General features: G+C 33.9%; 3 protein-coding genes across 5 annotated transcripts; 1 reads left to right on the top strand and 2 right to left on the bottom strand.

The window, feature by feature from the left end:
- Positions 1–7,015: 7,015 nt before the first annotated feature.
- LOC107028894 (threonine--tRNA ligase, mitochondrial 1-like) lies at positions 7,016–21,639 on the bottom strand. The gene is made up of 20 exons (XM_015230136.2): positions 21,314–21,639; positions 20,488–20,725; positions 20,302–20,361; positions 19,031–19,120; positions 18,184–18,258; positions 17,934–18,062; positions 17,756–17,845; positions 16,912–17,000; positions 16,701–16,797; positions 14,509–14,595; positions 12,973–13,057; positions 12,237–12,331; positions 11,885–11,917; positions 11,719–11,805; positions 11,426–11,518; positions 10,813–10,905; positions 10,447–10,668; positions 9,359–9,430; positions 8,265–8,336; positions 7,016–7,369 (listed from the first exon to the last, which is right to left on the bottom strand). The coding sequence occupies exons 1-20, from the start codon at positions 21,439–21,441 to the stop codon at positions 7,274–7,276; spliced, it is 2,031 nt and encodes a 676-aa protein (XP_015085622.1). The 5' UTR covers positions 21,442–21,639; the 3' UTR covers positions 7,016–7,273.
- A 4,487-nt stretch (positions 21,640–26,126) lies between these two features.
- LOC107028380 (TATA-binding protein-associated factor BTAF1) lies at positions 26,127–57,716 on the top strand. Of its 3 annotated transcripts, none has more exons than XM_015229421.2 (29): positions 26,127–26,259; positions 26,503–26,702; positions 26,944–27,038; positions 29,146–29,360; positions 29,577–29,631; positions 30,018–30,099; positions 32,692–33,029; positions 34,710–34,818; positions 34,898–35,504; positions 36,254–36,386; positions 37,319–37,387; positions 38,189–38,400; positions 39,983–40,208; positions 40,403–40,573; positions 45,431–45,856; positions 45,957–46,400; positions 46,527–46,646; positions 46,724–47,206; positions 48,959–49,497; positions 50,797–51,289; positions 51,375–51,443; positions 52,220–52,324; positions 52,409–52,633; positions 52,705–52,965; positions 53,046–53,095; positions 55,678–55,787; positions 55,860–55,942; positions 56,874–57,083; positions 57,182–57,716. In XM_015229421.2, the coding sequence occupies exons 2-29, from the start codon at positions 26,651–26,653 to the stop codon at positions 57,350–57,352; spliced, it is 6,153 nt and encodes a 2,050-aa protein (XP_015084907.1). In that variant the 5' UTR covers positions 26,127–26,259; positions 26,503–26,650; the 3' UTR covers positions 57,353–57,716. The 3 variants fall into 3 exon arrangements, with proteins under 3 accessions (XP_015084907.1, XP_015084908.1, XP_015084909.1); XM_015229422.2 differs by having other exon boundaries at positions 26,493–26,702; positions 57,182–57,352; XM_015229423.2 differs by lacking the exons at positions 26,127–26,259; positions 26,503–26,702; positions 26,944–27,038; positions 29,146–29,360 and having other exon boundaries at positions 29,595–29,631; positions 32,672–33,029; positions 57,182–57,352.
- A 301-nt stretch (positions 57,717–58,017) lies between these two features.
- LOC107027224 (uncharacterized protein At4g15970-like) lies at positions 58,018–65,347 on the bottom strand. Its single transcript, XM_015228404.2, has 3 exons — positions 64,920–65,347; positions 59,512–59,883; positions 58,018–58,702 (listed from the first exon to the last, which is right to left on the bottom strand). Exons 1-3 carry the CDS (start codon positions 65,301–65,303, stop codon positions 58,217–58,219), a joined length of 1,242 nt encoding a protein of 413 aa, XP_015083890.1. The 5' UTR covers positions 65,304–65,347; the 3' UTR covers positions 58,018–58,216.
- Between the last annotated feature and the right edge of the window lie 1,448 nt (positions 65,348–66,795).

Below are 66,795 nucleotides of genomic sequence, written 5' to 3'. Positions count from 1 at the left end.
CTTCTTTTTTAATTAATTTGGGGGTAGGGGAAGGGGAAATGGGAGAGGATTACAAGGAGGGCAATCGTATCCTTACCAACAAGGTGGGAGTTCAGGTAGCCGAGCTACTAAGATATAGTTCTCTATTTGACTGTTAGTGGACTTCTAATTTTCAGGTTTTTATCTATTTCTTTCTAATGCATGTTAGATATCATTAGAAAAATATTGTATTTTCAAGTTTTCTTACCAATACAAGACACCATTTGCACCTGGTAACAATAAAACACTATAACTACAATAAAACTCTTCCTACATTCAAAATACTACTTAAATTACCATAGTAATTTAGTGTCAAGTTTATTCTCCTGGGTCATGTGTTTGAATCTGAGCTTAGACATTTCCCGAGTTGTGGAGTTACTCTGGGAATGTTGTTGTTGTTGTAAGGACCTCTTTGTTGTCCCACTTGCTTACGCGCGTGGGAGGTAAAGTGGTTCTTGTTCTAGGCATCCTGAGCTGTTTTTCCAGATCTATAACACCTCAGTTTTGGTGCATGTTTCCAGCATGGTTCTTGAGCCTTCTTGTTGAATGGTGTCATCTGTTGGACTCAATTAACTTTGCTGGATGTCCTCAGCGTTCACATGGTCATAGGTGAGTTCTGTGCCTTCCATCTGTTTTCTCCTCCTTTCGGATTTTTACACCTGCGTTTGCATCTTTTATTGGCTTCTTTCTAGTGTTAGAGAGTCAAGTTGGTACTACTAATTGCTGGCTAATTTGCCTTACTTCTGTTTTAAGATGTTCACTGGGTTGTTCTTTCTTTGTTTCGTTTGTATTATGTTGTTCGAGTACAGATGAGATGAGTCTGGTTCGATACTTTTGTTCGTTGGTCTGGTTTGTTTTGGCTAATATTTACAAGCAAAAGAATACTACTGCACCACAGTGTTATATGAAAACACATAAAGAGGTGACTTGTTCATACACAAGCAAATTCTAATTAATTACTTTTGGGAAGAACAAACTTTCTGTGTAAACGAATCCTTTCTGAGCTTCATCAGATTGAGGCCATAATCCATATGTTCCTTTGGATGTCATAAACTTAAAGACACGAGAATAAGGTTTCAATAATTCTCAGTAGAGGAGCACCTCACCATCCCAAAACCTATATTTGGTACTTGTAAACTAAACAATTCAGTCCAAGATTCTTTGACATAGTCTTTCATCACCCAAATCTTAAAAATGTGCTCTGTATGAGACTCATAACAAGAATAAGCACAAAGCATAGATTGTTTATAATCACGATATTTACGAACCTTAATGAGAGCTAATCGTAGCAACAAAGTAATATGTGATCCATTAGTTTACTACCAAAAGGCCAATCAAGTTGGTGTAACTAACGATAAAAAAGCACAATACAAGAGAGGGCTAACCAGAACTTTTTGGGAATTTTGGTTATTCTTGGCATGATTCAGATGCTTCCTAGTAAAGTAAGGATCGGAAATCAATGTCATCCACGACTTTGAAACACATTTGAATCGAAGAAGTGACCGCACTGGTAACTTGCTAAGGATGTCCATAATTATTTCTTCTTGCAAGTGAATGAATGCGTCACAACTCTCTTTCCTGTATGCAATTCAAAATTAATGGTACAATACATATTTGAACTATTAGATGCACCTGATAATTCAGTTAGCATAGTTATAATGTGAAACTCGTGAAAAAGTTTATATCCATTCAAAAATTGAAGAACCAATAGTTCGTCAAAATTAAAAAAATAGCTTTTTTGACAGTTTGTGTAATATAATATCATCTAAGGAAATTCAACTTTGTATAATATAATATCATCTAAAGAAATTCAATAAAATAGTGAATGACTCAGATGCGGTAGAAAGATATACCTTCAGAAAAAGTTGTTTTTTTGTTGGTTATAATTTCAAGCTAGGGTTTCTACTTTTTATAATATGCTACCTAGTTTTTTTTTTTTATTTTTTTGCTATATGGAAAATCCTTATCGGTTTTCCATTACAATTATAGAGGTGTTAATAGTGAATTTATGATTTTAATTTCACTTACACTATTGAAAATTATAAATTATATTTTTTTAAAGAAAAATTATTTGCTTTTTATCAAGAATATTTTAAAACTTTGATTAAATAACTCAAATCTTCATACTAATTAAATATCCAGTGTGATGTATTGCAAATAAATGTTTAACATCTTGTTAACCAGAACTAGTCCTTACTCTTATAAAGTATAATATTATTATGCGAATATATACTCTTAATGTCTTAGTATCTTTCAAGAATATGTAAAAGAAAACAAATAGTATACAAGTACTAAAAAAAGAAATGGGAATTCAAAATTAACAATATCTTTGTGCATGTTTTTATATATTTAAGACATGTTATTATAATGGGTTTTAGGTCACTAATTTTATTGAGATAACCTTTTGAGTGTTCATGGTTTTCTTAACACAGACTCAAGCAACTAAACTCAACTGATTTCTAAATTTTATTGGATAAAAAGTTTAGGATTCATGTATATTATAAGAAAAATTACAGATACATTTTAATAAATAATTAATAAATAATTAATAAATAATTTCTAAATTTTAACAATACTTTTTATTTATTACCATTTATAGCAATACTATGTTAAATCTGCAATATGTATTAAAAGTGAATTATGTATGCAATATATATGAATTATAATTGTTTTTAAAAATATATTATGTTTGTTGATAAAAATTTGACACATTGTATTATAAGTGTATTAAAATATGTGATAAATGAATTATCTATCATTAAAATTTGTATTATATGTGAATAAAAAATTATTCTTTGTAATATGAATTAAACTTGTATTATAAATGAATTAAAAGTGATCAAATGAAAAAAAAAATTATTGCTATAAATGGTAAATATTTTTTTATTATAGTATATTAATGTAAGTTTCCCTTTATTATAACTAGTAAATGAGGGTGTGCGGTCAGATTATTTTTCTTTAAAATTTATTAGAATAGAACTTTTCTTATATTTTAATGTTATAGCATTTTGATATAAATCTATTTTCAAGAGCATAGAGGTTATTCAATTGTAGTTTATCATTTGTTTTATTAGAAGAAAAAACAAAATTATAAATCATACCACTATTTTTTCCTAGTTTTCATAATTTCAATCTTACATATTTATTAATTTGCTTTTGAAATTTTACAATGGTTAGTTTAGTTCTATCATCTATATGCATGGTTACATATTGTCTTTAATTAGAGAGTCACATAAATATTTTTCTCAATTTTCTTCTTTGAAGACTAGTTTGTATATGTGTATATATATATATATATAACTTATGTGTTTATCAAGAGCAAAGATTCTGATCCATAATCGTATGATATACCAATAAGTAATATGTAGTCATTATGTGTTTTAAAATTAAAATGTTATATTCCAAAATCCAAATTTCATATGTAATGTAGTTAGGATGGGGTTAAGGAATTAAAGTTGTTCACGACCAAAATATTAAGGATCCTTGAAAAGGGTGAAAGAGAAGTAAGAGATAATGGGAAAAAGTTCAAAAGAGTACTTTGGTGCGAGAGAATAGTCATTATTGTTTATCATACAATCATAATAAATTGCTAGTTTTAGTTAGATAATTTGACTTTCTATTTTTTTTTACGTCCGTTAATATTAACATTATTATGATAACAACAAAAAGTCATAAATTTCTAAGCTTGATCTTTTGGAGAAGAAAACATTTCTTTGCATAATGTTGTAAAGAAATGTATGTACCAAAAAAACAACAATCAATATCATAAGCATAAATTAATGACTGAAAAAAAAATGTACCACGATCTATAACAATGGAATAAAACAAAAAGGAAAAATCAAGCTCATTGAATACACAGTGTTTTCTTAAAAAAATCATTTCCCTCTAGTACCCGAGGTTTAAAGAAATAGATCCTCTCAGGATGAAATAATTTTATTCAGCAGCGTAATTATACAAAAATAATAGTGTCAGTAAGCCACTCAACATGAGCAAAGTACACAAATATTTGATTGTGTAGAAGAAGAAGAAGTTCAGAATTTTCGTTGTTTTAATATGAGATGGAACCGCTCTATGTATGGACAACAAAGGGTAGCGTGAACAAATGTTTACTTGTGTCTTGCCAAAACGGTCACAACTCTTTGGAAAGGTCACAACCTTTCATAAATGTTAAACCTTCTTAAAAGTCACAACTTTTAATAAAAGTCGCAACTCTTTATAAAGTTACACATTTTCATAAAAGTCACAATTTTTAATAAAAGTCAACCTTACCTAAAAGTCGCAACTCTTCATAAAAGTCACAATTTTTATTAAAAATCACAATTTTTAATAAAATGAAAGACTAATTTTTGAAAATAAATAAATTAAAAAGAAATTCTTATTTATGTTGAAGCCACATAGGCAGACCTATGACTATCGAATAATAGAGATATATTTTTAATTTTATAAATATAAATTCAAAACTTCATTAAAGTCTGAATTTGATTATACAAAATTGGATCACTGACAAACTAGTACGGTATGACTTCTATAAAAATAATTGACAAAATTGAACCATTTATTTATAAGCTATAGTCATTTAATTAATATTCGCTTTAATATCACTTTCTTAACTTCTTTAAACAAATAAAAATTGGAAGTTCTATGTAAACATCAAAGCCACAATGCCGAACTAATACATATAATTGAACAAAACATTTGATATTGAAGTTGTTAACCGTTAATGTTATACAATTATTTTGTTTAACAATATAGAAATAATACATGTAATTGAACAAAACATTTCATATTAAAGTTGTTAACTTGTACACTTATTTTGTTTAACAATATATAAATATTACTCAATTAAAGGTGGAACTTTGTCCTCATTATTATTATTGTTTTCATTATTTAAAGAGTCTATAACTATTTTTTTTTTATTATTATGATTTTCATGATATATTTTGTTCAATTAAAATTTTTATATATAAAAGAGAATCGTCAGTTGGTGATGTGGCACGTTGATCATTGCTTAATAATTTGTTTTTCTCAAAACCTGTGAGGAAGTTATGAGAGAGATCCAGACTACCCATGCTCGTAGATGGGATTTCACCTTGCAGCTTGTTGTATGAGAGATCAATGCTACGAACAGAGGTGGAGCCAGAATTTTCAATAACAGGGTTTAAAATTTATAGAAATAGACTTATAAAGTAACTAAATACATATAAGATTATTTTAATCATGTATAAATAATATAATTTTTCGTCGAATAAGATTCTGATGAACCCGTGGCTCCGCCCTTGGCTACGGTGTAAACGTATGGCTGAATGGTCCGTTCGAATTAATAATTTTAATAAAGTTGGACCAATTTTCTCGTAAATAGGATGGTCGAGTGGCCAATTCTCATAATTATCCCAACTTCATATTGTGATAATTAGGATGTGCATCGGTTTAATTTAGTTTTATATATTATCGGTTCAGTTTATTGATTTTTAACTTTTGAATATGTTAAATTAATGAGATATTTTTTATCGATTTTTCAATTTTAATGATTTAATTTTTTTGATTTATCTAATAAGAAAATGCTCGTAAAATAAATATAAGACTTTTTATTTCTCTCACAATTTGGTGCGATACAATGAAATAAGCAAATCTTCAAATGTTTTGATATAGTGAAACAAGATAGATAGTAATATTTAATCATGTAGATCGCAGTAGAGTATTGATATAGTGTTTAGTTATGTTAAATTGTTAATATTTAGTATTTATGAAAGGTAAAGTAGAAAATTACTACTGTCTTAATAGGTTATTGGTTAACCCAATATTAAAAATCAAAATCGAACCTATAACCTAATAAAAAAATGAGTAAATTTTAGGTTTAGCAAACATGAAAAATAATATTTATATGTTATAGCTATAGTTTGCATAATTGCGCTCCATAACAAATTTTATGTTTGTTTTAGAGCATCAGATTTTTATAAATCGCAGGTAGGCATATCGCTTGTATAAAAGCACATCGATTATATATGTATATCAATTAGATAATTGTATATATGTAACTACAAGGTATATGTATCAATGATTGTGTTTGTATATCTGCATAAAATTTGAATTTGTATACAATTGAATCGAAATAAAATATTTTTATATCGAATATCTCTCTCGCTTTATACAACACAAATTATACATTGTAATTTGTATAATTTGTATTTGTATAAAGCAAGAAAGAGAGAAAGACAAAGAAAAACTCATAAGGAAAGATTTGTATTTGTATAATTATAAGTGCATAGGACGAAATTATCTGTATTTATATTTGTATATAAGTTTACTCTCGCATTATACAAACACAAACGAAATTTACATATTTATGTTTGTATATAAGTGAGAGGCGAGGGAGAATGGCAAACATATCCGAGAGAATGGCGAGCCAAATTTCTGAACGAGTGACGAATGGCAAGTATTTGCTACGGATTAAAATTAAATGAAACTGTGATTATAGCATTTTAGGATCCTCAACATTTCAGTCAATTAATTTACAAAGCGTATAGATTGTGTATGGTATGATTTTTACTGAACATATTAATTTAATGTATTATGTTATTACTTCGTCAAACTGTATCCATACTGTCCTCTTTATATTTAGCTTGGCGTAGTTATTATTTTATTTTTTTGGTAACTTACATTTAACACTTAAAACATATATTTATATTTTATATTTCATGTACTATGAAAATCCTAAACAACTATAATGATGTTGTTGGGGTATGCCCTGTAGTATAAGCAATAATTAAGCACCGTGGCTAATTTATTCAAGCAAATTTTATTTTATTATTCAACTGTAACCTAAGACAACATATCAATTATTGAGAATACTATAAATTTGAGAATTCCCTATAGTAGATCTTTGAATTTTCAGTAACAAATATAAAATTACTACCACTAGATTCATCATTACTAGGTAGTGAAAAGAAAAATGTCACCTTAATTACCTTCTGGATTAATTAGTTGGACAAAAAATTATACGACTTTTACCAGCTACTGAAAACACCATTAGTCAAAACTCAAATCACATTAGAAGAAAGAATAAGATGCTAACATGCTATTGGAAACTATTCAAGTCAAAAAGTATCCTAGTGAATTTTATAATGTAGTACCTACAATGGATCAAAATATTAAGTGTTCGTTCTTCTGCGGCAAGGTTTCAAACCCATGTCCGTGAGTCTAGAGTGCTGCGCTCACCAGAGCCCTTGGGGATATAATGCAAGAGAAGTGGCGACTCTTACTGAAATGATGCAACCATATCTTTGAAGTGAGCAAGGAGAACGTCAACTGTCATGACTTGATGATCAGGTTTGTCTCTCACTCGAACACTCACCTAGAATCATTCACATACAGAGAGACCATATTTTTCAGCAAAAATAAAAAGCAGTAAAACTTGGCTACAAGATTTGAAATGAGAAGACAACAAAATCATATGTGGAGGAAATGCATGAACCCAGGAAACTGACAACCAAAAACATCACTAAGCAGAGTATTTGGAATGACAACCAAAAGTTGATGTGCACCCCATCAAATCAGCAAAATAAGACATTTATTTCCCAAACAAATCAATCACCAGCTAAGCAGAAACATCTTGCCTAGTAAAGTCAGAATTATCCAGCCATAGGTGATCTGATTGGCTACTAAATCTATCAAATGGTTTTGACATTCTCAAAGCTCCTTCATGTGAATGTTATAATGGGACTGATCTTTTGGTGGGAAATATTCAGTTTCAATTACTTTCAATTGTTTAGCTGCTACTGAAGACACCGTATAGGTGATATCATAAGAGATTTTGTTCCTAAAACATCTCTGTTACCAGGGCTACTGTAAGAGAATTTGTCAATGAACCTCCACAAATCATGCTGGAAGCCCTTTCTTTCTAGTTCTTCACATGGGGTGGGATAGAGACAAATCAGTAATTTGCAGAAAGTTTAGCATAATATACATCTTTATCAATAATAGGAGTCGGAAGAAGAGGAATAAGAAGAAATCAAACAAGTGAGCCACAAAATATCTCAATCAATACAAAACAACAGTACATACAAGAAGTTAATTATCAGCCAGAACCTTTTCTTGACAAAGGTTATTTCAGAACCTTAGAAAGCTGATGAGCTGAACCAAAGTGATACAGAATATTTTTTTAGTTTGTTCAATTGCACATTTTAAAAAGAGATACAGCAATGCAGGCTGTGGGGAAAAGCAGTGAAGGTTGGGGGGAAATAAGATACCTGCCCACTACTGGCTTCAGCCTCTCCAACAACCAGAATATAGTTATATTGTGCCACTTGAGCCTCTCGTACCTGCATATACATTAAAAGCCACAAGCAATCGTTTAACAGACCAACAAAAGTTCTCAGCTTGAGACTGAACTTGTATTACTTGAGAGAAAAATTTATCAGATCATCAAGTGTGTAGCTTCAAAAACTGAAAGCATTACGTAATACCATTTGCAATCATGTGCTCTTCAGAGTACAAGAGCAGATACATGAAAGATTTCAGGTTTTACCAATTATTTTGTGGACGGACTTTACATCCTATTTTCCAATTTTTCAGTCGACTAGTTAATTTGTCTGGTTGCTTTCTGAAGCCAGATGTTGCTTAACTAATTCAAGAAAATTTCAGTCCTTTTTTTACTTGAGAAATAGACTGCCTTTCTCTTGAATTTGTCTAAGCAACATCTGGCTTCAAGAGAATGGCAATTTTTGCCAATCCTTTGTATGTTGGTATCCAGTCACAAAGTAGGTAAGCACAATTGACATATGTTGATATATTAATACAACCTCAACAGAATAGCGTACAAACCATAATGGTCACAGTCAAAAAGGATTTAATCTCTTATGTCATGGACTAAATGGTAAAATGACCTAAACGATGTCACACTGCATAGGTGAGTTTTCACATAGATATAGGTTTATAAACTTAAATGGAAAAATTGATCCGATTTGTCCATTGCTGAAATGAACACAAATCTGTAGGACACTAAGATATTTTCCCCATGACCAATTATATGATCATATTGACCATCCTAATGATTTCAATAGTGCTCTGCACAGATTGGTGAACGAGAGGTTAAGTGACATAACTGGTGGACCCTTTTTGATCATAACTTGCCAGGTCTTATGGAGTAAATGTTACAAATGGACCCTTATTTCCTTCTGTAAGATAAACTTCCCCAGAAAACAGATGAACTCACTGTACTTGGTCCTTGGACCCCTAAATGTTACTGTAAACTATAATGAGATCATATAGGAAAAATGTGAGTGACCCTCATAAAGCGAACCAATCATGCATTTTACATGATATACTACAATAAGAATCTAACCTTTTTCTGAATTGTCCTGTCACTTGTATCAACATCAACGTAAAAACCAGCATCATGTATCTGCTCCCGGAGCTGAATAAAAGAAGAGCAACACGTTAAAGCAATTTTCACAATGGATTAAGTACACAAAAACTTATTCACGAAAGTATATTTGGTAAATAAACTCAGCATATTTATGTGCTCTCAATCGGCAAGTTGACTTTTTTATATTATGTCCTTTTTTACATTGACGTACCCCCATTGCAACGCATGACATGGGTAAAGGTGTTTCACGCGTATTCTTCAAAATAGACTTAAATCAACAAAAAAAATGTGGTCTTACTAAAAAAACTATGGGAGTAAAGCCAAAAAGCTACCCTTCCCTATCAACTGCCCAACTTCTCTACTCAGCATCTTCAATAATTACATGTATGCAGGTTCTACCAACTCTGTGATTCAAAGCACTTCACAATCACTCTTCATGATTTGCAGACAACACCAACCAGTGCAATTGTAGATGCCAAAAAAAAATCCTATAATTATTTTCTCAAAATCTGTAACTGCACAATCTACAGCACTTCAAAACCCGGTTTCATGCTTTGGAGGCAACACCAACAGTGCAATTGCAGACGCCAACACAAAATCCTATATTGTATTTTTTACCCCTCAAAGATTTTATCTGTACAACCATGTTACTGTGTTTGAGAAATTACATACATCCGGCCTACTTAGTAACTAACAAATTGAAGTTTAAATCTACAGGTTTCAACAACAAACTTCTCTTGCTTTACTTATGTTGTACCTTCTTGGTACTTTTAATTAGTAAAACCACATACCTAGTTATTAAAAAAAGGCATCAACAAATCACACTACTTACTATAAAGAACGAAAGAAATAAGAGAAGAAAAACTAAAGCTAACTGCCATGAGTACCCTTTGAGTTGAATAAAAAGAACAAGACATGCCCAACAGTAATAACATCACACCAAAATTTAAAAAATCTAAGGAATATCATCCAATCAGATGCACAGAAAGGATTCAGAGAAGGGAGTCTTTAAATAGTTAAAACATTAATACATCAATAGGAGAAAGTTCGTAAATGTAACTAACCTTAAGTGCATATGACTGCGATTTGTCAGAAACAGGGCAGACCATAGCTTGACGTGGACTAAGCCAGAAAGGCCATTTCCCTTTGAAATGCTCCAAAAGAATGGCGAACATACGCTCAACTGACCCAAGGATCGCTCTATGTATCATAACTGGTCTCTCTCTCTTACTTTCATCTTCTGCTGAGTATGATAGGTTGAAACGTTGAGGGAGTTGGAAATCAAGCTGAAAAACACAGCATTCAGAATTTCAGATGATACTTCCAATATGGTACAAAAGAACATGAAAACAATTTCAAGGTAGGTGAATTTCAAAGGTAAAGAATGATATTGTTTGTGAAGAACCAAGGAGAATAGGAACAAATATGACCTGCAATGTCGCACACTGGAATTTCCTCTTCATTGCATCAGAAACACTTATATCAATTTTTGGGCCATAAAATGCTCCGTCTCCTTCATTGATCTAATTGAATGAGATTCTTTAAGTAAAAGGCAAGATAAAAGAGATTAAGAAAACAAAATAACCAAAAAAAACACTGATACGCGGGGACTACCTAATTTTCCATAGATAAACAGGAAAATTGCAAGAGGAGCAACCCCAACTCTCACTTTTTCTGTCAGGTAACACGAAAAAGGTACTCCCTACATCTCATTTTATATTACAACATTTGATTGTGCAAGGAGTCTAAGATATTAGCTTAAAAGTGTTCATGTAAAAACAAGTTAAATTAGAATTCCTAATAGTAGAAATGTAGAATGGTGCCAGTATTAAGAGATCTGCCGTAATTTTTAAATGAAGATTTTCTAAAAAAGAAAATTGAGTGAGTGAGTCGACACATAAATTGGGATGAATAAAAATAGAAGCACCAAAAATAGGAGTAAATCAAATGTTTTTTAGTCGGCAAAAAGGGAGTCCAGTCATTTTAAATGTAGAACAGTCTGACAACTTTACATTTTAAAATCCAACAAAATTGATAGCAAACCTCCCAGGGCTTCCCATGCTCGTTCAATGCTTCAGAAAGAGCAGCTTCAGCCTTTACCCAAGTTGCTATGTCTCCAAGAAATTTTTCAGGCCTCTGCAAGTCAGAAATATGTGTTGGTATACATGGAAAGAGAATGTACGCATGTGGAAAATGTGAAAAACATTCACAACATGAATGTTCCATATTAAGGGTGCATCTGTAATGACTAATAAAATAATAAATGCATGTAGTATCAATATCAGCTGAAATCGCGTAAAAAAATTTGAAGGATAATGGAATAGATGAAGTAGTACCGTTGATAACTTCAGGTCAAAAGTGAAACCAAATATCTTATACACATAGCTGATGAACTCTAAGACACCCTTGACTTCATCCTTAATCTGCAACATGAAGAACTTAGGTTAAACCAGGTTCCAAATAATGCATATGTTATCTACACAATCATAAATCTTAACAAACCTGTGACTCTCTGCAAAAGATGTGTGCATCATCCTGCGAAGGAATAGGGTTATAAAAAAAGGTTGTTTTAGCAAAGCAGAGTTATTAAGATGTTCGTTAGAAACAGATTCTACAGGAAGAAGTTCCTTTACAATAGATTATCACAGATATGAAAAAAAAAACAAATAAATATAACCACCAATTGAACAACGTGAAAAACAACATGGAATAAAGGGACCTAAGAGCCTATAGGTTGCTTCTTATGCAGGAAGAAACAAGGAATATTCGTATCACACAAATAACTAATGCTCCTAGAGGAAAACACTAGCATGATCATACATAAAAGATGAAAAGGAAACAAAAAAGGTGATACCTGCTGAAATCTCCTGACACGTGTTAAGCCAGTAAGTGCACCACTGGCCTCATTCCTGTGCAGAACCCCAAAGTCAGCCAGACGAAGTGGTAGTTCTGCATTGTTGGACAGTTAGTTAATGATTCATGTGTTACTTGCAGTGTCAATGGCATCAATTAGATAGATAGAGGCACTATAAAGACGAAACTAAGTCGGCTATGATGCAGCAGACTGCTAAAGGCTGGTACTTATAATGAGAAGATCTTGGATTTTATGAAAAGACAATATTTGCTGTGAACATGTTGCATGTCTAAAAATCTGCCTTTTAGATAAGAAATCTACATCAAATTTCACCCCCTCAATAAGGTGCACTGCATTGAGCTTCTTCATAACCAACTGATGTTAGAATAATACCAATAACAACATATCTGGTGTAATCCCACAACTGGGGTATAGAGAGGGTAGAATGTATGCAGACCTTGTTTTCAAAAGACACTAGTACCACTAACATTTCATGGTCAAGTGTCCTTAATGTTTTACTGATAAAGAAATAAAATTTTATAAATAAGGGAAGGAAACATCCGCATACAAGAAGTATACAAGGGTCCTCTATATTATCATAAAAATCTCATATCCTGCATGATTAGTTTCAAGAAATTGCTTGCAAGACCAATACTACAACTAAAGCGTGCAAGTAAAGCAAGAAAAAAGGAAAGTAACTGCTGGGCGAAGCAAAGTAACTGTTGGAAAATCTCACCCCTGTAGGAACGAACCCTGTGATCAAATATTAAACAATGACCTGGGCAGTTCATTGGCTTCAGCCCAAATTCTTGCTTTTCAATCTGCAGGTCAAAGAAGCAAGAATCATTTTACTTAGGAAAGCATCTAGCTGAAATTAGCGGCCAGAGGCACCAACCACTTCTTGCAAGAAAAGATACTATAACCCTAGCTAGAAAAAGTGCAAATTTTTATGTAAACAGCATTGTCCAACAAAAAGAAAGGAAGACTAAAAACAACATAAATCTAGCTTGTTTGTCAGAACTAGATATCTCAAATAAATGAAAGTGTCTTATTTCTACTAATTATTATCTGGCAACTGGCATTTCTATCCTAGTTGAATAACCTGCAAGTCAATTTATGAGCAAATCTGATTGTTATCTTTTTATTTCTTTTTGGTGTAAATTGAATGAGTAAATGATTAGGAACTCCAATTACAGTTCTTAGAAGCTTTTGTATATGTTAGTCTTGGGGCTCCTCCTTTTCTTTCCTTTTTTCTGTTCTCTTTTGGATGTAATGACAGCACTTTCTTAGTGCTGATTTTGACATCAATAATATTAACCCTTCATAAAAGAACAAGCATACTAGAAATTTAGTGAAACATGAAACGTTCAACATAAAGAACATATTGTTTAAGCTTATCCAGAACAAATATATTAAATCAGCTTTAAATATAACCTTTAGTTTGGAAACCACATTTATAACGACGTATTTCACAGTCATATGTCTTAATCCTGTACCGATTCATCTTTTGACTAAACTGCTAACTAAGTTGTGACCAATAAATGTAAATTTATTTTAATAAATTCGCGGAAGTGTCCTTTCACCTTGCAAATACTTCTACATCTTATAGAACATAAATTGATCCATCTACGCTGACAAAATATCTGGAGGTATCACCCCTGTTTTCTATTTTAATAAGTAATTTTCCACTCATTTTTTTCATATTATAACTATGATTCCAAATTTAACTGATAGGAACCAAAATCCTTCCCCAAAAAATAAGGATGTCTATTCTTTCTCTTAGATGGGTGTTTTTCATGACCGAGAAATTTGCTTGGAGCCAACCCTCTGATATGAGTGTCAGTAGGATTATTTAACTCCAGTTACTTCACCAGAACCAAACTTTAGAGTTTTATGTTGATTATAAATTTTACGTCACTGATTTCTATACATAAGGGAAGTGCTTCTCTTGCGGGAAATAATTACTCCATTCAAAAATGTAATAGCCACCCGGAGAGTGCAATGACTGAGTAATGCAACCATCTGCAGTATGCATCTCTGTACACTATCTACATTTGAAATGGACTTCCTTTACATTTGTGTCTTTAGAACAAAAGTCTAAGAGAGATAAACATATGTGCTTTGAGTTGCAACAATTTTCCTTTGTTGCCTTTATAATAAAATACTCCTAGAAGAATCTATATTCCAAAAATTAGAGCTTTTAAAAAAATGAAAAACTTATTCAGATACACCACAATTAATATCAGAACTGCTATTAGTGCGCCAAATTTACCTCAAACACGAACATGTTCTCCTTGTAATTTGCAGCATGACCAGAAGTTTCCCATAACTGCATATTGTACATATTTGGACTCCAAACCTGCATGGATCATGGATCATGTATCAAGACAAACAGAATAGCACATAATTCTCTTGATTGTTTTTATCCCTGAACCAGAAAAGGCAACAGGGTTAAGCTTCAATGGTTCAATCTTTTGTCCTTGATAATATAGATCAAAATATGGAGTTTTGGGAGTCGCTAGGGAGATGTTGCAATTGACTGTATAAATATTCCCAGCAGTCTTTTGTATCTTTTGGTGTAGGTACCTTCTTGATACTTAGGGCCCGTTTGGATGGGCTTAATAAAAGCAGCTTTAAAAAAGTTCTTTTGAAAGTGCTGAAACTTATTTTTAAAATAAGCAGTTATGTGTTTGGATAAAAGTGCTGAAGTTGCTATGCCAAACGTGAAAAGGGAAAAATGGAAGAAAGAGATGTTAGGGTTATGTGGGTAATTTGGAGATTGTATAAAAATATTAAGGGCAAAAATATAAAAATGTGGTCAACTTAAAACAGCTTATAAGCTAAAAAAAAAAAAAAGCACCCCTACCCCAGCTTTTAACTTTTGGCTTAAAATAAGTTTTTTTAACTTAAAATAAGTTATTTTGAGTATTGCCAAACAGATAAATAAGTCAAAAATCAGCTTTTAAGTCAGTTTGACCAGCTTTTAAGCTGAGCCAAACAGGCTCTTAGTCAATAAACTTTTATCTTATCAAAGAAAAAATGGTTCAACCTTTTGCCTGAGGAGTGAGAGCAAGGATAAAGAGAAAAGGCAGAGAAAATCTGTGTCCAAGAAGAACAAAGAGAAGGACGAGTTAGACATGATATTTCATCAAATGAAGCAGACACCACATGAATTGTCGCATCGACACGAGACCCGGGTCAGACACAACTTCCCCTTTCTTTTTTATTTAATCTCTTTAGTACATGTGTGTTCTCTGATTACAAGTCTCCCTTGATTGAGTGAGGGATGTCTGATGTTGAGACAGCAACTAAGCCTAATCTTTGACAAGTACATTGGAGTCGGTTAACAAGATTTTAAATGGTGTCATCTTTGCTTAGCCAACTTAACCAGATTAACATAATTTGGAAAAGGGATGCCAAGGGTCTATTCAAGGCTAGAACATGCTAGAAGCAATTAATGAATCCAACTGGTAGCTGCCATCTAGTGGATCGTCTAAAAGGAAGGAACACCAGAACTTTTTACAGCAAAAAGAAATCTACTATCAGCATTAACAACAGATGCATTTCTTTGATGTTAATTGGGAGCATTTTCTATGTATACTTTGACTTTCACCAATCAAAGAAAATAAATTAAGGTCCAACACACTGCCAAAGCTTCCAATCACCACCTTAAGAACACTGTAAAATAGAGAATACAGTTGAACTCAAAAAACAACCATCATTCTTACTCAAATTCTAGTCAAAGAAGAAAAGAACCTGGTTCGATGAATAAAGGAATTGGCTCCACCTATACAGTACCCCTAAGTAGTATTTTTCTTTCCTCAAAGTTACAATGTTCTCTTTCGGTCTATGACTGTTCTGCTCATTCACTGAATTTGTTCCATGCTACAGGCTACTTTTATCCTACATATCTTCTTCATATTTTAATCCCTGCATAATAGACTTATTTCCCATATATTTTGTTTGGTACTTAATGCTATTTAGGATGTGTTTCAAGAACTAAGAATAAGGGACTGTTGCACCCTTTTAATTTTGCATTTTATAGCTATAGATACTTTTGCAAGACTAATCCTCCAGCTTCATATCCTTTATTTCTAAAAGGGCGTATCTGTGTCATTTCCCCTCCATCTTAAAAGTATAGTCTCTATGTTCATGATTACGTCTCCGTACCCTTGCTACTTTGATCTAGTCTAAGGACATAATTGATTGTCAAGGCACCATATGCTGATCTCTTTCAACAGGAGGGAAAAAAGGATTTAGTCCACTAAATAATGAGGAGTGCACTATCCATCTCAAACGAAATCAAGAAACAAATGTTGCTTTAAAAGGCAGACAGTTTCAGCAATTGTTCAGGCTGAACTCCAACCAGTCAATAGTCCCAGCAGTTCAAACTAAACTTACATTGGTTACACTGTGGTTCAGATAGTCCTCCCAACTAATAAATTTAAGCACAAAGCTAGTTACCTCCTCGTAGCCTCTCTTCCAATACTGACTCCGTATGAACTCCAGCAATTTGTTGCAAACTCGCGCACCATGTGGAAGAAAGAAACAACTTCCAGGGCTGGAATGCACAATTCACATTTAAATGTTATGAAATATTTCACTTAAGTGGGAATTACAAGGCACACCTTCTTATATTTTTTTTATAATAAGGTAAAATAATTTCAAGGCATACCTTAATGGATGAAAGAAGAAAAGCTCCTGCTTCTTAGTCAGCTCTCTGTGATCGTATTTCTTTGCTTCCTCCAGCATCGCCAGATATTCCTATAACAGAAATTATTTTACTAAAAAGTCCTCACTGGAAGTGGTACTTTGACCTTGTCTCAGGAGTCAGGATAACAGAAATACTCTACCTTTTGCTTTTACTAATAAATAAAATATTATTTCATTAATTCATCAAGCTAGCACCCAAATAATGTACAGTGACATGTGGGCTGCGCTTCATCTCCTACCAAACTCACTAAACTATCTAAAAAAAAAGAGAGAAGAGACAACAAAAATATAGATAAAATGAAAAGGTATAGGCACAATGAGCTAGTTTACTCACATGCTTAAAAGGATAAATAAATATAATATTAGACAAACAAGGAAAAAGAATCAGAATAAGCCACCTAATTGGATAAACAAACTAGCACAAACAAAGTCCAAAAGTGTAAACGTAATTGTCATGCAATCACAACTCACAAGAAGTGACGCCAGATACACATTGAAGGATTCAGCTTTGCAGCATCAGATACTTTAAATAAGAATAAATCGTTTCCGAAGATTATCACCCTGAAATAATTTTGAACGCTAAACCATCTCACACAATATAAGGGATTATTTCCTCTTTATTCTCTATCCATTTCCTCCATTGAAGGCAGGGCAGATATCAAGAATATGAAAATTAAGTGGTCTACAGTTTCATTGTCCTTTTTTAGGGAACAAATTTTAAATCTTTTTCTACTGATTATTACAGAAAGGCATAGTGGCAGATGAAGTTAAATGCAGAAACGACGTAGCCAGCTTTTGAAAGTCACCTTTAACTGTTTCTTATCTGGATAAGATATTCCATAAACTCTTTGCAAGCTTTCTCGGTCCTTGTCTCCCCTCCAATATGCTGATGAAGCCTAGAATCATTAAATTGATCAGAAAAGAATAAATCAAATCAACACACATAAGCAGACTCTTTCTTCTAGAACATACGTAGCAACGCACCTTTGTACAAGCTAGTGCTTTAACAAAAGATGTATTTGGTATATGCGGACCACGGCATAGATCGACCAAGGGGCCACATCTATATACAGTGATTGTTTTATCTTCAGGTAAATCTCTAATGATTTCAACCTAATTAAAATATAGGGAAAAAAATTTGAGATGTGAGATCACAGGAGAGAACATTTCCTAAAAATTGTTGCACAAAGAAAAGCCTGGAAGGTTTAGGACTGCAAAATCACAGCAATTTAACCTTAAACCTATTTTCAGAGAACATATCAAGAGCTTGTTGCCGTGAAACTTCAATGCGTTCAAAAGGCTGTTTCTCCTGCGAAATCAAGGGAAGTTAGTCGCATGCTGGAAATAATGCAGGAAAAAAATAAACAACATACTGCAGCAACAGGAAAGAGCATTGTAGCCATTGCTAATCAGAAAAGAGAAGATAAACTAATGAGGTGCTAATTGAGTGATGATATAGATCTTTAACAGTGCCTATTATTCTTATATCTCTATCTTACACTTTGGTACAATCTTATGGTTGCTTTGCTGATGAAGTATGTATTTAGGATCATAGATGGAAGAAGATTCATCTATCGTTGGAGAGCATATACAAAAAAAGATCCAAATAATTGGTAGGGTGCAGCTGTGTCCACCACAGGATAAATAGTGATCCTGCTCTGGTGAATATTCATAAACAGGGTTGGAGACATCCCAACAATTAATTAACTAAAGAATTGCTCTTAGTTCAGCATCAGCACAGACGATTCTGTTTTGAATTTACTTGACAAAAGACTGGCACAAAACATATCAAATTTGTTGAAATGCACTTTCCTTTTTACCAACTTCCTAACCATATAGCACAGAAAGTAAAATCTTTCACTAAGTTTATAATCACATGGAAGTCATCAATCAAAAAAAATCACATCAGAGTAACGAGAAACATAATACTCAACCAAAAACATTCGATCCCTTTTTACAATCAATCAGGAAATAGAAACTCCAAAAGACAGAACTGTGGAAGTATAAAATTCAAGAGGCAGCAAGCAGTTAACTTATGGCCATTTGATCAAAGGCAGCTCTGACAGATAAAAGAGTAATACCGATACAGCTTTTGCTGCCTCTGCCTCAATCCCTTTAAAATGATCCTCATTTAACCCCAGATCACCGTAAAAGGCATCATAATAGAAACCCTGCAGAGGCAGTTTTGACATGTCATAACAGATTGGAAACAATATGAACTAAGTAAAGAATAAACTATAATGAGAGAAAGAGAGGAGGGAGCAAGTAGTGGAACAATGTTATCTCATTTAGTGTTTTTGAGAATAACAATGTTATCTAAATTTGCCTAACTCATTTCAAGGAATATGGATTTCTTAAGAAGTTAGTTCATCGATAATATGTTAGGCTCAAACGATGAAATGCCACACTAAATGATAGTACTGAGGACAGTTTCTTGGGCTTAGGATTGCTCTTTCAACCGGAAAATCAACATAGGTTATGCCTGAAGTTAATGCAGCAACTACGGATACTAAAGGTGGGACATAGAATCGTCCCAAGGTATTTACCAGGAGATTAGCTATCAAATAAAGCGGTTAAGCAACAAGTACCAACCAAAGCTGAATTATTTTTTGGAACTACTTAAGCTTGTTATTAGCTTGCTAGCTATTTTCACTTTAATCAATTCATACAGAAGAAAAATAATTCTGCCAAAATTCCATCAGCCATGCAAGATAAGGAAAGGTAGCATAGCATGATATAGACCCCAAAACTAATCAATCAACTATGCCACAATGTCATCAACTATATGAATCCTCCTCCATCCTGCTCTGTTCGGGTCCATTTCATTCCAATACTAGATAATTTTGTCTCAGATTTCAGAAAACTTCTAAACCATAAGGGGTCGTTTAGTAGAGTGTATGAGAATAATGTTGAATAGAGTGCATTGGTATGTTTATATTAGCAATGCATGTATTAGTTATGCTTCCATTAATTATACATAGATTATTTTAATGAATTGTTTGGTTTGATGCATTAAATTGCATGCATTGCATAAAAAAATTATTTAGAAAGACACCCTCCGCTATTATGGTGGGGAAAATGTAAAAAAGGTTTGGAGGGGCAATTGGATCTTTTAGCATGTTAATGCATGCATAAAACCATTGTATTGCTAATACAGAGAAATTCATGGTATTAGCAATACACACTTAATACGCGATAGAGTGTATAATAAGCATTAGTTATACATAGGTTGAAAAAGAGCATCAAACAAGGTACTAGTAAAGCTAATACATGCATTGTTTTTCCTAATACACTCTAACAAACGACCCCTAAAAAAGAAACTTCAGTATTTAAGATTAGGCAAACGCGATACCTCTCCTCTTGTTGTACAAGGTCCAATACACAATTTGCAGCCATATTTCCTCTCCAATGACTAAGAAAACCACCAAAAACACATCAAAACTTAATAAAGGGCATAGAAATGTTCTATTAAAAACAATTTCCAAATATCAAAACTTGATAAGAGACAACCACAATGTGGTAGAAAAAGGGCTACAACCTCGCCAAGAATGTGCGCACTCGAGTGCCAAAACGTGTCGCGACCCTCGTCACTGTCAAAAGTGAAGAGCTCGAGCTTACAGTCACTCTCCAATGGCCTCAACAAATCCCAAAGCACCCCATTCACCTTTGCTATCAAAGCATTGGAGCCCAAGCTCTTCGATATCTCCTTTGCTATATCCAAAGGCGTTGTATTCCACTTCTTCCCCTCCTTCACAGTTCCATTCGGTAATTCAATCCTAATTTAACACAATCATAACCAACATTCAAAATTTTTAACTAAAAAAAAATATTTACCAAATTAAATATTCCCTCCGTCAAAAAGGAATGGCAATTTTCAAAGCACTAATTTTGTATGTATTTACCAACATAATTTACATTTTTTAACTAAAATTTGCATATTTAGAAAATGCATAATCCTACTATAAATCACAACAACTATTTTTTTTTTTCAAAAGAATATGAAGGTCATACTGGAGGCCAATTTTTGTGCGAGCCTGCCACTAGCAATAAAGTCATACTTATAACTAATTTTAAAATAGAAGTTAACTAAAAATAAATACCATAAATCACTTCGTTGTAATCAAAAATATTTATCCTTTTAAATTACTTTTCTGAGTGAGTTACAACAAGGTTTCCTGTTCTTTTTTAAACAAAGTTTACATCATTAACACATACAAAACATACTACAAAATCACAACCTTTTACAGTAAAAAAATTAACTGAGAAATACTCAACGGAACAATCAAACTGAAGTCATTTATTTTTAAGAAGAGTGGTAATACAATAGAATAGATTATACAATTTGAGAAATTATTTGAGTTTACTTGATAGGATCAGGGGAGAGTGAAAGGCGCTGAAGGCGTTGCTGGTTTTGAATAGATACGAAGAGTGCAATACGTCTAGGAACAACAATTTCCAGATAATTTTCGTCTCTGGGGTAGGCGGTACCCATTGGAGCTTCTGCTGGCGGAGATGAGAAGAAGCGGCGGCGGCGGAGTTAAAGGAGTTTCGACGGCAGAAGACGGCGGTTTTATACTGATGGTTGCGGGAGCCAGACTTCGTCGTTTGAAAGCTTCGATTAGGTTGACTCAAAATTTATAGTTATTGAAAGTGTGGGAGACTCTTGCGTGGAGACTGGAGAACAAGGGCGACTTGTGATTTGGTACTTTTTTTTTTTCTTAATGTTAATTGGAATGGAAGTTATATACTTATATTAATAATATATTACATTAGAAAATAATTAAAAAATAATAATAAGTAATTTTAAACTATATATTTAAAGTGATGAATTTTAATAAAAAAAAGTTAAAATAGAAAATTATGAATTCGGAATGAAAGTATTAACAAACTTTTTTTTTTTAAAAATTATATAGCGAGTAGCAAAAATGACGATTAGTGTGATAGTTGTGGTTGTCAATTTGGATGGTGTAGACATGTGAATTATTAAGATGTTGTCTATAGATCTGAACAGTGAATAATTAAGATGTTGTCTCTAGATGTGAATACTGAATAATTGATTAAGATTTTTTGTTTTTCAACATCTGAATGTGCATAATTTTTTTTTTTTACATAATAAATATGTAATTGAAATGAAATAACAATTAAATATTAGAAATATGTAAATACAATAAAATAAAATAAATATTTGAGCAATTACAAACTAATAATTCGTGTACGTTTTGTGGTAGTGGATATGATTTGAAGTGGTGGCGGCGGTGGCGATTGAAGAATATGTGGTGGTTGATGGTACTTGATAATAGGTGACGATAATGCTAGTTGTGATGGTGAGGTGGTTTATAGTGAAGATTAGTTGTGATAGAAGTAAGGCTTGATATTTGGTGAAGTAATAGTGGATATAATTATAACGATGATAGTGTTAGATAGTGTGATAGCAATTGTCGATAATTTCAACACTGAATAATTATGATTTTTTAAAAACTTTTGAATATAATGAATTGAGAATTATTATATATTAAATTTTACCAATACAACAACAACAGTTCAACCAATATCGTCAAACAAAATAAAATAATATAACAATTAAATATTATATTAATATAATTGCTCGCAAAAAAAACTTGTAGCGTTGAAAATTAACTGGAATCCAAACAAATAAAAAATGTATTTTTTATTAATTGATCTTGTGAGTGCAGTTTAGAGTCTTTAGTAGCGTACTTCTCGAATGTAGGATGACGTAGACCTCGTTGAACGTATATGATCCACGAAAACATTGGAAAGCACTTCGTCATTTCAAGTCTATCTCCGAGAAGAACTTTGTTGACCACTCCATCAAAAAGCTATTTATTTGGCGTTGTAACTTTCTCCAATCCTTGCAAAAGAGTTTTTTTAGAAGAGCACGGGTGCCTTTTGGATCTGATCATATTATATCTCTTGAAAGGCATTACGTGAAAGAATTTAAAGAAAAGCAAACACACGTAATCAACTTCAATCTGAATAATTTAAATTTGGACTTTCATTAAGTACGAAGTAACAAATGAGCCCTAAGTTGATCATCATAAGTTTCTTAACATTATTTTTAATTCTTTAAAAATACCTGTTCCCATAAATTTAAATTATGAACTTCATCTTTGCTTTGTATACACCAGTTCTCATTTTCTTAATCAAAATATTCATGTATTTTAATATAGAAATTTAAAGGCTACTTTAGTCATCATAACAAAAGCAACTTATCCATTTTTCTTATTAAACAAACTAGCAATTAATTTTAAGTTTCAATATGTTTATTCAAATACAAATACATAACTATTTACTTATGAATTAGTTTCAACAGTTAAAAATGCTTTTCAACGCTTAAAATTTATCAAATATTATTAGAAAAAATTACACTGTACGAGCAATTTACCAAACTAATAGTCAGTGCATGTTTTGTTTTGCATATTGTTGATGATATATGTAAAATATTTATTTTGATAAATAATATACATTTAAAAATATATTTGACTAGCGAATGTAATTAGTTTGACCGAGCTACTAGATATGTAAGTTGCCCTATGTATAATTGCCTAACCCAAATAAGCTCTCAAGCAAATAATAAATTTAAGGAAAACTTACAAAATAAAATATACTACTGCATATTACGGATCATTCAAAATTGTCCGCATGATTCACTTGGACACCTCAATCTAACCTTATATCTATTGAACACTTTTATCAACTCAAATTTGAACATCTTTGTGACGTCCATGTAGTAATATAAAAATATATGCAACACACTCACGATGACGTGATAAATTGATAAATTAATAATGCATATGCGATATTTTTGAGTTAAAATAATAATTAAAAAATTATAAAGAAAAGAAAGAGAGAAAAGGGCATGTTCGCCCATCGTTGACCCTGCAACCTTATATACTCAAACTACTTTCATCCACCCACTGTCACTGTCAATTGTCAATTCGTCGCTACTCTTAATTCAGCCAAATTAAATACAAATATGTGTTTTGAATAAAAATGAAATAGCAAACTAATGATCGAAGAAAATTCAACCATTAATAGTGAAATTGAACTATTTGTGAAGAGATTTCCTAACTTTAACTTATTAAGTTATGAAATTAATTGTTTGAAATCAAACCCTTCTTCAATTTCTTCATTTTTATTCTTTTTCTCTTCAATGATTAATGATAAAATTAGTTTTCTCAACAAAAAAAAAATTACTCATTTTAAAAAAGGGATTTTAAAATTATTTGTTTTGTAGCTGAACTCGTCTCCATTTTCTTTCTTTTTATCTTATTTTTGTTTGGGTACCGAAGAAAATTCAATTTAAAAAATATTTTTTTAATTTTTGAAAAGTATAGAGACACTTTTCAAATGAATATGATAGTGGTGAGGGAGACGGTGAAGTGGCTGGAGACAAGAGAAAAATAGAGGGTGGATGTTGATAGTGATGACGAAGCTGGGCGCGGAGAAAACGTTGGTGGCGACGATGGTGATGGCGTTGGAAGAAGGTATGATCGTATAAGAAAGAAGAAGAAAGATAAAAAAAAATAGCTAAAATGTTAGTTCACATGCTGAATATTTCTGTAATGCACTTTTCATGACATGTCAAAAAAGATGTTCAGTAGGTACTTATTTTGTATAACTTAAGTGTTCAATAGGTACAACTTCTAGTTAAAGTGTACAAGTAAAGCATATGGACAATTTTGAGTGGTTGTTGATGTCTTAAGCCTATATTATTATACACAACTATTATCTAAAAGAAATGAATAACATATCGAAGATTTCGTGAGAAATCTTTTCTCTCTCAGACTCTTACTCGCATCTCTCCCTCTTCTCTTTCCATGTCTTGCTTACCTCTCTCCTCCATTACTCTCATCTCACACTTTTTCTCTATTCCCTCTCTATATCTTGCCTAATATAAATTGGGGACATTTTATATGTAAATAAAAGAAAGTCGATAAGACCTTTCTTCTTTCTTTTCTCTTCTTTGATTCATATCCGAACTCTCAATATGCCTGAACAAGAAGATATACAATATTGTATCAATTGTATTATAGAAGAGTATACAATACATCATCAAATGTATAAACTTAGTACAATTATATTTACTGGTATACTTGATACAAAGTGATTATAATATATATATATATATATATATATATATATATATTGTATTTGTATTTTCAATACAACTTCATACAACTGTATTTGTCGATACCAATCAATTATACTTGGTGGTACAACTTTCCTCCCAAATCTCGCGTCTCTCCTCTACCTTTTCCAATTTCGCTCGCCTCTCTCCTCCCTTATTCATTTTGCTCACATCTGTCTTCCTTCTAACATATATATAACTATGAAACTTAGTTAATCAAATTATAACTATAAATTCTAATTAAGTTGAAACTACATTCATTTTTGAAAGTTATTCTAAAATTATATCAGGATAAAATTAGTTTGACTCTTACTGGGCTAGATAGCATAGTAATGTGCAATAAAATGAAGGGCAACTTTCACATATAGCAAACAAAAAATTCATATTTGTATGCTATAGCAAACTTTGCATAATTGCGCTTCATAGCAAACATAAAACTGTATAATTTGCTATACATATACAATTGTATAATTCGTTGGCCTAAATTGTATAGTTCGCTGGCCTAAATTGTATAATTCGCTGGCCTATTTCGCTGCAATTGTATAATTTATTTTGCATACAGTTGAATCGAATTAAAATGTATGTATATTGCATAATTATAAGTGTATAGCAAGAAGATATATGTTTTTCTCGCTTTATACAAAACAGAAATAGAATTATACACTTCTGTGTATAAAGCGAGAGAGGCGAGCGAGAATGGAGAGTGGCGAGCGAGATTTTTGGGAGAGAGACGCTGGCAAATTTTAGCTAATGTTTGCTATGGAGCACAATTAAATCAAACCCTAGCTATTCCATTTAATTTAGGTTATTAGTTTGCTATTATATACAATTTCCCTAAAATGAACAAGATCACTGTTCGGTCCAGTTACCTAAGTCCACTGGGCCTAAAGATCCACACTGTGTGCAGATCCATCTTGAAATTCGGGAATTTGGTAGTAGATCACGAATACGGGTCGGGTCAAAACATCAGAATCGCAGAAAATTTCTTTATTTTTTTCTTTTTCTTTTATAAAAAGAAAGAGATGCCTTTGTCTTCCCCTCTGTTATCATAAATCGAAACCCTCGTTCTTCTCACTTCTGCCATAACCTAATCCACAAGAAGAAGAAGAAGAAGAATCAGCAGCAGCAACGAAGAGTTCACTGTAGAAGATCCTTTTTCAGGTACATTTCTCTATGTATGCTGCATTAATTTTTTTATATACGAAAAATTGGATCAGTAGCATTCTTCAATTTCTATATGTATCAAATTTTCTGTTAAATGAACCTCGTAATTTGATTTTGCATGTTCATCTCACGAATGTGTGTGAAAGATTTGATCTTTTTTTTGATTTGGTGGTGTTTTGATGTTGTTGCGAGTATATGGAGAATTGAATCGTGAATTAATGATGTTAAAGGTGTTTGTAGGAGAGTAAGATCGTTGCATGAGTGACACATGCAATTGTGTGAAGGGAATCTGAGAATTGACAGGGAACGATGTGTGGTGATGGTGGCTGACAGTCTTATTAAAATTGAGAACTGACGTTGAAGAAGAGTAGGGCATAACAGGGGAAGTATGGCTCAGCAGCAATCGTCGCGGCTTAATCGCCTACTTACTTTATTGGACAGTATCCTTTGTTTTTTGTTACCATGCTTCACAATATATACTGGCTTTGACCTCTTAAATTAGGCTTTTCGTTTGCTGGCATTTATTTTTAGCCTGTATGCATATTTTGTGCCTCCAATGCTGTAAAAACTTGCTAAGAAAAATTGAACTAGCCCAGTGCAGCCTATTCTTTCTGCTTGTAGTTTTGTGTTCTTGCTTTTAGTCATGTTGGTGAGTTGATGCTTACTTTAACTAAAACTAAGCTGGTTCAACTCAAGCAACAAGATTGACAGCAGCTAGGCAGATTGGTGAAATAGCCAAATCACATCCTCAGGACCTAAACTCTTTGTTGAGTAAGGTATGTCTTTCTGTGCAGTTCTTCTCTAGTTATATCAAAGTTCGCATTTTTTTTCTCTGTGTTGCGGCTATACACTGGTTATGTGTGTTGGAGTGGGAAGTGGTAACATTTATCTATTTGAAGATAGAAGTTTCGAAAAAGAAAATCCTTATTTTTCCTGAGTTATGTGCATTAAATCTATGAAAGTTTTACCTTTGAAATTTTTTCTGCAAGTGTGGGAACTAATTTCAGCAAATTTGTTTTTTAAGGAAGTAATTTTACAGAACATCTCATAGTGATAGGAGTGGTTAATTAAATGAGTACTTTGCTGGTCAAATTGCAGCCTGCTTTTCCAAATATTACGACTTTGATGGACAAATGAGCATAAAACCCACTTAAAAGGCTTAAAAGTGCTTCTGTATTAGTTGATGTTGTATATCCACTAGGCGATGTAAGAGAGAAGATTTGTGTGGTTCTGAATATGATGTTAGTCATCATCCATTACTGCAGTCTGCAGATGGATGTTTTAGCCTTTTGGGTCACTTGTTTTTTGTAGCAGATCTTGGATATTGAACTGTTTATACATGAAACTTGACACAATAGAAAGCTGAACCTACTAAAGAAAGCAGTAAAAGTTGTTTTAGAATAAGAAAGGAGATCTTTAGATCCAAAATGTGGAATCCAGTGCTACGAATTGTGGGACGATAACCATCTGATTGCTTAATTTATACAATTTGCTGAAGTGAAATCTTTAAAAAAGCACTTGGTCGTTAAGGGTTGTAGGATATCCGGTGGATAGGTGACAATTCATATCACTAAAGCATAGATGAATTAAGTTGAGCTCTGTACTGCAGCAATTGAGTAGTATTTAAGAAAGGAGACGGTGTTTGAATTTCACCTAGAGTGCCCTAGGTATAACCAACTAATGTGAGGTTGCACGAGTTCTAAAGAAGCCACCTTGATAGAATAGATGATTCTAGTATTGTAACTATATTGAATCTTGGACATAAAGAGCTCTCCTACACCTGTTGGGGAAATTATTTCAAAACACAAAATATTTTTGCTTCCTACCCAAACAATTCTAACCTTAAATATATTAGAAAACATTAAGAAAGTACCTAGTTAGTAATTTCTGCATAATTAATGTTGACAATTTTTTTTTTAAATTTGTATACAACGTTGGAAACTGAAAATTATAGCAAATTAAACTTGACCCGAGAGCAATACTCAATGAAGATAAAAAACAAGACAAACCCTAAAACCATTAATAGATGCTTTAATGGCCGGTTATGTAATAGAAATGATATTTCTCTTCTTTTTTCCTCTTGCCTCCTTTATCAAATGCTATTCTGCTTGAGCTTACTGCTCAGTTCTTTCAAAAGGATGAAAACACAGTAGGAACTATGGATAGCTGGATAAAATTTGGAAATATCGAAGAAATTATTTTCCAAGAAAGCAGTGGAGGGTTTGCGAGATGGTTATTGCTTAACAGTGGGTTGTTGGGTTGCTCATTCTTCAGTAGAACAACTGTAAAAAAAGAACAACAATTGTAATAATAGAATAGGAGGAAGAAGACTGAGAGAGAAGAGTGTAGGGAAGCCGGAGAAGTGTTACAAAATGAAAAAATAGAATATTAATAGGAGAGGGAGGGAAATGAAGATTGCAAGAGAGAGGAGGAATAACCGTATTGGCAAACGATCCACGAAACAATCAACTCACAACTTTTTAATTCCTGTATTAAACCACCTTTTTAATTCCTTTATAAAACCAAAGAAAAAAGACTTGGAGACTAAACATGGTATCTTGGGGCCAAAATTGGCTTTTACTCGTGTAACTAGAGCCAATCATCAATTAGGGGTTTTGATACAAATTGATTTTAGTGTATCTTCTTTGTTGTCAAGTGTGTTGTGCCCTAATTTTGGCCTGTACATTCCGAGCTACTTCCTTTGCAGAACTTTTCATTTATCTGGATGGGTGAACTGTTGTTTATTGATACAGAAGATTGGATATATTTTTTCTCTTGTCTTCTTAGATTATTCTATTTGCTAAGGAAAAAATTGCTCTTGATATTGGATGGAAGATTCTTCTTGAATAACATTGAGTGGCCACTGTTTCCTTCTGAATGTAGGTTTCACAATATCTTAGGAGTAAAAAGTGGGACACTAGAGTTGCTGCTGCTCATGCTATTGGATCAATTGCTGAGAATGTTAAACATACGACTCTGGCTGAACACTGTTCATCTGTAGAGGTGAAAATGTCTGAAGAAGGAATCTCAGGCAATGTTGAAGAATTGGTAGCTTGGCCTAATTGTTATCCTAAAATAGGAGGGACCTCTTTCAGAAGGTTGCACATTCTGTATTCATCTTTCTTGATACGATATCATATACTGTGTGGTTCTTCCTTTTGAATCTATTTGCTGCTTAGATGTAATAGTCAATTGCTCTTTTTAAGTAGTTCACTGGTATTGATTGTTACCACACTTGATCATAGCCTATAGGCTGAGAAGGTATAGTATTATTGCATTGTTAGGTCACTGAGTTTTGTATATTATTCCTGCAGTTTTGACTTGAACAAAGTACTTGAGTTTGGGGCTCTATTGGCATCCGCAGGACAGGTACTTTAGTTTTCCTTTTGACCTTTTAAACCCTCTGATGCTTCCTTAGTGTGAATGCATTAGGAAAAGCTGTTTGATAAGTGTTGCTTTATACTTATTTGAGATTCTTCTTGGATTCAATGACTGCTAATTCTTGGAGTTCGTGATGCTACATTCTTAGTGCATTGCGAGGTAGAAAGTCATCTTTTAATGATCCAACATAATATTAGCATTTCGCTGAAGACAGATGCACAAATAGACAGTCAACGTTCTGAATTCCAGCATGTGTGCCCTGTTCTATTTAATCTAGTGATTTATTTTTGCCATTTTAATTTTTTTTGTTTGTTTGTCGTTTTTTGTAAGTAATATACATGTATTATTCAATGCTTTATATTGTCTTTATTCAGGAGTATGATATTCCTACGGACAATAGCAAGAATTCAAGGGAGCGGTTGGCCCGCCAGAAACAAAACCTGCGACGTCGATTGGGTGAGCTCACATCAATTACTGTCTAGCTGGCCTATTTTGTTGATAGCTAATGATTTTAATGCCACTAAAACTACTTTATAACTAATCAGAAAGATTTCTGGTTGAGGTTCTGCTTGTGTGTTAGTGGTATTGTAACTACTAAAATTCGTTGGCTGTATAAACGAGCCAGAAAACTTTGCAGGGTGGTGGGTAGGGTAGTGTTGTCAAATGGTACAAAGTGTTGTTTCTAGAGAAGCTTTAATTAGATCTGCCGTTTAGAAAATCTTACTTGGTTTGTGTGAAATTAGGTCTTAGGCCTAACTCACACCTTTGAAGCTAGCTCAAAGGGAGGAGGATTGCCCAAGCCTTATAAGGAGTCCACCCATCTCATTAACCACCTATGTGGGACTTTTGTCGTTCTTTAACGCCCCACGTCAAGTGAGTAGTATTTAAGAGAGGAGATTGAAGATGTGTTGCAAAAGATAGGTAGGGAGGAGGAAGCTTGAAACCTAGATGGATGAAAGGCATCTGGGACTTTTTTCTAGTGGCAGGAGAGCAACATATGGTGTGCAGGTTAAATGCTCACTCGTCATGGGTTCGAACCCTGCTGCAGACAAAAGCCTGGTATTTAATTGGAGAAAGTTAGATGTCCATTATCTACCGAGTTTAAACCGTGCATCATTGGCCATCGGGATTTTTTCAGTTATCAAAGAACAAGAAAAAGAAAGCAGATGAATGAAGAGGTGGCCTGGCACCATTAAAAAGAGCGAGAATTACAGTGCACGTAGAATAATTCTAATGAGGATTGTTTATATAGTTTCCTATGCTATGTTGTAGATTACATGTGTGCAATGTGTTCTCCCACCTTCTTTCTTATGTAAGGGGCTCATTGTTTGCATAGTGTTAATAAGATAAGAGTTCAAGTCTTACACGGTTCGAGTCAAAGTGGGTGCAACAGTAGATTTTAGAAGTATTCTGTTGACAAGTAAATATAAAGGAGTACTCAATTTTGTGGAGAATTGGGCTCTCTTGTAGAAAATTAGAGATAATTTTTGGATAAACCTAAAATGAGTGTTGGGCAGAACTTGAGCATGTTCTTAGACACTATCAAGGATATCTGATTGTCATTGTACAAGATGTCAGCTATGCAAGAAAGTAACCTTTTCCATTGTTTGCCTCCTTTGTGTTTTAGAAACTTTTTCTTCCAAACTCTCTCGGAGTATATTAACCATAATGTGGTTTCTGCCAGTGTTATCAAAAGTGAAAAGCGCAAAAAGGCTCTATGGTCCGTGGGGGCTTTAAGCGCAAAACACAAATAAAGCGTGGGCTTTGATGAAACAGGCGCAAAGGGAGAAAAAAAATAGAAATATATATTTAGTCCAAGGGTAATAATTATAAACATGAATGACAAATATATAACCAAAGAAATTGAAAAAAATTATGATAAGTGAAATATCAATTGTTTAGCGTCACTTCTTTCAAAAGACTCATTGGCAAGGAAAAGTTTGCCTTAGAACCTTGATGACGACACTAAAGCGCACATGAATCTAGGCGAAGCGCTCAACACTTTTTTAGCCTCGCTTCAGGGCTTAAGCGCGCCTTTGATAACACTAGTTTCTGCACCTAGTGTTGTATTATGTTCTTTTCTTTGGGTTGGGGATTGGAAGGAGTAAATCAGAAATTTCTTAGGTAGGCATTCCCTGCCGGTATCGTTGAATTTCCACTTGCAGAAGAAACAAATGGAGTTTTTGCTGTCATTTATTTGATTCAACCAATTCAATAACAATTTCTAGAACTTATTGCAGTTCTCTATATTTGTATCTGTGATTACCATGTAAATCACGTAAAAATCACTAAAAAGTGTTTCTTATTGGGTGGTCCATGATAGTTATGATCTGTAGAAAGCAAAACTTGAAGATATGTCGTGTGATTAGATGCGAGGCAGCTATGGGAGGAAGAAACTGTGCTAGGTATGTGAGATTATTGCGACGTACTTCATAGATTTAATCTCAGTTACTCACCCGTCCACCTGCATGTGGGAGTAAGAAGCAAAACTCTTCTGAGTTTATTTACTAGTTTCCCTACTTTAAGTGACATAACCACCCTACCCTGGATGATGATAGTTCTTGGATCATTTAGGTCAAATTGTTCACACCGAGCTTAACTCTTGTTTCTATATATCAGTAGATGGGCTGATATAGCAGTGTGTAGTAGCCTCGACATTTACTGGTTCAGTTATTGGTACTGCTGGGCTGTGGGATCTGCTCTGTCTAAGTGCATGTCAGCATATTTAACTGTAGATGCTGTAAGTTAGAAGAATGCTCCACTGTTCTACTAAGTCCAACTAATTAGAAGTTGCTAGTGGAAATAAGTTTTTTAGGGAACATGTTTGCTATTTCTATTTCAACTTTCTCTCGCTTTTGTTCATTATTCTTGATTGAGTTAATTGTAATCAGTTTTTAGGTGTTAACTATTTTTTCCTCGTATGAAAAATCTTGACGTTGGCTCTCTCGTCTTTGCTAGTTGATGTAGCGGTGTGCTTCCTTATTCTCTCTCATGTGGCTAAACAAATAAATTATTTGTAAACTAACAGGTAGTCATTCTCGTAATCAGGATTAGATGTGTGTGAACAGTTCATGGATGTCAATGAAATGATAAGGGATGAGGACCTGATCATGCAGAGAGCTAATTCTCCAGGAAATGGTGTTGCTGCTCAATATTATTCATCTAGACCCGTTGGCAATATCCGGCATTATGTTGCAAATATGGTACCAAGTGTCAGATCTCGGAGGCCAAGTGCACGAGAACTAAATCTTTTGAAGCGGAAAGCAAAAATAAGCTCAAAGGACCAAACAAAAGGATGGAATAAGGATGGAGATACAGAAGCTCCACAAGCACAAGATATAACATCTCCTAGGGGCATGTGTCCTGACATGTCGAGCTCTAATAAGGTTACTAGATTTTCTAACTGTGCTGTACACATAAATAATTCACACACATTGATATGCATATGTGTTTTCACTCATGTGCTGAAAGTTGCTCTCTTCTGGTATCACCATGTTTTTGGGTTCTGCTGTGATCTGTTTTTCTTTGTTTTCTTTGTATTTTGAGATTTAAAATTCATATTTACTTGCTCACCTGTCATATCAAACATGGTAAAGGACTACGCATGTAATGGAGTGAAAAATTTCTCTACATTCAATGATCCTTTTCTTTGTTCATTAACTTTTAGAGTTTACAGGATATTGGATATCCTAATTTTATGGTAGATGATTGTATAATTTTTATGGATGCATTTTAGTTCTTTTTTTTTTGGTTATTTCGTTTGTGGATAGATGTTACTTAGTAAAGTCTTGAACGGTGAATCTTATATGGGCATTGTACAATGGGTATTTGTTTTCGGGTTATATGTTTGTTAGCTTGGAACTCTTAAATCCCTGGGCCTTCTTTGTGCAATTGCTATTAAACCTAGGCCCACTTAGTAATCTGGGATAAATCAAGGTCTTGAGGTCTCTATCCAGGATTATACCTAAATCTTGTCTTGGCACGATAACTATATCTAATTTGAGTTAGCCATCTATTAGTTATCCGTAGTTGCTTTCCCTTGGTTCTAGTAAGTTTATCTGTTTGGTGCCGTGTTTCTTTTACATTTTGATGTTCATTGCTACTGAATTCGTATGGAAGTGCAACTTGCAATCTTTCTGTGAGCGGTTTCTTCAAGACCAAGTTTAGGATTGCAGGCTGTTCTTAGATAATTGTCTGTGTGTTTTTGGCAGAGTTCAGGTGTCACCTTTGTAGATACGTAGGCTGCTCTTTTCTTTATCCTGATGTCTTACTCAGGCTTTGTAATGCTGTTGTAAAAGGAACACAGTTCTTAATATCTGGATGTCTGTTTTAGGCTCTGTAATTCCTGCCGTAAACCCAAGTGACAAACTGGCCATAAACTTGTTCAGAATTGGACTGGCATCATATCTAGAGGATGTTGTTGATGTGTAGATTTATATTTACTTTACATGCAGGAATCATAACTTGTAATTACAAATCTACGAGAAAATATAAATCTATTAGTTACAGTTGAGAACTTGAGATCACGTATGCAAAATATGACACAACTGGTAATTTTGAACAATTTCTTATTCTCGGAAATTTTAAGGAGAGTTTTGAAACTGTAGAAGTAGGTTACTTTGAACTGTTTCTATAGAATTGAAGATATGGCCAGTTACATTAAACTTTACAACTGCCCTATATATTTGATATTAGAGCTTGCGGGTGAATTAGTTGGTTGTTGGTTAATTTACTGTTAAGATCCTGTATGCAAGATCTTGCACCCGTTGTCTAAAATTCTAATTGGCCCTTGAAGATCAATCCGAATCATCCTTTTGATCTGATAAGATATTTTCTTCAATCAATTAATCAACTATGCTGCAATTTCAAACTTCTTATTCTTTTCTAAAACTTTTATTCATGAAAATGGTAATCATCTCCACTTGATTTCCGGTTCAGTATTCTCAATAACTTTGCATATGTCATTTCACGCAGTTCTGCATTCAAAAAGCATGTCCTCAAGTAGTTATTAATTTTTCGCTATATGATTAGCCTCAAATATAAGTCTTGAAATATATTTTCTGCAGCTACTTGGTGAAAACATCTCTGATGAAGATGGTCTAGAGTATGATGGAGATAAGATTTGGCCATTTCAGAGTTTTGTTGAGCAACTCATCCTTGATATGTTTGATCCTCGTAAGAAACTTCCATCATCCTGTTGTGCTTAATTCATTTCATGGTTTTCTTCTGAGATATTTGTTTCTGATTTCTTCAGTATGGGAGGTTCGTCATGGCAGTGTCATGGCTATGAGAGAGATCTTAACTCATCAAGGGGCTAATGCAGGAGTTATCATTCCAGACTTGTCATGTGATAGTGCATTAAATATTAAAATAAAAGAGAGGGTAAACGAGAATACTGTCAAAAGGGAGAGACCAATTGATCTTAATATGCAAGTTCCACCTGATGAGTTAGAGTCAGTTTCCAAGAAACTGAAGGTTGAACCTGAAGATGCAGCTTTCTTGCCGATGGATACCATGGTCTGTACTAGCACGGATGGTGATCCTGGTGGTGTTAGTGTAAAAGTGGAAGATGTTGGATTGAGTTTGGCCGTTGAACAGACAAATGGTGAAGTTAGCAGTGGTTCTGTTAAGTTGGAGACTCAATCTCATCTTAGTGGTGGAATCCTGGGTAATGATATGTCAGATGAGAAACAAGTTGGCGTGGATAAGACTATAATGGAAAAGATGGGAGTTCTAGAAAACCTTCCCGAGAATTGTGAGCTGATGAACTTGGTTAGATTGGCTAGGCATTCTTGGCTCAAGAATTGTGAATTTCTTCAGGATTGTGCTATTCGTTTCTTATGTGTCTTATCATTGGAACGGTATGGTTTCTCCTCCCTTGGTTTGATATCTTTGAGTATAGCTTTGTTCTCAATTCCCCCATCCAAAATAATTTAAAATAAAAAGAAAGATGAATACTCCCTCTGTAACAATTTAATTTTAAAATGCCCATTTTATCCTTAATGAAATGATTTATTTCCACACAAACTTCTATCACTTATTTTACACTATGAGTTTCAAAAGTCTTCCTTTCTTTCTTAAACTCCGTGACGAGTCAAACTAACTCATATAAAATGGGACGGAGGGAGTACTCCAATAGAAAAAGAATGAGGAAGACAGCATTTTATTAATCTATAGGATATTGAGAAATGATTTGGAATAACAAATAGGAACTAAGCTGCATAAAGATTGCACCATTGTACTCTTTCTGGCCCAAATTTTTGAGGCTTATAGCAGTGTGCTTTCCATTTTCAAATATATGCACTCTTTTTTATCTTCTTTTTCTGCCTTTCCCTAGATATTTCTTTAGCTGTATCTCAGTTTTGTTTTATTACTGGTTGCCCCTGCTTGATTCCGTAATTCCTGACGTGAAGGGTTATTTATTTTTTGGGTTACTAACCACCCATTTTGCTCTTTTCGCCATTGACAGTTTTGGAATTGAACTTTGTTGTATTACTTCTGGCCTTTAATCCGTTGATTCCATAATTCTCGACATGAATAGTTGTTTTTTGTAGATTACTGATATATCCCACCCTATCCCCCAATTTTTTGTTATTTCTGTCATTGACAGTTTTGGAGACTATGTATCGGATCAAGTTGTGGCTCCTGTTCGTGAGACTTGTGCACAAGCTTTGGGTGCTGTGCTTAAGTACATGCATCCTACTCTAGTTCATGAGACACTGAATATCTTGCTACAGATGCAGGTAAATATGAGGCAAGCTCAGCCTTTTGTGGTTCAGTAAGCATGGCTTTTAAGATTTTTAACTTCCATTGCAAGTTTATACTCTCCTCTCCCTCTAGTTAGTAATCTCCAATCGAGATGGAGTAGTATGGTTGTTATACTTCATACAATTCACTTTCATTTGAACCAATTAATGAGCATTGTTAAGCCTTATCTTGTATTACTCCCTTTTCTCCATTTATCCAATTCACAGTGTCTTAGAATGCTAAAAGTGTTTAACTCAGGTAAAAGAATAGCTTAACACATCTCCTATTGTACTACCTTCTAACAAAAATCTTAAGGCCTTGTCAGATAGTGTAAGTGAAGCAATATGATATGCAAAACTTAATGTCATGGTCTCTACTAACAAATAATGTAAAGACAGAATTGCGTGAAGAGAGGACTAAAATAAAACTATTGGTCTTTCTTTTGCACAATGACGACTTCTCTCTTTTCTATTCATCAACCAAAAACTTGTGTACAACATGTGGCCAATGGTCCATCTAGTATTAGACAACACACAATTTTATCTTCGTTAATATGCTAAGTTTGCTTTAGACCTTACTTTTTGAGGTTAATATATACATACCTCCCTTGAGGTTTGTCTAATTACAGATGTTGTGGAGTCATAGATCAACGTCATAGAGAAGTATTTTGAGTCTTTTTTGCCATTTACCACCCACACAAGTATTTTTTTTTGATGTACTTGGCAGAAAGAAAACCTGGCTTGCTTGAGGGTGTGCTAAAAGATCTCGGTTAATATAAGTCTCTCCTGTATTAACCAGTTTAAGACTTATAAGTTCAATTTCGTCGGTGTTGTAAGTTCAACAATGGTATTCAACTCGGGACGGACAATATGTCCCTTCCAGAATAGGTTTTGACATCTGTTTTAATTAGCTGTTCTGGGATTTTCAGCGTAGACCGGAATGGGAGATTCGCCATGGGAGTCTTTTGGGGATCAAATACCTAGTTGCCGTGCGGCAGGTAAATCTATTTTCATTGGATGGTTTGTTTACTACTTTTTTCCGCTTGCTTCTTGCCTTAAATAATTTAATCTGATTGTTACAACTTATATGCAATTTGATTTTGAACTGTGTGTAGACTGTAGTGAAGTTGTTCATGCTCGAGTTTTTGAGTTATTGGATTTTTTTTATTGAGCTGTCACCTAGGAAAGGTTGCTTACAAACTGAAAAATAAGATTACTGGGAAAATCTTGTGTTTGAGTGTGTAGAGGAACACAAGCTTGAAGGTAGTTGGTCGTTATTTGTAGCTGCAATTAAGCTTATCTCGGCCGATGAAATACCTAGGATGAATATAATTTTTTTCCTGTTCTTCTGATGATCTTTATTAACAGGAATAATAGCTGTCTAAGGATGTATAATGCTGTTTTCTATGTCCTTTTAAGACAATCAGAAAATAGTTAACTTAATCTCCAGCACATAACTTTTGCTTTCTATTAATTGGATCTAAAAATGCGTGATATAGTTTTGTCTGGTATTTTCCCTAGATTGATAATAATATGCATTTCTAGAATGTTGTAATGTGATCTTTTATCTCCTTTGTTTTCCTTTGAGGGGGTGGATATGTAAATTACAATCAGGGGTTCAAGTAGTGTTCATTGATAAATGGGTTTAGTACTGCAGAGTTGGCGGTGTGGTCTCGTATGTTACACACAGAAGTTTCCAGTTCAACTCCTTTTGCTTGCACAATAGTATTCATGTTGCATGTACATTCTACAAACTACACTTTTTTTATTGCTGTACTTTGACTCTCCAATGACAACAGGAAATGCTTCCTGAGTTGCTTGGCTGTGTTCTCCCGGCATGTAAAGCTGGGCTTGAAGATCCTGATGATGACGTGAGAGCTGTTGCAGCAGATGCTTTATTACCCACTGCAGGGTCTGTTGTTGCATTAAATGGTCAGCTGTTGCATTCTATAATCATGTTGCTTTGGGATATTTTGCTTGACTTGGATGATCTCAGTCCATCTACAAGCAGGTAAGTCTTTACTTCTCACAACAAGGTTCCTTCAACTCAAAGTTACAAACCTTTTCACCTTGGTGAATTTCTTTCCTCACATGCGTTTATTCTCTGCTAGTGTTTAGCCAATATCTCATATCAGTTGTTCACGTTATTGTTTGGTCAAAATATTATTGCTACTATGCAAAAAGGAGGTAAGGAATGTGATATGTTTGAGGATGGATTTTATTCCATACTGTAAGTTAAATGGAATTGTATTGTATCCTTGTATTTTGGTGTAAAGAGGAATGTATAGAGGAAGTAGCACATATTGTTGATCTTCTAGGCTCTTTGTAATTACTTTTGCTCCTTTGCGTCTCTTTGGAGGTCCCCTGCATGTCCTTAATACTGAGGAATACAACATTACTAGTTTCAAAAACAAAAACGTTTGATAGATATCTGAAGTTGGCACGATTTTTAACTTGAACACCTCAAGTAGGTCATGTACCTATTAAATATTTATAATATGGCCCAAGTGAACCAGTAGACACTTTTTGCTGGCTTGGCTGATAGTGTGAGCTTCACTTGAAGTTTCATGCGTGAAGCTTATAAACTTCACTTCTTTCTCTTTCTCCTTTATTTCACCCAGGTGCCTCCATATCTCCACCTTTTTCTCGCTTGGAAACCACCATTTTTGACTGATTACTCTAACCTCGTGACAATTAAAAGTAAATAGATGTCTTGAAAAAGAAATGAAATTACAGAACATGATTAACCAAGACTACTGGAGGAACATGGTTTCGATTTGCCGGATTCTTTCCTGAGGTTCGCTGGAAAACTTACTCTGCCACTTTGTTAGTTCCTTTTCTACTTGGTCTATGTTGACTGAGTACTCCCCTCAAGAAAGTATTTATCAAGCGTTTCCTTTACTAAATTAACCGTCTTAATTATATTTGGAAATCTAAGTTTGACTAGTATTTCATTTAGTTAGTCAGTGATAAGGTTAATATTGGAAAAAAATAATAAATTTATCGTGATTTGCTGAAATGGACAAGTGAAAAGGAAAATCTATTTTTTAGATAAGGGACAAGTAAATATAAATGAAGGGGAGTACAAAATCAATTTCTATAACTGCCTATTCCTATATAGACCCAAGTTGCTAAAGGAGATGAACAATCTAGGTGTATTTCTCGTTGATAATTGTGCTATGAAGTTTTGCATAGTTAAATAGGATTTAGAATGTGAAGTCATTCTTTTTCTTAACTTTGAAGAACTTTATAGCGGTTACAATATCTCATTTTGGTGTGTCAATAAATATCTCTTAACAATCTTTTACCACTAACTGTTTTTGGCTGCTAGAATCTCAGTATATATCTGGTTTTTGGGGTCTTGGATATCATTTATGGATTATTGGGCTGAAAGTATCAGACATATACCCCATTAGAGGAGTTTTGCACATACACACTATGATGGTGATTAATGATGAGCTGCCTTGTGCGGCAGGATCTTTAGTCATTAACATTTCTGTGTCTTTCCCACTATCTCATTTGTGCACAAATTTGAATTTCCAGATTGTGCCCAAAAGTTTATCTTAATCTTCTCTGTGCCTTTGGTACTGCAGTGTGATGAATCTGTTGGCAGAGATCTACTCCCAAGAGCAAATGATTCCCAAAACTTTTGGGGAGAAAAAGAAATTTGATCTCAATGAAATTGATCGCCAAGATGACCTTGGGGAAGGGACATGGTCTTCAGAAAATCCTTACATGTTATCAACATTGGCGCCAAGATTATGGCCTTTCATGAGACATAGTATCACTTCAGTCCGTTATTCAGCTATCCGGACTCTTGTAATCTTCCTTATTTGATCCTTTTTTAATTTGCTATTAACATATTGGACTGTTATTAGTTGTATATATCACTGTAGCAAGGTCTTATCTGTCTGTGTTTTGGTGGATTTATCTTTGCATGAATTGGTTTTATACAGTGCAAGTTCGCTCAAGTATAGAAGATAAAAAGCTGAATCTTGAGTTTTCTTATACAGGAGCGATTGCTTGAAGCCGAATATAAGAGGAGCATTGCTGAGTCATCCAGCTCTTTCTGGCCTTCATTTATTTTGGGTGATACTCTCAGGATTGTTTTTCAGAATTTGCTGCTTGAATCAAATGAGGAGATCGTGCAGTGCTCAGGCAGGGTTTGGAGGATCCTTCTCCAGGTTTGTTATTTATACATATTTTCCCCAACTAAACCTCAAATCAGCATTTCACTCTTTGCAGTGCTATATTTTATTGCATCAACACAAATATTCTGTAAATGGCTATGATAACATTATCGTCTTAATCAAAATCTGATATTTGTATCGTTGTAAATTTTCTTATGATGACATGATAATAATAGCATTCTCTTAGATGACATATCTGGAGGTGATCAGGATAGAGAAGGATACTATTCTATGTTAGTAGAAGAGACTTTTCTAAGATAACATATCTGGAGGTCATTCAATCTAATTTCTTATGAAAATGAACTCCTGTCTATGCGGGCCACCACCAAAAAGTTAAACTTAAACTACATACTTCCTATTAGATCTATAATCTGATCAGTATCTTCTATACATAATTGTTGAGTAAAGATTCAATACAATTCCATTTGACTTTATGAATGGGATTGGACCTATCTTCGAAACACCTGTCGTTTCTCTCCCTCCATACTGACCACCATATACATGAGGGAATCAATCTCCACCATCTCTTTTGGCTCTTACTTCCCCCTCTTCTGATCCAGCAGCTAAGAAGGTCTAATGTATACTCAGGCATGGCCCAGCTACAACCAGTAATGTTGAGAAACAAATTCCACATCTGAGCAGTGTACTTGCGGTGCAAAAAAAGATGCTTGTTTGTCTCCTCAGTCACCATACACAGAAAACACCTAGAAACCAATTGTCTCTTCTTCTTCTGTAGCACTTCTTGGCTAAGGCAGGCCCTTTTGATAACCAACCAAGTGAAGCACTTAACTTGGGTAGGAATGCTGCTTTTCTAGAAATAATTCCACTTGCAATTGACAATTTGTTTTCACCTGGAGACCTCTTGTGTAGGCACCCTTTACAGAAAATATCCCGTTACCATTGTGTTTCCAAAGAGGTATATCAACCTCTGTAGTGCTAATAGAAACTTGCCCTATTTTTCCCAGTAACAGGGCTACCCTCTCTATCTCCCAATCATTTAAACGCCTCCTAAAAGATATATCCCACCCCTGTGTGGACCAGCACTATTGGATTGTCACCTCTGGGTTTACACAAATGAGAAATAGGTTAGGGAAAGCCTCCTTTAAAGGAGTTTGATCCAACCACCTATCTCTCCAAAATTTTGTCTTTGCTCCATTGCCAACCTTGAGGCAAATATTGTCTTCCATTAATTGCCATAAATTTCTAATTGTTCTCCATACTCCCACTCCATAGGTATCAGTTACTATTTCCGTGCACCATGGGCTGGCTTCACCATACTTAAGACACAATGGCTTCCTTCCACAAAGCCTTATCCTCATTGATGTATCTTCATAACCATTTCAATAGAAGACTCTCATTTTGCAGGTTTAGATTTCTGATTCCCAGACCTCCATCTTTTTTACTAAGCAACACTGTTTCCCATTTCACCAAACAGTAACCTTTCCCCTCTTTATTACCTTGCCACAGAAACTACTTCTTCATCTTATCCAGTTTTTTATCACTTTTGCTGGGATTGGAAAAAGTGACATCACATAAGTAGGTAGTGAATCAAGGACAGAGCTTAATCTACCCCTCATTGATGGGTACTGGGCCTTCCACATAGCTAACATCCTCTCAGTTTTCTCTAGAATCCCATTGCATACCTCTAGTGCTTTGTGTTTATAGCCTAGGGGCATACCATCCTAGTATGTTGGCCAAGCACTGAACTTGAGGAACCTCCAAAACTTGAAAAAGGCTGCTCTTTCCACAGTTGACTCTCAAACCTGAAGCACTCTCAAAGAGTATCAAAATTAGTCTGATAAACCTAATTTGATCCACTGTTGGCTCACAAAATATGATGGTGTCATCTGCATAAAATACATGACATATCTCCTTACCCTCTCCCATTCTGTTGTTCATCCGGAAACCTGTGATCCAACTCTTTTGGATTGCAATCCTCATCATTCTGGCAAACCCCTCCATAGCTAAAATAAATAGGAAAGGAGAGAGGGGATCTCCTTGTCTCAAACCCCTCTCAGAGGCGAAAAACCCAATAGGCTCACCATTCACAAGAACAGAGAATCTAACTGTTTCGATACAAATTTCCATCCATTTCACCCATTTATCTCCAAATCTCATTTGCCTTAGGATATTGAGGAGGTAGTCCCAGTTCACATGATCATAAGCTTTTTGAATGTCAAGCTTACACATTATTCCAGGAATACCATTCTTCCTTCTTGCATCTATGCACTCACTGGCTAATAATGCAACATCCATGATTTGTCTTCCCTTTATGAATGCCATTTGATGGTTGTTGACTAGCTTATCTACCACTGTTTTGAGCCTCTCAGCTAGAATTCTAGCTATGATTTTGTAAAATCCCCCCTACCAGACTAATAGGTCTGTAGTCTTTTAACACTGTGGCACTTGGTTTCTTTGGAATTAACGCTATGAAGGTTGCATTGAAGCTTTTCTCAAAAGTTTGGCTGGTGTGGAAAAAATTGACAGTATTTATGATGTCCTTCTTCAAGGTGTCCCAGAAAGTCTTGAATAAAACCATTGGGAAACCATCTGGACCAGGAGCCTTCTCCATAGCACACATGTTTAGACATTTCACAATTTCCTCTTCTTCAAATGGTCTCTGCAGCCATGCCTGTTCCTCGACAGTATTTTTTGTTCCTCCATGTAGATTGAGATCTGGTCTCTATTGCTCAGTCTCTTTATATAGCTCTTTGTAGAAAGTCCACACCGCTTCTTTAATACTGTCTCTCAAAAGTTTCTGATCCTCTTCTCTATCTAATAAGTATGATTTTTCTTTTGTAGAGCGTGCCTATTTGTTTCCTTTTTATGTTATTTGAGGTATAATTTGATGTGAATTTTGTATTCAGATTTAAGTGCTCAATCATTTGAGCTTTTGATGTACTAAAGAGGAAAAACAGTAATTTGACTTTCCCTATAGTTAATTGTTTAGAAGGTGTTTTAATCATCTTCCTTTGTCATTCAAGTGAACCTCTTCCAAGACAAGTGATCATTAGGGACTTACTGTCTGGATTTTCTTATTTTCTTTGAGGAGGGGTTGGGGTTTTTTGGGCCTCTGGGAGTAAGCTTGAAAAGGGGATATGCAGATGTCCTGGAAGGTGTCTTTCGCCTTTGTTTCTCTCTGTTCGAGGGAGACATGGGGGAAGATGGAAGCTCTTCAAGTGATTTAGGTCCTCAGTGGCAATGTGTATGCTTTTTCTCCAGCTGTACTGAAACATAAGCAAAAGAGTAATGCGCGTACTTGGTTTTGGACATCTTCTGACTTTTTGGTCCATGTCGTAGATAAATTTTTCTTGGGTTCTCTTACTTGTAGGGTTTTTTAGTATGAGGATGGCTCTGACAATGGATTTCTAATCCAAGCAGCTTAATAAATCTTTTTTTTTTATGAAGTAAAAGAATGTCATTAACATAGCATCATGTAGATGAACGGAGTACAAAAGAAAGAAAATATCAGCTTCCATGAAGGCAATAATTTCCAGGAAAGAATCGCACTAAGTACAGGAGAGAGATTAACCCAACCAAAATGAGCAGTCAACATCTTGCTTTAAGGGTAGAGATGGGAGTTGGGTGCCATTAAAACATCTTCTGTTCCTCTGTCCATAAGCACCACAAAATACAGGCTGGAACCAAAGACCAGATCTGCTTGATGGACTTTCCAACTTTCCAAGAACTCCAACCCACAAAAGCCTCTCTCAATGATCTTGGCATGACTCAGGTGAGTCCAAAAGTGAGAAGAACATATTCCATAGGCCTGTTGCAACTGTGCAATGAAGGAGCAGGTGATAATAGATTCTGAGTTGCATAAGCACATGTAGCATCTGTTGACTATTTGGAATTCCTCCTCATGAGATTCTTCTGAGTCAAGCAAGAGCCTTTTAGAGTAATCCAACATTTTGAATGGTTTGGCACTGCATTATTTTGCAATGGGTTATAAAATCATAGACAGAGCTATAAATCTTCTAAATCGTTGGAAATTTTAAAGATGCTTTTTTAAAGAAATAAAGGAGAAAGTGTGAGTGAGCTGGCCGCTTCATCCCCATAAGGAGTATCTCGGTAGGTGTCTTTATGTTTTTCTTCATATTAAAATGTGTTTGGAGGCAGGAGAAGAACAGTTTGGCATAGGATAATGATGTAATTATGGTAGCATCAACTTATCCAGGAAACAATTATGCTAGCTTTGAATAATTGGCTATAAGATAAATTAGGGCTACAATGTTGTTATTTATTGGAGGCTAAATATGCATCAGAAAACAGGATTGCTGCTTCTGAATCATTAACCTTCAGCAAGTCATTTTATATTGGAAAAATTACATAAATTAATACATTTTAAAAAATAATTACTAATTTTAGCGATACTTTTTGTTTATTACCATTTATAACAATGCTTTGTTAAATCTGTAATATGTATTAAAATGAATTATGTATGCAATATATATGAATTATAATTGCTTTTTGAAATATATCATGTTTATTTGGTAAAAAATTGTCACATTGTATTATAAGTGTATTAAAATGTGTGATAAATGTATTATTCATCATTAAAATTTGTATTATATGTGAATAATAAATTGTTCTTTGTAATATGTATTAAACTTGTATTATAAATGAATTAAAAGTGAACAGTGAAAAAAACTATTATTGCTATAAATGGTAAATATTTTTTTATTATAGTATATTTATGTAAGTTTCCCTTTTAGATTTAAATGAGAATATTGATCATAGTTATTTGATCTTCTTATATTTGAGATATCTATTTCGTTTTTATGCCCTATTAATATCAAAATTATTACTTGATAAAAGATAATTTGAGATATCAATTTCGATTACTGTTAGTGCCCAGTGGAAGACTTAGAAGATGCTTCGAAGGCATATTTTCCGTCCTGGTTGGAGTTAGCAACTACTCCATATGGTTCATCATTGGATACTGCAAAAATGTTTTGGCCTGTAGCGCTTCCTCGAAAAAGCCACTTCAAAGCAGCTGCAAAGATGCGAGCTGTGAAACCAGAAAACGATTCCCTTAAAACCATATGCTCAGATTCAGGTGAAGGCACTACTGTGCTGGAGAAAAGTGGAGAGGCTTCCACTAGCAGCGGAAAGATTGTGGTGGGTGCTGATGTCGACATGTCGGTCACATATACACGCGTTGTTACTGCCACAGTCTTGGGCATTTTAGCTTCTAGGCTGCGTGAAGGTTATTTGCAATTTTTTGTTGACCCCTTGTGGACGGCGCTTACCTCTCTATCTGGAGTTCAACGACAGGTACATAATCTTAAATTAGTGTTTAGCATTGTTTTCCATATCTTTCCTTTATATTCTCCCCTATATGCCAAATTTAAACTGGTTTTTTATGGTGAATCAGGTAGCTTCAATGGTGCTTATTTCTTGGTTTAAAGAACTGAAGACCAGGAACATTTCTGATATGGATGGGGTCATCGCTGGCATCTCAAGTAAATTTAGGAGCTGGTTGTTGGATTTGCTAGCCTGCACTAATCCAGCGTTTCCTACGAAAGATTCTCTTCTTCCTTACATTGAACTCTCAAGAACATATGATAAAATGCGCAATGAAGCTCGTCAACTGTACCATGCGACTGATTCATCTGAAATGCTTAAAGATTTGTTATCATCTACCCCAGTTGACTTGGATAATCTCAGCGCAGATGATGCAATTACTTTTGCATCTAAACTTCAATTTTCAAGTATTAATACTACAGGAGAGGAACCTGTTGAGCGGAACAGTCTGGACGAACTAGAAACATTCAAACAGAGGCTTTTGACCACTTCTGGGTATTTGAAATGCGTCCAGGTAATTTTTGGGGGTGATTCTTTATAAGTGCTGTCTGATTAACTGGATAAGTGTATTAGCTTTAGTCTTTTGCTGATTTATCACATCATTTTCTAACTTCCAGTAATTTCCTTTGACAACTCACAGAATAATTTGCATGTTACTGTCTCTTCTTTACTGGCTGCTGCTGTTGTCTGGATGAATGAACTTCCCGTGAAATTGAATCCAATTATATTACCTTTGATGGCTTCTATTAAGAGAGAACAGGTAAGTGTTAAATGTTTGAAATTTCCTGAACAAAGAGCACTTGCTATTTGCATGTTCATAATTGTTCATTTTTGAAGGAGGAGATATTACAAAGTAAGGCGGCTGAGGCTCTTGCAGAGCTTATCTATCGTTGTATGGGACGGAAGCCTGGACCAAATGATAAGTTAATTAAGAACCTATGTTGTTTGACATGCATGGATCCTTGCGAGACACCTCAAGCCGGAATTTTGAATTCTATAGAAATAATTGAAGAGCAAGATCTTCTATCCTCGGGAAGTAGCAGTCATAGACATAAATCAAAAGTTCATATGCTCTCCCCTGGTGAAGACCGTTCAAAGGTTGAGGGATTCATCAGTAGACGTGGATCTGAACTTGCCTTGAAGTTCTTATGTGAAAAATTGGGTGGATCTTTGTTTGAAAAGCTTCCCAAGCTGTGGGACTGCGTAGTGGAAGTTCTTAAGCCTTGTAGTCTTGAAGGCATGACTGCAGAAGATGAAAGACTTCTTTCTCAAGCTATTGAGTTGGTCAAGGATCCTCAGAACTTGATTAACAATATCCAGGTCAGTCCCACTGGTCGTAATTCTTCCTTTCTTACACTTTTTGATAATTACATTTTTCTTACAAATGAAACCTAAAAGCGAATAAATCTGGTATAGAGAAGTGTTCGCAAATGTAGGGAAAAATGTCTTTCCATGAATTCTTTTGTCATGCATTTGTGTGGATGGATGTCTGATCTGATGTCGTAGGGACTATGCACAAGGAATAATACAGAAGTTCCATTCCTTTTCTGCAACGATGCCCGAGGGCCAATGAAGCCATCTCCCATATTTCCTTATTTTATTCGCTAATCATTGAAGATCATTTACAAGAGCAAGTAGGGACACTAGTAATGTTATGTTGGTTAACAACAATTGGACCAGAGAATGCGATTCTACTAGAAAAATGATTCTCTTTGTGAAGCTACCCTTTATTGTGATCTCAGTCCTCTGTGTCCTTCTGTTAGGTAATGATGCCATGATGACTCCTCTTCTCTTTGTGAAAAAAGGATTAACTACTCTTTATTTATGTTAATACCTATATAAAGCAGATATCTTTGCTTAGGTTATCATAAAAAATGTTGAAACTGTAATTCCTTCTCTTAGTAGATTATTATGGGATGACTCACAATTATTTCTTTGGGGTGGGTGGTTAGGAATTTGTTACAAATATTTGGTTTTCCTTTGTAAGGAAGAGAAGTGCACAAATATTGGGTTTCAATAACCGAAGTAAGATGATCTCGTTTGGTTGGAATTTGAAGGAGTTTTTTAGTCTCTCTGGGTTGGTTCGTAACTGTATTATTCATTTCTACTTTATCTACTCCTAAAGGATGTCTATATTAATAAGCCTTGAAGAAAACCATGACTGAGTAATAGAGTGGATGGGAACCAGCAGTTAAGCTCAAATATTGGAAACGAAGAATGAAATGTAGTTCTCTTTCTTAAAACTAAAGGTCCTATAAATTTGCCGATCTTTGAAGGTCCAATGCTTCCTCATTTTGTTTTTGTATTGCTTAACTATTTGAAGAACAACCAGAATTCCTCTCTGATCATAGTTTCTATAGATGTTTCCAGTACTTTTCACGTAGCTTCTGGAATTATCCGTTTTTAAAACTAAAATTGAGAGATGTTTGAATCTAGAGAAAAAAAAACTTTTTCTTTTGTGAAGATTGAATCATGTCATCTTTTTCGCGATGGAGTGTGTAAGTTGCTTATACAGGTAACAGTAGAAGAGATGTGACTAGTCTGCCACTAAGGTTGAGCAGTTTGTGCTTACAAAAGAAAATTCACAAGTGTTGTTGCTTAACTGACATCGGTTAGGGGTATTTTGCTGGAAGGAAAGCAAACTGAAAGGCAAATAAATAGTTCCTTTAAGACATTATATATTTGTTGCCTCTAGGAAGCACAACTGCAAGTTTTTGCCAGAAACAAATTCATCAGAAATGTATTCTCTCCGATTCAATTTATGTGGCACTGTTTGGTTAGGAACAAAGTTTGAGAAAGAAAAAAAGTCATTTGAAACTTAAGGTCTAAACAGGCCAAAATTATCGAAAAAGTTGACGTTCTTCTCGCGACAAACCAAAAAAGTAAGTGCGCCACGTATAGGGGCCAGAGGGAGTATTTAACAGTTGGCATTTGCCACCACTTTGTTACTGATCCAAAATTATTTGTGAAGCCTGATCAGTTTCGTTCTCATTTCAGTTGGACACTCTCATGATATTTTCCTTGACTTAAGCACTGTCGTTGTCTTCTTACTCTTTTTCCTTCGAGTGGCAGGTGGTCCGTTCCATTGCACCGATGCTGGATGAGACATTAAGACCGAAACTCCTCACTCTCCTTCCATGCATTTTCAGATGTGTTCGTCATTCACATATTGCTGTGAGATTAGCTGCATCTAGATGTATTACAACCATGGCCAAGTCAATGACATTGGATGTGATGGGCTCAGTTATTGAGAATGTGGTTCCTATGTTAGGTGACATTACATCTGTACATTCTAAACAAGGAGCTGGCATGCTTGTCAGTTTGCTTGTCCAGGGACTTGGTATCGAGTTGGTTCCATATGCTCCCCTATTAGTAGTTCCCCTTCTGAGGTGTATGAGTGATTCAGATCATTCTGTCAGACAGAGTGTGACACATAGTTTTGCCACCCTTGTGCCTCTACTTCCATTAGCACGTGGTGTTTCTCCTCCTGTTGGTCTTAGTGAACACCTATCAAGAAGTCAAGAAGATGTTAAATTTTTGGAGCAGCTAATTGACAACTCTCACATAGACGATTACAAGCTCTCAACTGAACTAAAGGTGACATTGAGAAGGTAACTCCACAGCCACTGATTGTCTCTCAAGTATCTGCAATGTGATTTTGTGATGCCTGCCCTGTGCTGAGCTTTTTTGTTTTTTTTCCTTAAAGAACTAATATTTCGGTCTCTTGCTGCAGAGACTTATATATTTCTCTTTCTCCTACCTTGTTTTTCCGTTGTTTTGGTTTCTCTCCAACCATATAAAAAGGGTTAGTGGGACCAAAGTCACATTTATCATCATGCTTTAAGGTTCATTTTGTTATTGTGGGATGATTAGCACTGGAATGTGCCAAAAGAAATAGCTGAAAAGAATATCATGCATTTGAACATTGACAACGTGCAATATGAAGTGTGTGTGTGTGGGGGGGACGGGGGGACGGTGACAAGGTCTTTCTTAGGATACCTATTAATGAGGTGTTCTTTCTGTAATTGAAATGCTGCAGTCATATGAACAGTATGCATGAACAGCACTATTTGCAACACAAACACCTACTGAGCTTTAAATGGTCTCTCTGTGCCTGCTTTTGTGTTAAGTAAGCCATTGAGGACTGCTAGACAAGATCATTCATTCTACCTGATTACCCTCTGTACCTGTTGCTGGTGGGAGGATGTAGGTATCCTGTGTAATTTGTCGAGGTGCGAAAGCTGGCCCGGATACCACGGTCATCAAAATAAGCATCCACTTTTAAGTGACCAAGTGTTACATTTTTAATCCGAAACATAGTCCATGCTTTGCTCTTGTATATCTGTGTACTACAATTATTTTTTTCCTCATGTTGTCCATAGTTCATCTGTTTCTAACAGCCACACAACTTGATCACATAGTTACAGAAAGGAGAACTATGTCCTGTGAGATTTGTTCTTTTGAGAAACATGATAGCTCATTTCTAGTCACCACTGGGAAGAGATTTAATAAACACAGTTTAACAAGGCTGATCTGTCTTGTTTGATAATATGCCATCTGAAAGAAATTGCTTCTTAGGTCCCTGTTGGTGAGTGAATGTGGTAATAATAATGGCGACTTCCTCTGCTCTCAAATTCAAGTGAAGGGGAGCTTTTATTTCAGCTCGATTTCTCTTTTTGTTTTTACGCATTAGTTTCCTTGTGGGATGGCCATATAACCTTGGTGCCTTATTTTAAACACGAGAATACTTTAAGCTAACCCCCTCGCGGAAGACCCAAAAAGAGGGGAAAAAGAAAGGGGATGGAACTTCAATTTGTCCTACATAACCTTTTAATAGTTTTTTGGTCCAAGATTGTCTCTTATGTTAATTAGTTCTTTTCTCAAAAAAAGATTCTCTCTTATGCTTTCAGGTACCAACAAGAAGGTATAAATTGGTTGGCATTTTTGAAGCGCTTTAATCTTCACGGAATATTATGTGATGACATGGGCCTTGGTAAGACCCTTCAAGCATCAGCAATTGTGGCATCTGATTTAGCAGAGCACATTGCTCTAAATAGTTCCCAGGATCTACCTCCATCCTTGATAATATGCCCTTCAACCCTTGTTGGCCACTGGGTTTATGAAATAGAGAAGTTTATTGATGGTTCTTTGCTTACCACCCTCCAGTATGTTGGTTCTGCTCAAGAACGCAGTTCTCTACGGTCTCAGTTTAATCAGCATAATGTTATTGTGACATCATATGATGTTATCCGCAAAGATGTTGATCATCTTAGACAACTATTTTGGAACTATTGCATTCTAGATGAGGGACATATTATAAAGAATTCTAAGTCTAAAATAACGGTAGCTGTTAAACAATTGAAGGCACAACACCGCCTCATTCTGAGTGGAACACCAATACAGGTAAATTTGTGTTATTAGTTCAACCACAACTGAATATTTTACAACAGGTAAATGGGTGCTAACTATAAGTTGACTTAAAATGCAGAATAATGTGTTGGATCTGTGGTCACTCTTCGACTTTCTTATGCCAGGGTTTCTTGGAACTGAAAGACAAGTGAGTTACATCATTTAAGCTTTCTTACTAGTTCAGTCAGTTAAATTGCACTTCTTCTGTGATTCATATGTTGTTCAATGTGTCCTATAATTTAGTGCTTTTGTTCAACTTGTGCCTCCTAAAAGTTGGATCTGGATGGGAGGTATACACAGGGAAGCTTTCGTACTACTTTCCATAGTCATGAACCAATCCACACTCTTCTTCCCTTCACGTTATCTCTTTACATTCACAACAAAAAAATGAATTGAGATTAATTGGCCTCAAATTTAGGACTCTTTATTCATAGGGTCTGCATTGTGCAGGGAGAGTGTTCCGTTCAAGCTAACTGCATGTGTATCGTCAAGCTCCTTAGACACTTTTGGAAGCTTGATTTATGTCTGTTTGTGTCTGTTTGAAGAGTTCATTAGTAGATAGCAACTTACTATTGTAGGAGTGCAAATGGTATGTATGGAAGGAAGCAGGCAACAGTTGTCTTATAGTATGCTATATTTCTAACTAGGATACATCGGATTTAATTTGGCCATGACAACACCATAAAAGAAAACAGATTGCAAGTATGGTGTTCCCTTGGAACTGTTTCATGGTTGTCATATGAAGCATTGTGATCTTTGCTTTTGGTACCGTAAGTGGGGTTTCCCTATCATGTTGATATGGGCGTTATGAGTATCTTTCAGAATCTGATGTGGATGCTGTAGTGAAACTTTATTGTGTTGTTACAAATTTCTTTTTGATCAAAAGTTGTTGATAACAGTTCGCTTTATTTGTTAACTTAACAGTTCCATGCCTCCTACGGTAAACCACTACTAGCTGCCCGGGATCCCAAATGTGCAGCCAAGGATGCTGAAGCAGGTGTGCTTGCTATGGAAGCATTGCACAAGCAGGTGGGTTCATTTTTCCTTGCATATAGCCTTCTCAGATCGGGTTACTTCTCATTTAGACTCGAACTGAAAGAGTTTCCTTGACAGGTGATGCCTTTTCTCCTTCGCCGGACTAAAGATGAAGTCTTATCTGATCTGCCAGAGAAAATTATTCAGGATAGATACTGTGACCTGAGTCCTGTTCAGCTAAAACTCTATGAACAATTTTCTGGTTCACATGTAAGACAAGAAATTTCCAGCATGGTGAAGCACAATGAATCAGATGAGAGCCAAAAAAAAGATTTACCAAAAGCATCTTCTCATGTATTCCAGGTAAGTTGAGAATAGTCTTGAATCTTGAATATATCTTCTATGGTTCTGGTCTAATATCTCTCTTGTTTCAGGCACTTCAATACTTGCTTAAACTTTGTAGTCATCCTCTGCTTGTGTTTGGGGAGAGAGTTTCAGAATCTCTCTCATCTGTTGTGTCAGAGCTCTTCTCTCCTGGTTCTGACATTGTTTCAGAACTCCATCAACTCCAACACTCTCCCAAACTAGTTGCCTTGCAGGAGATCCTTTCAGAGTGTGGAATTGGTGTTGATTCAGGTTCTGAAGGCACTATTTGTGTGGGACAGCACAGAGTCCTGATATTTGCACAACATAAGGTAACGCCTTGAGCTTCTCAAGTTACTTTGTGATGTATTCTGTTTCTGTATTGGCGTGGAATTTAACCCAAACCATGCAGGCCTTGTTGGACATCATTGAGAGAGACCTGTTTCAAAATCATATGAAGAAGTAAGAATCGTTCTATCCTTTTCTTTTTAGTTCTTGTAACTTCCTTTTGAATTAAACTGAACCTTCCTACATATCCATTTCCAGTGAATATCTGTCACACTTACTTTCAGAAGCTGTGAAGCATCTTTTTAATTTATTTCTTGGGTTATCATGTGGACAGATTCTTGGTTGTCATGATTAGGTTTTTGGATATTAGGGGCTAGTACTAGTATGTTGAAACAATTTATAGTGGCAATTTTCTTTTACATAAACATATACGTTATATATTGACCTAAGTTGCTCGGACTCTTCACATTCAGTGCCACACCCGTGTTGACACGACATGGGTGTGGATGTGGGATCCGTACCCGATCTGATCAACTGATTTTAGGTACTTTGACCTAAATCGACGGAACAACTCCGTCCGGCTAGATGCAATGGTTTCTGTAATAAAAGAAAAGCTGAATGAAAAATGGGATACATTGTATATAGTTTGGGTGTCACTCCTTTTCCTTCATCTCCTTTCAGGATTCTCCTCATACCATTATTTTCTCTCAAGCTTTCCGCATAATATCTCATAAAGTAGTATTACTCTACGTTTAGATATTTGTATTATTTTAGCCAAATCCGTATTCATTAGTCTTCAAATTTAGATCATGAAGGATCCAACGTCTAGATCCACACCTATATCGGACACCTGCACCCAAGTCTGAGCAACTTAGATATTGTCTGAAAATTTTTTTTGGAGGAAGTAAGACATAATAAAGAGGTTCTGACCAAAATTTTCCCTTATGTTTCACCATAACTTGAACTTCATCCTTACAATATTTCAATTAACTGAAAACAGCCTTTTAAGTTTTTCAAATTTGACCAAAAACATCCCTCTGTTAATTCTTATTATCCATTCCTAACACAAGTTTAATCACGTGACCTTTTTCTCTCTTCTTTCCTTGTGTGTTTAACTAGAACGTCTCTTTGATAAGTTAGGTATCCATTTCTATTTGTAATGTAAGTTAAGCCCATTTCTCTTTCTCCCGTTTGGACAAGTTCTCCATCCTCCAAAAGAACATAATAATTAAAATATCAGCAATCTCAAAATTCTTGTCCAGCGAAATCTTCATCTTCTGTCATTTTCTTTGCCATGTTCTTTTGCCTTGATATAATAGGATGATTAAAGAATGATGTGGTATAAATTCTTGGATTGCTTATACTGGGAATAAAATTTCAGTCAATCATAAGACTAAAGTCATATAAGTTGTTCAATAGATGTGCCTGGGAGAGAAACATAACCACCTATAAACTTGTTGGCTAAAGTCATAGTGCCCCCTTAAACTTGTCCAGATCTTCCATTTTTACACATTAACAGACTTCTTTTCCTGTTAGACACTCCAATCTTACCAAATGGGTACTATTAAGCACCTCGCGCTGATGTCAATGTTATAGTGTTATTTTTCAATATACTTCTTCTTTCTCATTTATATTTTCTTAAAAATAGTTCCCTTCTTTCTTCTTCTTTCAAGTCTACCATAGACCACCATTTTTTAGTGACCGTTCACCTCCATTTGTAACTTCTCCATGAAAATTCATCGGATCACTTCTATTTTTCATTAAGTTTGCATTCTCAGCCTCCATCGATGAATTTTTATCAACAAGAACTCCAGAGGATGTATGCTAACATTTCAATGATGGCCTGGTTACAGGTTTAGATGGTGGATGAAGAAGAAAGAGGTTCTTGGGGAGGAATAAGAAGGGGAGGGGAAGACCTGGGGAAAAAATCAGGTGGCTTGGGGGATGTCAATGGGAGGGGCGACACTGATAGGGAAGAAGGGAGGGGCGATTCTGATGGGGAGGAAGGGTAAAATTGGGTGGATAGGGTTTCTTTTTTTTTTGTTGTTGAAATATTTTTTCAATTTGTTAAATTGTTTTCTAACTCAAAATTAATTTTCCGACAACTTTTTTAGGCCTTTATGCAACGTGTCATCGTTTTTATTTCCCTTTGCCACACTTCTCGATAGTGAGTTGAACGTACTGTGTTATTTGGACCAGTAGTCATTTTCTGTTTAATATGTATATATGTGTTTAACCGGTTAGAGTGTCTAAGAGGAAAAAACGTATGTTGAAGTGTCTAATTAAAAGATGCAGACAAGTTTAGGTGTCCGCTTATGATTTTAGCCTTTCTTGTTTAAATGAAGTTTTATTATGTTTTTGACTCTAGCTGGTTCCAAGTCATGACTGTTCATCAAAATGAGCTACTACTTCAGTCAAATATCATACAGTTTCTACCATGTTACTTTATTAAACCTGGAAAGTTCTGACCTTCATGCAAGCAATTTCTGATCTGTTGCTCCTGGAAATTCTTTTGTTAGCGTCCAGTCATTTTTGGTATCCAAGATTGTCTCTGGATATAAATTGGACTTCGTATGCCATATATTGACTTTCACAATTAATAGTTTTACTAGTGCACATGTGAAGGTCTTGAAACTGGAAAAGTAGAGGATCAGTGATGAACCTACTTTAATCGAACACTGCCTTGAAGTATTTGAGTCCGTTCCTTGTGCTTTGAAACTCAGTAACTAAAGAGATTTTCTTCCTTTTTTGAGCAGTGTTACTTACTTGAGGCTGGATGGATCAGTTGAACCAGAAAAGCGCTTTGACATTGTTAAAGCCTTCAATTCGGATCCTACTATAGACGTTTTATTGCTTACTACACATGGTATGATTCTACATTTTGGCATGGTTTCAATAAAGTTGAAGACTTGCGCTCACGTACGAAAATTGCTTGCAGTTGGTGGGCTTGGTTTGAACCTGACATCAGCTGATACCCTTGTGTTCATGGAGCATGACTGGAATCCAATGCGAGATCACCAGGTATAGAGATTTAACCTTTTCTTTGCAGTTTTTTCCCCTGAATATTGTCCAGAACCATAAGCCACATAATTCTTTGGCTCATTTTTAGCCCAGTAAATACAAAAAGTACTTACTGCCACTGGGTTTTGGTTTCCTTTTGTGGTTTGGAGAATGGGGGAAAATTTTGCATGGTAGGTATGAGAAAGTCTCTCCATCTCACTACAACTAATTTTGAATCTTATGTCGAGGTTATGTGTTTCTTACTCTTGCTTGACTTTGTTTTACTGTTATTTGGTTATCAATATCCCTGGATTATTGTAAGGAGGGAGAGAGCTTGTTCAAGCTCTTATTTATTTTAGGTGTTCTGCTTCTTAGATGGCAAGACCAAGTCTGCGATAAAGTATGGAGGTTATTTGTTATTTGCTATCCACCCACGTCCCTACTTATCCCATGCCTGAAGAATGACTTGTGGAGCATACGTGATAATTTGGTATCTACCTCCCAATTTTAATCTCAATATTGGAAACAAGATTATTAATAGAATAAGTGATAATCTAGAAAGAACCCAAGGGGTGTGGAGACCCATGAGGTCTCAGGTTCAGTTTCCAACGAATGCAAAAACAGTTACCCTGTTCATTGTTACTGTAAATTAGTCTTAAATGACGCTGATTAGTTTTTGCTGTTACTTTTGAGGATTTGGTACTTATCAATCCTAAATTTTAAGACAAAACGGATGTATTTGCCAAATTTATGGTTATCTTGGGTATTGATTTACTTCTTGCAGATAATACATATCTATGTTGGGTTGTTAGATGTGGAGTTAATATATTGCAAGTTGTTGATGTTGTGCTGTGTTGATCTAGTCAGGCATTCATTCTTGTTTAACCTTCTCATGTCTGATTGCTCAAGATGATATGGAAAAGCAGGATAACTTATTTATATCCTTTTGTAGGCTATGGATCGAGCTCACAGGTTGGGCCAGCGAAAAGTTGTGAATGTGCATCGTCTCATTATGCGAGGAACCTTGGAAGAAAAAGTAATGAGTCTCCAAAGGTTCAAAGTGTCTGTTGCCAATGCAGTGATCAATTCAGAGAATGCAAGTTTGAAAACAATGAATACAGACCAGTTACTTGATCTATTTACTTCGGCTGAAAGCAAAAAGGTGATTTAACACTCAGCTTTGAATCTATAATCTCTCTATTCCTTTAGAATTTGATATGTATGCATGCTATTTAACTGACAAATGCCGAATATTCTCAGGGAGCCAGTAGATCCAAAAGAACTGATGAAAAATCTGACGTGGACTCGATCTTGCCACGTAGTGGGAAGGGATTGAAAGCCATTCTCGGAGGATTGGAGGAGCTTTGGGATCAGTCACAATACACAGAGGAGTATAACCTGGGCCAGTTCTTAGCTAAGCTTAATGGTTAATTATGTAAGCTTCTTCGCGCGCATTGCATTGGAGAGTATGCTGAACAAGGTAGTGTGATGAGATGATGCAGCTGTGCGTTCCATGTACAAAGTGTACATTCTTTGAGTCTGCCCACAATTTTGACGATTAGAGGTAGTTCTCTTTTTCCTATTTATATTGTTTTCGTTTTAATTTTTCGCGATAATTCTAGACAGGGAATTACATTTTTGGACTCCATTGACATAGAAATAGTTTATAGCGGAGCACAGTTGTGGGATGGCACAGATGATGCCCCTGTTAGGAAAGCTGACATTTGTAAATCTTGGATGATGTAAATACATTCAGCTTTTCATTATTCGTAAATGAATATTGGTTTCATTATGACCTGTTTTTTTTCTTTCTAATCTTTTGATAAATCACATTTTGAAGTAGTAGCTCTTTTTTCCAACATTTTTGCTGTTTCAACTGAATTCAAACTGTCAACAATATGACAGTGATGAAGATATATGAGGTTGTAAAGGATAAAATAAGGCGATGACACGATTACACATTAAATCGATCATTACACAAAATAGGCCTCTTGTTATTACCTTATGATAAATTTAATGATACGATAAAATTGAAGTATCAATCAATAGAAACATTGTATCTAAACCAACACAACACTCAAAATCCAGAAGATACCTTGAAAAAAAATAGTTGGAATTTGCAATCTTTGAACATAAGAGAAGTTACATACTAAAAAAGGGAATAAAAAAGAGAAGGAAAAAAAACAATTGAGAAAAGACAGAAAAAGGTAATTTTTTACACTTGCATGAACCACAAATTAATAGAACAAACAGAGAAAGGAAGATAATAGTATATTTTTAAATACTGAATTATATTTAACCACATATTCTTGGTACAGTCCAAGTTTGTGGCCTTAACATCTTTTCATCCCCATTCAAAGTGATATACTTTTCCCAATCATCAAGTGCCATAGTTAAGTCATGCATTTTATTACCAATTCCAATACAACAATTTGCATGCATTGTGCAAACAAGATTAAGATCTTTGCTTGGCTCACAAAATCCTCCAAAAAAAGCTGTATCCAAGAACCTAATTTTCAATCCAATATCTTTGATGAATGGGTTGTGTTTGATCATGTTGAGCACATCTTGATCATGTTTTCCTGGATAAGCCTCTCTTGCTTTGTACCAAAATTTGTAAAATTGAATGGTACGTTCATTTGATTTGACATAATTGAAACCTCCATTTGGTGAATTGTCTAAGTTTGTTGAATCAAACCAGTAATGGTCACAAGCAATTTGGAAATCAGCATCCGGGTAAAAATGTGCAAATGGTTGTCGAAACCATAATATATCAGCATCCTAAATCCAAACACACACACAAAAAAAAAAACTTTTATATTATATAAAGTAATACACACACATAGTTCCCTAACTAGAAATAAAATGAATGTGAAAAAACGGTACTTGTGAAACTTGTATTTCCTGTTTTTGCTAGTAAAGTCATTTTCTTTCATTCGTTAACAAACTTATTTTTCTAGAGAAAATATTTTGACCAACCAAACATAAAACAATTGAAAAGCACAAGGGATGACATGTTCTTGAAGCCACTTTGAACTAATTTTTTTTTTTTTGGTTAGCTAGTTCACCAATTATGTTTGGGAATTACTAGTATGTTTTTTTTTGGTCATATGATAGTCTAATGATTTTCTTTTATGGTTGGTATACAACTATACATAGAAGTAAAACTATTAAGATTTAATAAATAGATATAAATTCGTTAGTAAATTTCATTTAGACACTCAAATTACGATTTATTTTAATTGAACACCAGAGCATATGATGACGTAATCCTATTCGACCCTCAAGCTTTTTCGTGTGTTCTCAAGTGTCTATTACGTGACACTTAAAATATGTCACCTCCTTTAATTATATGCATCAACCTCAATAAGTCGTAAAGCTTCAAATTTGTTCTTATTGAAGCAGATGCATATAATTGAAGGAGATAACACATTTTAAGTATTGTTTTTTTCAGAATTTGAATCGAAATATAGTCTTATAGGAATACTATTCAGCTGCTCAATTAAAACAAATCGTAATTCGCGTCTAATTGAAATTTACCCATGTACTAGTAATGTTAATGATAAAGTGGAAGGGAAGAGTATACATACTGTGAAAATGAAGTTGTATCCCATCTCAAGAACATTTCTTAGAAAATCAATCCTTCTCCACATCATCTTCAAATAATCATCACTCATAAAATGTGCTTCACCAGAGAAATCAACATCTTTTGTAGTGAGTGCATAGCAATGAACTTGTTTTTTCTCCAAACATCTTGAATATGCTGTTTGGTCCAAACATGCAACTAAAACATGTTTCAATAGTGATGTTGTTTGGTTCCCAACCCTAAAACTTTTCAAAAATACATCAAATATTGAGTTTGGTTCTGTCCATGCTGCATTTAATGTTGTTATTATCACTGTTTTGTCTCCCATTGCTGCTTTTTCCAACACTTCCTCTAACTTGCTTTTTTGCTCATTATCCTGATAAAATATAAACAAACTTTTTTAATGATTTACAAAGTTCGAGAACATTCTCTCCACCTATGAGGAGAAGTAAGGTCGTCTGTATCGTGAAATCTATTGAGTATGTTGTTGTTATTAGTTAGCTACAAGGTCCGTTATAATAAATATTTGGGATATTTTGAATGATTTAGTTTTAAAAATATTTTTCGAATTTATAGCTTGGGTAAATTTAAGTATAAGTATGCATGTTCTATATATACACAATGTACCTAGAATATGTATACCTATACATATAATATACATAATGACTGTTAGATTTTGTATATTTACAATTACTATGTTTGGCCAAAGTGACCTAACTATACGCGTCACATAACTTGTGGAATATTATGATGCAAAATTAAAAAATACAAACATGTACCCTACAATAAAGTTATTTACCTTGAGGGAGAAAAAAAAATTAAAAACCAACACTAAATAGTGACAAAAGTGCAAATGACCAGCTCTCTATTATAATTTTTTTTCATATACAGAGCTCAAATCGAAAAACTTTAATTTAATTTAGTGTTTGAAAAAATCAAGATTTGAAAATCTATCTTGAAATATATGTTGACGTTCAAATATTTTCATATTTTGGGAAAAAGTTCACTTCACTTGCAAAAATTTAAATATTTTTCAAGTAGAAAGAATATTCAAACATAACTTAAAAACGCAAATTTTCAAAATTTACAAGCTAAGAAAATAATATCAAACTTAAAAAATTTGTATAGAGCGTCAAAATTTTAATTTCAAAATCTATAACGTATGCTAAAATAAAGAGATTTGATCCATCAACCCAATGTGGATGTCCATTTTACTTTCAGTCTACAATAATGTCTTGTCAAATATGGTTGGTCCTTTAACTTTTGGAAAATTTATTTTGGTAATTAGCAGTTGGCAATATGACAAAAGATTTCAACTTGTATATGAAGAAGACATTATAATAATTGAATATATAATGGCCTAAATATTTGCTATTAGTCAATTTTGGAAAATTCTTCTTCTACTTTTCTGAGTGAAGAATAGACATTTTTGTAGTTGTGGTCCACTTCAAAAATCCAGGACAATTAAAATAAATAAATAATTGGGGCAGTCACATTTGTGAGATTGACGTATCTTATGTTTAATAAAGGAAAAATTATATATAATAATAAATTAATAAATCAAAATAATTGTTATAATCATCCTTGATTTAATTGTGTCCCGTAACAAATTATTTGTCAGTCACTTTTCTCTCTTTAACTCTCGCTCGCCACTCTCCCCTCTCGCTCCATCTCTCGCTCGCTTCCTCTCACTTTTATACAAATACAAGTGTATAAAATTTGTTTCTATTTGTATAAAACAGAGGAAATTGTATAAATATATATATTTTTGTTCCCCTCTTCCAGATCTCGCTCATCACTCTTCCTTTTCTCGCTCGACACCCTCGCCTCTCACTTATACAAACAAAAGCGAAATGTATAAGTTGCATTTCTGTTTGTATAAAGCGAAAGAAAATTGTATATACACGCATGCAAATACATATATTTTCGTCCTATACACTTATAATTATACAATAAAATACTCCCCTGCCCAGTTTCTTTTGTCTTTCTCTCTTTTTCGTTTTATACAAATTCAAATTGTATATAATTTCTCTCTTTCTCGTTTTATACAATTCGATTCAATTGTATATTCCCTGCCCGAGTCTCTTTTGCCTTTCTCTCTTTCTCATTTTATACAAATTCAAATTGTACATAATCGTACTATACACTTATAATTATACAATTCATTTTATACACTTCATTTTTATACAATTCTCTACGCAAGTCTCTTTCTCTTTCTCCTTTTATACACTTCATTTTATTTCGCTTCAATTGTATATGTATAGCGAATTATACATTTATATGTTGCTATGAAGTGCAATTATGCAAACTTTGCTATAACATATAAATATGAATTTTATATTTGATATATATGAAAGTTGCCCAATAATAAATACGTAAAAACTAATTTTGGTGACTCATTAAGTATGGATTAATAATGCACGGTATTGATTTGTATCGTTCGATCAATTAAATTATCAATATAGCTAAAATATACATATATACACTATTGATGAATATATAATATATGTTAGAAAAATACTACTTATATAAAAAAAAATTCTATTTAATTTGTCATTTGTGAATGGAGTTTGATAGAGAATTTGCATTTCTTGCATTCAATTCATTTGACTACATTTAATTAGCCTTAATGGTTTAGCCCTCTTTAAGATAAATAATCTTTAATAACTTCTTCATTGTCAATTTAATTCTTCATTTAGGAATTTCTCAACAAAGTATTCTTCCATATTAATTGGGAGTTGGGACATTTTTTTGCTATTAGAAGGTTAAAAGAGTCGGTTTGGATGACCTTATTATTTTTTTTCATAAGTTAAAAATCGTAACTTTAGAGATTTTAGCTTAAAAAAAGTACTAATTATAAACTTTTCTTAAAATTTTATTCGAATACTTCAAAAATACATAAAAGATATTTAACTTAAAATAGTCCTTTTATTAATTTTTATTGCTTATATACTAGACATAGAAGATGAAGTATAATCCTTCATTCTATGTTATCTTGTTTTTAGTTTTCATTTTGTTAATCTTTGTTATCATCTGTGCTCGTAGTTTTATTTATACTAAAAGAATTTATTAAATTTCGAGGGATATATTGATACATTGGGTGAAATATTCTTAAAAACAATATATTCAATATACCTTAAATTTTGAAGAGATTCTCTACAAATTTTATGATAAAGTATTTTTCATAAGATTTACGATAAAATATTTGCTATCTAATATACTTTTGTACATAAACTACATTGCTGTATAGCTTAGGGCGGTAATTTAATCCCCAGAATTAATAATTATGTACAACAATAGCATAGTTAGTTTAATTTTATTTCACTAATAAAGAAAGAGACGATACTTCTCTTAAATTAAAAATTAGGGTGTAAATGTATTCTAGTTATTATTAAGTATAAATAAAAAATAGTTAGAGAGAAATTTCGTCAAAGGAAATACGAAGAATAGTCATATATTATTTTAAAAAATAAATCTTCCACTATAAATGTTTGATATTCTTTTTTTTCCCACTCGGATCCGAAATTCATATTGAAGTCTTGATAAAATTTAATTCGAGTATTACAGGACTCATTCGGGGTGACACTCACAACATGATTTTCTACGTATATAGGGTTCAAACCTGAGACCTCTGATTAAGGGTGAAACAGTTCCACCACTGCACCCAAGAGCGGACCCACGTTGGGTCCAGAGATTCACCCAAACCCCCTCGGCAAAAAAATTACACGATATATGTAAGGAAATTTTCTATATTTCGTATATATATATATATATGTATATATATATATATATATATATATATATATATATATATATAGAACCCTTTTAATAACAAAAAAAAATTGATGATGCAGTGATAAGTCTCTTTGAAATTGAGTTTCACGTTACCAATTCAATTCCCCATGATGCCATTTTATTTTTTCATTTTTTAGTTTCAGTTTTTTTTTTTAGTCCTGTTTTCAAGTTTTTTTACTTTTCTTTTTAGTTTTAAAAAACATACTAAAAGTGTTGTTTTAACCCCCAAAAGAATTTAAAGGTCCATTTCTAAACGGAAATTCTAGGTCTGTCACTAACAGCACCACGACCTATATTGATACAAATGTTGAAATTCTGCTATATATTTTTTATCTTTTACTTGATCTAGAATATTGACAAGTTGGGCCATACATTAAAAGTGTCTGCTATTTTTTACGTAGATTATTCTTCTTAAATAGGGAATGCGTGTAGGATTATAATATATATAATTTTAATGACTTATTGAAGAGAAAAATTGGTTGATTTGAGCTTGTTCTTTAAGAATTAATTGATCGATTTGAGAAGATTATTCTATCAATAAAATAGTAAAGCAAGCTTATTATTATTATTATTATTATTATTATTGTTATTATTATTATTATTCTTTTAGTTATTATAATAGATCTTTCAATATAATTTTTGAAAGTCTACTAGACCTACAATTTCTTTTCCTTATAATTATTTATTGATAATTCCTACGCATGATTAATTCATTTGATATAGTCATATAGGGAGATAATAATAGTACTCGTGTCTCAAATTATGTGTGGTAATTTTTAAAATTAAAAGTCTCACATTATTTGTCATTTTAAAGTCCACACAAAATTAATTTTTTTTTTTTACCGTCAATATTAATTGTCCTAGAAGCTACAAATATCTCATAATCTCATAGTAGAGTAAATATTCACCAAAAGGATTTTATATCAAAATACAACTAAAAAATAAAATAATTAAAAACTAAATTTCAAAAATTTGTAAAAAGAAAATAAAAACAGATAATTCAAAACGAACAGAGTTGATACGTTGAAAAGTCTGCTTATTTTCATACGTATATTATTCTTCTTTGGAAATGCGTGAAGAATATTCATTCTTATTAGCATACTTTTTTTTTAACTTCTCCTCATTGGTTGATTTAATAGATGTGACATTTACACTTTTTTGAAAAAATATAATGACCTTAAAAGTCTCAATATAATGACATTATCAACCATATATAGTGTCAATAATGGATTAATCAGAAAATAAAATAAAGAAATTAAGTATGATAATGAAAGTTAATTCAGATTTGGTTGTAATTAATTGGGATTTAATTAGCACGTGCGTTCATCAATTTATCTAAGTAAATGCATTTGTCTGACAAAGAAATTATCATTTATTGTATAATTATTTCAAGAAGTTTTGGTTATTTATTTTTTTTAATTTTCAAAAGAGATTTTATCATGTTTGAGGTTTGTTCTTAATTCATTCACTCATAAACGTGATTTTGATCGTGTCAGCAATTCATGTCTAACAGATACATACAATAATAAATTTTTTTAATAAAAACAAGTTCAAGTTCTAATATCAAAGAGAAAGATGCAGACAATTTGAAAAGATCGTGAAGAGAGGAAAACTTACTTTTGAAACATTTGCGGCCCTACTACTGTAGCCATGAAGCGAATTTCCTGCTGCCGAGCCATTTGTGTTTACATAGTTCGAGTCAAAAGCAAATGAAGGAGCATGTTTATATGAGTGATTAGGAAAGAATTGGAGAGAGTTGTTATTAGAAGAAGAGTGATAAAGAAGGAGAGATGAAAGGGTGATCGCGATAAACAAGAGAAAAAATTTCACAACGTTACGTAAAGAAATTATTTGTTGATGGTGGTTGTGGTGGATGCCACTAGGTACTTCATTCAACAATTTCTCTTCATCATCTAAGTTGTTGTTGATTCCTCCTCCCTCTAGATTTGCCATTAATTCTTGTTGGAGAGTTGATTTCTTTTGGCAATACAAATGATACATATATATATGTATATTAGTCAACTATCACTTAATATTCTCTATTCTAAACTAACTTTCATATATTGTGAGAGTAAATTTTATAAGTTTATCAATAAATATTTATTTGACTATAAGAGTAAATTTTCTAAATTTATTCTTAATTATTTATTTAATTATAAAATTTAATCAAATTTGAAAATTTGATTTTCATTCAAATTCTCAAAAAATTAGATTTTTGTACCTTTCACTCATGAAACTTCAAATTATTTAATTATTTTTGTCCTAGTGTAACTAACCAAGAAAAAGAAATTACCAGATAATTGGCTCAACAGTAAGTCACATTATAGGGGTACTAGTGATGCATAGTTTCCCTCTATTTAAATTAAAGGATAAATTTGTCCCAAAACATCATAGTCAAAATATAATTAAATGAGCGTACTCATAAAATAGTGTATATTTAAATTATTTTGAATAGTATAAGGTTATTTCATTTGGTAACAGAGTTACCTGATATTTAGAGTTATAACTTAGATGGTTACTCGGCTATCAATTGTTTTCAGAGAAAATCACTCAATTATAACTTCTTTGCACAGAAAGTCACTCAACTTTCATTTTCAACTCAAAAGTCACTCAACTATGACTTCTTTGCACAGAAAGTCACTCAACCTATTTAATTATTTTTTCATTAAAATTTAGTGACATAAAATTTTAATTATTAACCAAAATTTTAAGAATCAAATATATACCCATTTAATGACCCGCTCCATTTAACCCGACCCATTAAAAATATAATATTGAACATTTTATTTTACTATTAATTCCCTAAATCATTCTCCCTTGTTCCCACATTCTTTTAGTGAATTAATGGTAAAATGAAATGTTCAATGTTCAATAGGGAATGATTTAGAGAATTAATGATAAAATAAAATGTTTAATATCATATTTTTAGCGGGTTGAATTAAATGGGCGGATCACTAAATGATTTAAATGGATATATATATTTAATTTGATTCTTAAAATTTATGTGAATAATTAAAATTCATGTCACTAAATTTTAATGAAAAAATAATTAAATAGGTTGAGTGACTTTCTGTGCAAAGAAGTTATAATTAAGTGACTTTTGAGTTGAAAATGAAAGTGAAGTGACTTTCTGTGCAAAGAAGTTATAATTGAGTGATTTTTGAGTTGAAAATGAAAGTTAAGTGACTTTCTGTACAAAGAAATATTAGTTGAGTGACTTTCTGTGAAAACAATTGATAGTTGAGTGACCATCAAAGTTATTAACTCCTGATATTTATTGTTGGTGGAAGATAATATGTATATCTCATGAAATTAGTCAAGGCGTACGAAAGATAATGCAGACACCATAGTAATAACGAGGGTAGGGGAAGGGAAACTGGTGAAGAAGATTATAAGCTAAAAAATTGAACCTTTACCAATAAAATAAAATTTCAGATAATCAATCAACTAAATTACTACGATTTTCCGATATTATATTGAAATTTGTACTATT

Source organism: Solanum pennellii, chromosome 8 (genome assembly GCF_001406875.1).
Source record: "Solanum pennellii chromosome 8, SPENNV200".
In the NCBI taxonomy this organism is placed as follows: domain Eukaryota; kingdom Viridiplantae; phylum Streptophyta; class Magnoliopsida; order Solanales; family Solanaceae; genus Solanum; species Solanum pennellii.
This window is presented reverse-complemented; position numbering and strand designations above follow the sequence as displayed.

Coding starts and splice junctions, on each gene's coding strand:
- LOC107027224 (XM_015228404.2), bottom strand. CDS start 65,303: ATGTATCATTTGTATTGCCAAAAGAAATCAACTCTCCAACAAGAATTA. Junction 59,884..64,919: donor GGGCCGCAAATGTTTCAAAA/GTAAGTTTTCCT, acceptor ATATTTTATCAG/GATAATGAGCAAAAAAGCAA. Junction 58,703..59,511: donor GATACAACTTCATTTTCACA/GTATGTATACTC, acceptor GTTTGGATTTAG/GATGCTGATATATTATGGTT.
- LOC107028380 (XM_015229421.2), top strand. CDS start 26,651: ATGGCTCAGCAGCAATCGTCGCGGCTTAATCGCCTACTTACTTTATTG. Junction 29,632..30,017: donor TATTGGCATCCGCAGGACAG/GTACTTTAGTTT, acceptor GTCTTTATTCAG/GAGTATGATATTCCTACGGA. Junction 55,788..55,859: donor TTTATTGCTTACTACACATG/GTATGATTCTAC, acceptor AATTGCTTGCAG/TTGGTGGGCTTGGTTTGAAC.
- LOC107028894 (XM_015230136.2), bottom strand. CDS start 21,441: ATGGGTACCGCCTACCCCAGAGACGAAAATTATCTGGAAATTGTTGTT. Junction 20,726..21,313: donor CTCTCCCCTGATCCTATCAA/GTAAACTCAAAT, acceptor GTGTTAAATTAG/GATTGAATTACCGAATGGAA. Junction 11,806..11,884: donor TCTTTTGCAGAGAGTCACAG/GTTTGTTAAGAT, acceptor TTCATGTTGCAG/ATTAAGGATGAAGTCAAGGG.